General features: G+C 38.1%; 1 protein-coding gene and 1 long non-coding RNA gene across 3 annotated transcripts; one reads left to right on the forward strand and one right to left on the reverse strand.

Moving 5' to 3' along the window:
* Positions 1-8998: 8998 nt before the first annotated feature.
* Positions 8999-31328, reverse strand: PRP4K (pre-mRNA processing factor kinase PRP4K). Of its 2 annotated transcripts, XR_014591150.1 has the most exons (16): positions 31220-31303; positions 26286-27479; positions 23253-23426; positions 22822-22977; positions 22030-22111; positions 20305-20512; positions 17829-17902; positions 16347-16437; positions 15822-15969; positions 14454-14591; positions 13102-13255; positions 12185-12299; positions 11550-11701; positions 11009-11095; positions 9558-10336; positions 8999-9044 (listed from the first exon to the last, which is right to left on the reverse strand). XR_014591150.1 is itself a non-coding variant. In XM_083871798.1 (15 exons), the coding sequence occupies exons 1-15, from the start codon at positions 31255-31257 to the stop codon at positions 10133-10135; spliced, it is 3015 nt and encodes a 1004-aa protein (XP_083727924.1). In that variant the 5' UTR covers positions 31258-31328; the 3' UTR covers positions 8999-10132. The 2 variants fall into 2 exon arrangements, 1 of the variants encoding a protein (XP_083727924.1); XM_083871798.1 differs by having other exon boundaries at positions 8999-10336; positions 31220-31328.
* An 832-nt stretch (positions 31329-32160) lies between these two features.
* Positions 32161-38643, forward strand: LOC310915154. Its single transcript, XR_014591151.1, has 3 exons — positions 32161-33363; positions 36251-36324; positions 38551-38643. It is a non-coding gene; the product is annotated as an uncharacterized lncRNA (long non-coding RNA).
* The last annotated feature ends 33446 nt before the right edge of the window (positions 38644-72089 follow it).

Below are 72089 nucleotides of genomic sequence, written 5' to 3' on the forward strand. Positions count from 1 at the left end.
AATATCAATCGATATCAATATATTTTAGCCATAAGGAGTTGGAGTAGGTTTAGAATGCAATATGTAGAACCTGGGGAGGAAAAAGCAGGCCAAAACCTTTGTCCCCTCCTAAAATCCCCATCTTATTCATGCAGACCCAACACCTGACGCATGTTAAAAGCCATGAGTTTCAGCTCACTGAAACCAGGTTACACACTTGTAGCAGGTTACCATTTTCTAGTAAAAGATCAAAGGAAAAAGGCAAGTGCATAATTTCTGAGAAGTGTTTTCACATGCACTATATCTCAAATTGGTTTTCTTTTTTGCAGGGCTCTTGTGGACCTTTTGCTAAATTTGAGGTTATCTGAACATCAGTGTAGCATAGAAGAGGTGAACTTTGTTGGCCAAATAAATTAGGTACCCTGTTTTATTTCATATTCCTTGTGCTTTTTGTGAAACAAGTTTCTGGTATTTGAACAAACTTTTCCTTACTTTAGCTAACTTAAAATCAAAAAAGAATTAGTGTTTTAAGCCTGGAAGAAGACAAATGAAGATAAAATTGTTCTGAACAAGTAAAATAATGTTTTAACAATTATATCAAGTTAAATTGAATAATTCATGCCATAGGCTCCCTCCAGGCCAAAGAGGGTGGAGCAATACATGTAAAGACATGTTAGGACTCTGGAATTAAGTATCAACAGGTAATTATGCTTATGTTCTTTCTAATTGGAGCACTCAGCATGTTTTCATTAATTGAGGTCAAGTTTTTTGTCATTTAAGTTAAAGAAGGGCATTTCGGAGGTAAAAACCAGTATGTTCCATAATAGCCTTGAGTCTTCTTTTGAGCATGTCAGTCTGTTGCACCCTAAAAATGCTTGTAGACATCTCAATATACAATTCATTAACCCCATTATTAGTATAATTTCTTCAGTAGTTAATATTTATTCTCTATCTGATTGTTGGTTTTAGTTAGTGATGAAATAGGATACAATAGGAAGGGAGGTTTTGCTTGGCTGTTTATCTCTCATTGGTACTAGGCTTTCTCTTTCAATTTAGTTAACATCCTAGAACTGCAAGAACCACGTCAGTTCTTTCAATTTCAAACAATATTTCTTGTGCACCATGTATTCTAATTCACAGGAAATGTTTATGCAGATTGAGAACTCCAACCTGAACTTTGAATAATCACTTACCTTGTTTTCCCTGAATGTATACACAAATATCTCCAATTTGTATCCCTCATGATAATGAAGAATATGAAATGTGTTCACCTTAATTAACATTTAGTGATGTGTAGAGTTTCATGTTTTTCAGCCAGTAAAATATCCATTGCAAATGCATTTTTTACCTTGTCTTTTAGTTAAAAGTAGTGTCACTAATTTACAGATATGAATTAGGGAAATCTTTATGTATTGAAATGAATGTTAATTTTAAAATCTGAAAGATTTGCATAGCTTAAAAAAATGCATTAAAATACTGACAGAAATTCCATGGAGTTTGTAACTGTACACCTAAAAGAAGATAACAAAACAATATCTCAGTTGCTGCAATTTGCATTGAAGGAATATTTTTGCTGTCTTACAGCACTGCTGAATGTTGTTCTATTTCATTCTGACATTTAAAGTGATGACTGTGGAACATTTTAAAACCTTTTTTTTTAAAAAAGCATCTGAGCAACAAAAGCCAACTTCTGACCATATTGTTCCATTAGCCCTGATCTTTTGAAAATATGTGACTTTCCAGTTCTTTTGTGATACAAGTACAGAATGCCAGAGTTTTTTATCAAGGTCTGCCATTGTAAAAGAAGGTATAGTTAAGTACACAAAATGAGTGGAGAGAATTTCTTGGAAATCTCCAAGTAGTAATAGAATCCACAGTAATAGAACAAAACATTTTGTCAAGGACAAACAGTATCAAATTGGTCTCATTTCCTTCATTAGTGTGACCTGCTTGGTCTTTAAGTGAATGTCATTTAAGTTTAGCAAGGATTTTGTGCTGTTCTGCTGTGCAGCTGCAATAAACAATTCCAAGAAATGGGATCTAAATTAAATCACAGTTGTAGGGTTGTAGAATTGGCTGAAACACTCAATAAACAGCAGTCATCAGGTTATCAAAGTGAGAGGGCATAGACTGGAATCTGCAAGTATTACAGAACAGTTTGGGCTGGAAGGGACCTTTAAAGATCATCTAGTTCTAACCTCCCTGCAATGAGAGGGACACCTTTGACTAGATTAGGTTGCCCAGAGCCCCATGGAACATCCCCTTGAATTTTCCAGACACAGGGCATCCCCCACATCTCTGGGAAACCTGTTCCAATGTTTCACCACCCTGATTGTAAAAGACTTGGTTCTTAATATCCAATCTAAACCTGCTCTCCCCTTCAGTTTAAAACCATTAGCCCTGGCATATCACAACAGGTTCTGCTAAAAAATCCAACTGTGGTAATGGCTTGTATCTTCACATGTACTTTTTCCTGGAAAAGCACACAGAAAGAATTTGCTGCTGCTGCTTTTGCTGATTGTGTTTGTAAATGAGTTGGATCTCAGAAGAAAACATTATTTTATAAAATACATGGCTAACCCCAAGTTTTAACAATCATGAGATGAATTGTTCATAATCAAAAGGATGAATTTCAGTGAAGAGAAGCACCTTTCCACTCTTACTACTACTGTTGTATTTTCTTTTGATGATTCTACTAACAATTAAATTATTGTGTAGCAATGCTGCAATTAGATGGAAATAACTGCTCTAAATGGAAATAACTACTCTAAAATTGTTACTTCAGAACAATTTCAGTAATGATTAACCCTTAAACAAACCTTAAATAGGTTTGTTTCAAATTTAGTTCTTGCTAATCTACCCATTGAGGACAAACAAATTCTGCAATATGAAGTATTGCAAAAAACCAAAACCTCTTCTATTAAACATTTCTCTTTCCCAAACCCTGCCTTTACCTCATAGTTCTTCATCTCTGACAATGTGCTCTCCCTTTGCTCTTGCTGAAAAACATAGAGAAAGGTGATACTAATGGAGTGGGGAGGGGAATTGTCCCAAGGTTTGCTATGTGCTGTAGCTAGTAGAGCTAGCTACATGGTCATTGGAAGGCTTTTTCTTTTTAATATGCTTTTGCAAGGTTTTTTTGCAAATTCTGTATCTCAGAAGACTTAGGAAGAATGTCTGTGATACTAAATTTCCTTTACAGGATAATCTTATAGCAGGTGTGTCTTCTCCTACAGTAAATCAGGAAAGCAATGGATCTATGTGTGATTGTCTTTGCTCAGTCAACTAGAAACTGGGACAACCATGATGGGGGCTTCTTCCACTCCCTCCTTCATAAAGCCCTGTGGAAGTCCAGTGGCTTAAGGAGCGCTCAGCAAAGGCAGATGATATTTTACCTCTGTCGTACTGAACCAAGAAACCACTAAAAAATTTTAAACTCCTGTCCCTTGCATTCAAAATCAGCTTAAACCAAACCAGAGTTTCCCTTGTGCTTTCAAACTTCATTTCCTTTTATCATTCCTATTGCAGATAAAGACCCTGATAACACTTTGTTTTCTTCTGGAGAATGAATATCACAGGGTATTCATCACAGGGCACTGGACTGCTCATGGTTATGGGAAAAATGAGATTGGAGACAGAAGTTTTTAGACCAAAACCAAACCGTGGTTTGTGATTTTTGGTTTATTTATTTATTTTGCCTGGCATCTAGCTATGTTGTGGAAGTTTGGATAGCTTTTAATACCTGTCATTGCAGCACATACTCTGAAAAAGACTCTGCTTTGCCACAGTCAAATTTTTGTCACTGAGGGCCAGCTGGGAAACAGGAGGGAAGCCTAAATGTTACTTGTGTTTTGATGTCTTGGTTTATGCAATTGTTCTGATCTGTGATCAGTGTACTAGAAAAAAAACAACAACATGTTGTGAATCCAGTAGGAACAGTAAAGAAAAAGTCCTCAGCCTCCCCCTGGCCCTAGCAGTGTGAAAAGGTAAAGTGGGTATGCACTTTCATGTGGGAGTCTGGAACAAATCTGGAAGTCAGTTACACAGGATTAGTTGCAGTCTTTGGAGCAGATGTCTGTGAGATGTCCTAAATTGCTCTCAATTTCATGTATTCAACTACTCTGTAATTTACTAGAGGAAATGAGGATTTCTAGATTATTTTTAAAGAAAACTCCCAATAAAAAAAGGGGTTTGATCTAGGCATTATATGGGGTTTTCATTTAAGCACATCCCAGTTTTTTTATTAAGGCCTTATAAACATAAATAGATTGCAAATAAGAATGGACATGGTATATTAACTTTACTGAGCTACAGAGCAATTAGGGTCAACTTGTGAAACCACTCATTTCCACCCATTTCAGAGAGTGCTGGATGTTCTCTGTAAAAGAGGAAGGAACCTCTATGCCTAAATTTGCTCTACCAGATTTATTTAAGCCTCCTAGGGGGAGAAAAAGGATAGGCATTCTGTGCATTTGAGATTTAACTTATAAACTCACAGTGACCTAATTGTCATTATTCTGTGTGAAGGAGATCAACCAAAGGAACACTGGTGCAGGCAGTCCTCCTGTTCAGCCATGATGCTGCATCTTCCCTCAAGAGTCTGAAAGGAACACACCTTTACCTGCTTAACCCAGCTGGCCTGATTTGTCTGGATATTAAATCCAGACTAAATTTTATGAAATTATTTACAGAATTCTGTGTGTTGCCTTCCTAGTTGTCTAGTAGATACACAAGTAACCATGGTAGGGAGGTCAGCTTGGCTTTAGTTGAATAAAACTTTGTTCCTTCCCATGGAAAAGCTGCAGCCCAAATGTCAGATTGTTTTACATGGAGTATCTCATCTGGGTAACATTTTTAGGATGAGCTTTATTTTCACGTAGGAGAAAGATTTGTAGAATATCTGAGCTGTCCCCTTTAGAAAGGGGTTTTGCAATCAGAAGTTAAGAGCTGTTTGAAAAGTGAATATGCAGAATGTCAAACCCAGGCTATTAAATACCCTTTTCTTGCTAAGACAGATTACTTAAGGTGGTTACCTGTCATTTCACCAACGAATTCAACTGCATTCTCTAAAAAACTATGTGCCTGATCTTGTGTCAGATTCTGTGACAGATCTGCCTCTCCAGAGGGGAAAGTCCAGGGTAGCTGCAGGTTTAAATTGGCTCTCAAAGACTTGAACATGTCAGAATTTCACTAGGAGTCTCTGAAAAGGCCCATTTCCTCTAACAATACAGAATTAGGGTTTTAACACGTTACTGGCAATCAAGAGTGCTTTCTTCTGTGCCTGCTTGTCCCTAGTAACCTTTGTCATCAACTCCTTTCTTTTAAAAGGTGTACAGACTTTCTTTGCTTATTTGTCTTGGTAGCTACTATCAATCCCATTCTTCAGACTGGGTGTACTTGAGGTATCCTCAGGGACCCCCCTCCTAGTTTCTTTTGTTGCAGTCTCACTTAAAAAGTCACTTCTGAGACTGAACCATCAACAGCTACTCTATCAGATAAAGCCTATTTGTATATACCTGCCCATAAGAAGCTTTAATTTCTCAGTAACTTAAGCCAAATGCTGAATCTTTGTAAAAAATCATGTGTTTTCATTATTTTGTAAATAATTAGGTTGTACCTACTTTATAGAAATATCTGGGTCACAATCATCAAAATCAATGTTTATGATGAAATAATTAAGACAGTGAAGAATTCATTAGGTATACAATGGAAGGAAAGCCAAGGTTTTACTTTTAGAGTAAGTATTGTTGTAAGTTAAATTTTTTATTATCTACAGACTTAGTTTTGTTCATCTAAGACACAGAAGTGTAGAACACACATGGTAGTCTCACTTCTGTACCCATACACAAATATACTTTAATAATGTGATACATAATTTACAAGTTAATAAATGAAAACACACATTCCCTCCCACCATGCTGCAACTCCCCATCTTTTTTTTCCCTTAAAAGATTAATCTGTAAGTATATATGGCTTCCCTTCACTGCAATACAATGCAAGTCTTCTATCCCCTGACTCAATACAGGTTAATACCTTTCTATAAAAGACAAAAAAAAAAGGCACAGTGAATGTAAAAGTGAATTCACATTCAATCTTTGGTGCTGAGGGGGCTTCCAAAACAATGGGAGAGGCAACTTAACAAAAGCTCCATTTCACATGTTCAAGAAGACTTTTCCCAGAGATTTTCTAATGCCTCTGATATTTAAGGAGACAACCCCATTCCAAGAACTACATTTAATTTGTAGTGCATTTAAAAATTGTTCATACATTCACAGCTTTGCAGTAGGACATGTAAGCACAACAGAAGACAAGACGAAAGCAAGTTTTAAGCATAGTTTATTAATTTCAAGCAATTGCCACTTCTCAACATGCTCCACCCACATTACAATTTTACACATGCTGTAGAAGATCCCTCTAATCTCCAGCAGTATCACAGTCTGGTCTGCCTTCTGTATGGGGGTCATTATACACATAAAGGTTCTTCAGAGGTTTAATGCCACTTACCCTATGTATGGAGATAAAGTATTATTAAAAAAGTTTTAAAGGAATCATTACCTTCTATTAAAAACTGTTGAACAGTAAATAATTTTTAGACTAAGTAGTATACACCAAGGCAATAAAAACACATTCTAACTCCATAGGGCCAGAATCTTTTTTCTGAAGGCTTGGAAAATTGAGCATGTTAATCATGAAGCTCCTTGTCACCATGAGGGAGAAGGAAACAGAAATCAGCACAGTAGATTTAGCCAAACCTTCTGTATGTAGGACCTCTAGCAAAGACATAAATTAAAATTTTTTGCTCAGGAGGAAAAGATAACTTATCCTCCTTATTAGATATTAGAGCTGAGAAATTGTTGATTCTGTTGCACAGCTGTTCTGTTTGCACCCAGCCACAGCCATGAGCTGACTGTAGTGGCAGCCACAACTACTCTCCTCAGTGACCTCAGGCTACACAGGGAAGGCACTGCCCGAAACTGGAGAGGGGCCTTAACAGTGTCAAAAAATCCTCAAGTGCAGAGGTTTTTGAAGCCACAACTAAAGAGTTTTCTACTGTTGCCAACAAGAAGTATCAGCTGGATTGAGGACTGAAATCTACTTTCTTCAAATAACTCCTGCCAGCTATTCTCTGCATGGATAATTAAGTCTGACAGAATTGAAAGAAATAATGAACCTACTGAAGTTAAAGAAAAAAGTGCATCACCTGCTTAAATGTTTACTGGTTAACACGTTTATTTTAATGAAATATAATGCCCATTTTTTTTTCTAAATGTAATAGGTTCTGTACTGCTCATTCTATCATTTTAAGAAAACTACATTTAAAGAGTAATGCTAGTTTACCTACATTTAATTACAATTAAAAAATCCCTTCAGCCAGAAGCAGAACAATCTATGTAACAAATTTTAATACAGCAAGTACGTTTCAGGAATTATCAGTAATGCAGCAGTGTTAATCAATTCTAAATTGAAATGCTGGAAACTAAAAGATTAAGACAGAACTAGATGAAGAGGATTTTTCATATCTTTTATAGGACAGAAACCTTTGTTCATGTCTTCTGGTAGCCTTCATCTTCTTTTGAGCTGCACCTACAACACAAAGAACAAGTAAACGAGCAACTTTATGCTTCTCCAGAACAGGTTAAAACAATTCTGTAGGCATTAAGGGGCATCTTTTCTACCGCTTTGATTCTGTATCACCAACTCATTTCATTGTTTCATATTCCTATATTAATAAAGTATAAAGCAACAGAAAGAATAAGCTATTGCTACATCTGTGTAAAAGTGCCCTCAGAAGTGCTGCCTTCTTCTAAAAGTTCTAAAAGTGCAAGTTACACTTGCTGTATTTAACTAGCAAGCAACTAGTGTTTCACTAAACATGAAAGCTAACTTCTTTCATTTCCTGTATGAAAAAGGTACCTCAATATGTGAAAATAGGAAGAGATTGGTCTTTATTAGGAATTTTACAATATAAATTGAGAAGAGACAGGTTGAAGGTTCCAAATAGGTAAAGAAAACCACCCATCTCCTGCTTGCTTTCGTAGTTAGTTCATTACACCTCCTCGGTGGGGTATTCCCCACAAGCAGAATGACCTGCTTTGTGGCATTTTTCCTCATTCTTGAGTGCACTAAGAGTGCATGACTGTTGCCATTATGTACCTAGATGGACACAAAAATCCTTCTTAGTTCAAAGTATTATAAAGTACGTGAAACCAGTGGGGTTTTCACAGCCTGTCACAACTTATTAATAAAAAATGGAAAGATGAACTTCTTAACATCGTCAAAGAGAACATTAAAACAGCAGTATGGACCTGAAAAAATTGTTTCTGTTTTCCTCACCCTGTATAACCAGCTCAATTGTCTCAAGCTCTTTTAACTTGTTGCTAAATGTTTATCTACACATGCTGTCAGAAATAACCTTGTTAGGAAGGTGAAGTTGGTGTCTCAGCAAATCAGACCCATGGAGTAGGCGTTGAGTGGCCTGTGACTCGCTTTCCTTTTTTCTCTTTCAGCACCATCAAAAGGAAAAGTGAGAAAAACAGCACAAACATTAGTTAAAGCCTGAATTTAATCCCATGTCCTACAGGAATAATTTCATTACAATGAAAGCAGACAGACAGTATCTGTAGGGGGTTTTGCTTTGTTTTTAAGCAGGGATAATTATATATCCAATTAATATAGCCTATAGCTCTCCCAAAGATCATAACATTTAATAATCCCTTTAATTAAATGATTAATAGGAAATGCAGGGGCAGGTCTTACAAATTACCTGATTTACCATCACTGAAGACAGATTCTTTTAAAAATGGCTACAAATGCCTTGTTCACAAAAGACTTTATTATCTAATGATGCATACTGAAAACATACAGAAATCTGCATGGTCCACTTTACATGCAGCAGAACAATCTTCACTTTACAATAAGTAAGTGTCAACTGTTTTATGCAAGAGACAACACTTTAAAGTCACATTTCTTAAAGAAAAGCTTCATTTACAAAAGAAATAAAAGGTAAAGAAGCAATTACCGCTTTTAAAAAGCAGCTGCTTTGTTCAAGAGTGGAAGGTTTATGCCTGTATTGAAAGACAACATGATCACAAATAATGAAAACAATGAACAAATGAAACACTTTTAGCATAAAGCAGTACACTTTCAAAATGACATACAAATAGTTAAAAATTTCATTATGTTGTCTATCTATCCTTTAGATATAAGGTCTTTCAAATGAGATCCCAACATATGTAATTACTAAATGAAAACTCTTCTGTAAGTATTGGTTCTATGTCATAGTGAACTGTATTTAACAAAATGTATACAAAGTCTATAGCAAGTTGATTAAAAAAACTAAAGTAATAAGAAACAGTACACTGAAGGCGCTCTATCCATCAAGTGCGCTCTCTCCCAGTTTTAAATGTGATGAACAGAACAGAAGTTGTAACTATGCCACGGTTGCAATGCCAGAAAATAAAACAAGATCATTTCTCAAACATGCAGGGAATTCTGCCACAATGCTATTGTCTCTCATTTGTCAGTTGTTCCAGTAAAATAACAGCTTAAACACCAGTGATGTTGATGGGTTAGCTTACCTTCAGTGTACTGAAAGTTGTACACAACCTGCTTTAAAAGAGGAGACCATCCCTGCGGGCAGGCTCAAGAAGGAACAGACCCCCTTCGGCACTGACTACACCAAGGGCATGCTGCTGTGGCCTGCACACACACACCTAGGAAAATGTGAATATAAACAGCATTTATGCTGGCCATTTTGTAAAGACAAAAATGAAGCCAAGTCTGCTAAAAACAAATCAACCACCCAGTATTACTGCTCTCTTTTTTTTTTCTTTTTTTTTTTTTTTTTTTATAACAGATGCTTTTTTTCTTTTTATAATATATACGAACTGCAACCATATACATTAGCATTGTACTTTTGTGCAGTCTTGGCAATTAAAACAGTTCTACAGTGAAAATTTTCACATAAGACACAAAACAGAATTACTCTAACATTTCTAAAAGAAATATCAGCCTTGATGTTAATTCAAATGTATCATTTCTTCCTCAACTTTGCAGGGGAAATATTTATGTTTATATACATTAATAACTGTTGTGAAATTTCTTCAGTCTTTGTATCTTAATTAATCAAACCCTTTGAACTTCTTCATCTGGTTTAAATTTTCTCCTGGATGAAGGGGTGCTGCAGAGCCTGGTTGATGCTAATCCGTTTAGCTGGGTCTAGCATTAGGATCTGGTCCAACAAGTCCTTAAGCTGGTGCACTTTTTTACGCTGGTCTTCAGGGAGTCGTTGGCACCCAATCAAGTCTGCTAATAGGTCCTTGGTTGGATTAATGGTGCTCATAACAGTAACTTTCTCCTACAAACACAGAAATGGCAGCCTTGTAGAACAGAAGTAATGCACAAACCCCCTATCCACCCCCTTTTACAGAGCTTCAGCAGCAACTTTTCTGCAGGCTTGTCTCATACCTGAGCAGCAACACCCTAGCCCCATATGGCCTCATAAAATCGTCATGTGCAGAGAAAAGAGTGGAAAAAACACTTTGAGAGGGAGGCCACCAACAGGTTCACACACGAACCTAACATCCCAGTTAACACAGAACATGGAAGTTCACATGGGAAGTTCCCATATCTGACCACTAATTTGTGATTTTTCTTAAATGTGGTATGTCAAAATGATACCTAAATTAATAGTGACCTTGTACAATATAACTATATCATACTGAACATCCTTCTACAAAATGAAGGCAGAATTTCTTTTATTAGTAATTTAAGGATAGATTATATGGAGATACCCTGTGTATCTACCACAGTAAATTCAGATTGTTCTTAACCACGTTCCTACATCCTAGGGGAAAAAAGTCTTGTTTGCCATTTTATAACTATGTAATCTATCCATATTGCTGCAAAAGGACTTTCTAATAGCTTATAAAATCTTGGTTTTAATTAGGAAGCCAAGGTACATTTGAAAGACCATAGAGTAGGAAAGCTTGGAAAAAGTGATGGGTTAATCAACACATGGAGGACTTACCCTTTCTGTCACTTTATCTACTTCTATATACATAAAGTTGAGATTTTGATCAAAGTGCTGATCTTTGAACACACCTTTTCGAATCATCTGGAAAATGAGGAAGAGGCAAGAGTTTCAGGCAAGCTCTCTGTGTCTTACACATTTCACAATTAACATCAATGTTTATTAATTTACTGCAACATGAGTAATTTAATAGTAAAAAAATATCAAAACCACAGGAAAAGATGTGGAGACTGAATACAAAGATACAGTTCAAACCCTTTGAAAAAGGACACAGTATCTTTCATTGACTTACGCATTTTTTTTCAGGTCAGTGCTTAGGTGGTTTCTGCTTTCACTTTATACTTAGTCTATGAAAAAGAAGCTGTATACTTTCACTTCAAAAGATTTTAAATCAGTATAAATTATACAGTCAGAGCAAAGTCTAGTACTTACTGTTAAGAAAAGATGTATATCATAAGAAACAGAATTACAGGAGAACAAAGATTGTATGTACTACTGCTCATTAGAGTTTCATATATTAAGTACTTATGTTTCTTACCTTGTTTGGCATCTTTCCTTTGAGATCCATGGCAAGTTTCAACATATGATTATTGGTTTTGCCAGGAAACAGTATTTTTCCTGTATAAAGCTCATATAATGTGCAGCCTACAGACCACATATCTATACCATAGTCATAGATTTTTCCTATAACTGAAACAGAGCAATTCCAGTTAATTCCATAAAGGCAGACTGATATAACATCACAAAAGCAGACTGATGAAAAAATTCTGATTTGTAAACTATATTGGCGCTGCTCTTCTTAGGAATAAAAATATATCAGAAAAGAAGAATGTAAACCTTTTAGCTTTTAAAGTACCACTATTTCAGAAAAGGAGGCTTTTACCTAACACCTAAACTGATCAACTTTAAATTAGCAAAAACCAGGAAGTCAGAACAATACCTCTAAACTGAAACATAACTATAACCCATCAGAATGACTTCTCACTGAGCAGATCACCAACATACATGAGGAGTCACATAAACATGCCTTCAAAGTCTGAATTTTTGACAGCCAGCATATTTCCAGAGTCATTTTTTGCTAAGTCTAGAGAATAAACTCAAGTCAAACTTTCATCTGCTAATACTGGCACTTGCTGGTATGTGATAGATGTAGCTAATCCAAAATGTACTTACTGATTTCTGGAGCTCGATAAAATCTACTAACTAGATAGGGTGTGATGTCGTTATCTGCGACATGTGAAGCTGAGCCAAAATCACAAAGCTTCAGTATTGTTTTAGACTCATTCACCTGAAAGTTAAACATAAATATCCATTAGCACTATTTGTGTACAGAACTGATAACAGAACTGACAACACATTCAAGTCAGAGATGGGGAAAACATTCAGGTTTTAAACTAGAAGTTCCTTTCTCTCTGTATTCTAAGAAAATTATAAAACTTGCTCAAACTGAAAGTGAGAGTTAATGTTTTCAGATCCTACAAAACACAAAAAAAGGTCAGTTTCAAGTACCACTTATAACAGAGCATATTATTCACACCTCATGCTTACATAGTAGATTTTACTGCTGAGCTACTAATAGGAGAACATTTTAGATCAATTAAAAATCTGAGTTTGTCACAGGGATAATGTCCAAAAAAACCAAAGGAAACCACTGGATTCCTCTGATGCAACTCTCATGTTCTACTGGAAAAGAGGCATTAAGGACCTTTCCCCATCATCTCATTCACATAAAATCTCCATTCAGACTCAAACATCCTACTTCCATTTGGCAGAAAGCAAGAACACCTCTCAACTATTGCTGGGAAAATTTCAAATATTTCTCCTGTAAGACACTGTCTTACTTTGGAAAGTCTGCTTTTTATAAAGATAGAAGAGGATGCATATTTGAAAAAGATTTTATTTAGATGCTGTGTTGTATTTCTTTCTTACTATTTATACTACAAGACCATTTTATATCGAAGTATGAACCTGTAACATTTTCAGTAAACTTGACTTCACCTAAATTAACAGAATGATATTAATTTCAAATATTTTATTTTACACTACAGACCATGCAAAAAAAAAAAAAGTTTTAATTATTCATTACTTACCAAAATATTATCTGGTTTAATATCTGCATGTAGGATATTGCATCTTTTAAGAAGTTTTAAAGCCAGGAACAATTGCTGGCTGTAGGAACGCACAGCTTTAATGTGGAGCCCAACATCTTTCCCGTACTTCTTCAACACCTCTCGTAAATTCATACTGTTAAGGGAAAAGGAGGAATTGGAAAGAGCTTAACAGAAAAACCAATAGTGGCCTCCTAAATTCTAAGACTTGAACAAACCACTTAGCTTTAAATATTTTTTTAAGAAACGTAGCATTCAACATTCCACTCTGTGTGCTACAAAATTGAAATAAAAAGGTCAATCAGATCTGTCTTATGCTGTGCACTTACTTACTACACTGAACTTACTTAGTTCAGAGCGTATTTTTAATCAATATTGATATGAGAGGATTTATTTGCATGGGAATAGTGTTTTCTTAACAACTGTAAACCCTTTGTACTCATTTTCTTCAGAAATAAATGAAAAAGGAAGCACACAAAAGACAGAAGTTGAGGAGATTTTTTTTTTTTTTTTTGGTGATTTAAGCAGCAGATAAAAAGACCATCATTCCAGGACAAAAACAGAACTGGACATAAATAAGGTATGAGTGTGTTATCATGAGATAGTGCAGCACAAGACAATAATTTTTTCTACAGCTTATTAATGAAATATGATAGTAATCTCACAAAATTTGCATTGTTTCAGTATATAACTTATCTTCACTCCAAATATGGCAAAACTTAAAATATGACATACACAGAAAACTGATGTCTCTAAGTAGGAATGGGAACTAAGGCAATTAATCTATCTGATTTACCATAAAACAGTATCTATAATCAATCTGTCAGAAGAGTTTAATTACTTGAACAGAAAGTGAGCATGCAAAGAACCACTCTAACAATTTTCTCCCTAAGGCTGTTACTATATGTCTACTCTTTACAGAATGTACAGCATTTCCTGAATCTTTCTGGGAATGCATCTTAATTCAAACCCTTAAAATGAAGAATTATGAAAACTAATAAAAATACTGACATACGCAAAAAATTATTAAGAGCAGTACTAATGAGATGAACCTTTAATGAAGGTTCATTAATAGGATGAATCATTAATACATTATCTGCTTTCAAGTATTTTTTCCAGGCAGAAAACTCACAACAATGATAAAAATAAATCAGAAATAGTTCAGTAGTCTGTGAATTTGTGCCCGTAGACAATTTTTATTTTGTATCAAAATTCCTTGCATTCTTGAATCTTGGCACTAGAACAAGGTATCAAAACAGCCAAATCCAGAAAGGTAAAGAACACACAGTAGTACTTTACCTTTTACAGAGAGCCCCAAACATTTGTCATCTTACCTGAGCGGCTCAAATACCAGACAGAGATGTTGTTTGTGGTAGAAATGCCTGAACAACCGTAGACAATGAAACTTGTCATCAGGATCAGCATCATTGAGCTTCTTTAAAAACTCCAGTTCTTTTAGGCCAGTTTTTTGCCTGAAAACAGAAAAATGTGATTATGAAACAAAATTCTAATATTTTTAAAAATCTAAACATTCACTTGTGTGGCTATAATTATCCAGGAATGAGAAGCATCTTGTCATTACTTAATGTACCACAGCAAAAAAACCCAAAATCACGACAATGGCTTGCAGTCAGTGACTACACATGGGGTAAGTTTATTTAATTCCTGGCTATTCACTGTACCTTCGCAACCTACTTATCCTTTCTTCTTCACACTCAGTTGCATGTAAGGCTAAAACTGGATTTTGTCCTGTAATGTGACAAATTATAAACAGCACTCACTTGAGAAGTTTACTTGTTTAAAAAAGTGCTTCACCACACACAACAGTATTAAAAGGTTTAAACTGAACTGATTATAGATTCAATTACACATCCAAGTTTATTACCTATACAACACACCGAACTAAAATAGCTTATCATCCTCCCTTTTGCCTTTAAAACTTTTCTATATTTATTCACATAACTAAAACAAATCCAGTTATACACACAGTAGGAAAACTTTTAAAACTTCCAAGGTAAAACACATGGAAAGTATTTTCATTTAAGTTGCCATTAACAGAGGACACAAGAAATTACTTTATAAATACTGCAGCAGATGATGAAAACGAGTATTGTAGACAAGTCCTCAAATGACACAGTTTAAGAGATCTTACTTGTTAATGTTCACTCAATTCTGAAAGACCTCTTTTTTTTTTTTTGTATTTCAACAGTGAGAGTCCCATCTCTTTTTATATATCTTATATACATGTAAAAGCTTAGAAAATACACAAAAAAAATTATATGTACGGAGATATTTTTGTAATTTGCAGATGGCTGACTGGGATCCAACTCACAGCCTGCCAAATAGATTCAGTTCACTGAAACAAAATTTTTACAGTCCACAACTCCCATCTCAAGAAATGTAGGACTCATAATTAGCTGTAACCTTGTTTCTTGTCATCACTGTTCCCTACAGTTCTGCAAATGAGAAAGTGCCTGATGAAAATGCAAGTACCCTTCGTCCTGTGATAGCTGTAAAGAAGTGTGGATACATAGCCCTCAAGCGCTTCCCATTATCTGGCTCATATTAGCAGAAAAGGCAGGAATCACAGCTCTGATCTGTTACTTCACTTGAAACAAAGGGAGATTCAAATCACATCATGAAAAGCTTTCAACTGTTCCAATAATTTATTACCACTAAAAAACCCCATCCCCATTACTTACATAAGTTCATTGTTCCTGATGATTTTCACAGCTACCTCTTGGTTTGCTCTGGCCATGTCCCTGGCTCGCACCACGTTGCTGAAGACTCCCTGACCAGTGTAACCATAGACATTGTAACGTTTGTCTAGAACTTCACCGATATTAACACCTGAGGGATAAAACCAAGCAAGTTCAAGTTACGAGGGATAAACCTAACAGAGTTTTTCAAGAAAAATAAACCATTCTCTATCATTACAAAGTATGAGGGTAAATAGCAAGATCCTTTAATTTCATGGTGTAAAGCATTTTGTATCACCTAGCTTTATGGAAATTATGGGGAACAAAGGGTGATTCTTTAAGTTTGGAGTCCTTTCAAAACTGAGGTTAAAACCTGCATGCTTGTTTCATCCATTACATTACACACTCAGAGAGGATTCTGGGGTACATCTACATTAGAACAGCATTTTGATACTTTTATACACAAGGATCTTCTTCACTCAGCACCTTCACTCTACCTGTCCTTGCTGATACACAAACACAACTTACGGTAATAGCCTTCTGCATCTGTCCAGTTATCCCTGAGATTGGGGTTTTCTTTGAAGTCTTTTCCAAACCCAGCAGCCCTTAGACGAGCACTCTGAAATAAAAAGAAAAGTAACAGCTTGCTTTTGTGCTCTGTATTTTTCTTTGACCTTTACTTACCAAAGCCCTTTCTCCCTACTGAAAAACTGTTCTCTCCACAATACAAATGCACTTATCTTGCAGCAGAGAGAAACAACTTAATGTTTTTTACATACCAGTATCTAAAGACTGATGCAAGGAAAGAGGATGAGATCAACAAACAGCATTATCATTAAACATAAATCGGCAAAGTTTCAATTAACAGCCATAAAGAATTTATATGTCACATTAGAATGCATATTTTGGACCATCTAAGTAAGACTTCTTATTTAAAGTAAGTTTATAGTAAAAAAGTGCAGCAATTTGCAAGGAAAACACAACTGTTTAAGCCTTGAATTTCTGTTCATTAGATGCCACTTGTTTCATGCTGTTAATCACACTACCGTAACACTTTTACAACTACTGTTGACATTCTCTCAACAGACCAGGCAATATTTTAATCACAAATTCAAAACTATGAGTAGTAAAGTTTATCTTCAATTGAACAACAGTTTCTGGAAGGGGGAGATGCTCAATTACAAACCATATAAATCCCCACTTGTAACTTCTGAACTTTTAAAAATGTGCCCTCACACACACACTACATTTCAGGTATTCATCTTTTTCCAGGTCAGAGGGATACCAGTGTTACTAGAGTAAAACACAGCCTATGCTATATCTGCCATAAAAATTCTCCAGTTAATTCTGGTTTAAGTTAAGAAGAAAGTTCTTGTCTTATTTCTCAGTGTTGAGCATCAGCAACAATCCAGAGGATTTATAGAGAATGGCACATAAAGTCTCAAAAGTAGTCACTGGACTGCCAGCATCTGAGGGTCACTGCTGTATATTTAGAGAAAAGCCAGTGAAACAGTGTTAAAGCAAAACCAGGAAATTTATCTCTTCATCCCAAGAAATCTCCAGACAAACCACCAGATTGCTCCACCATAGCATCATTAGCCAACTACAGTATCTTACACATTTTTCAATTAACCAAACATGAATCTCTGGAAAAAGCTCATATTTAGAACATTGCAACATGGTTAACAATAACAAAAAGCTGAACTTATAGATTCATGGTTTTACCACATGCCATTGTATTCGAAGAGCAGGTGAATTCCCCAATTACTTACTCTAGTAAAATTGCCACTAATTTCAGCAGGTTTTATTTCACTGAAATACTAATTAAGAACCACTTTGCCTGCCTTGGCTGACCAAAAGATTAAGAACAATACAAGTCACTTAGCAGCACTTTGTGCTTTTACAAATCTGAGTTCTCACAACCCTCAAGTGACAGTGACTCCAACAAAAACTAAGAAAAAAAAAAAAAAAAAAAAAAAAAAATCCATTTCATCTCCAAGAATTACCTACATCAAAGTATGCAGCGAACATATCGTCTGATTCTGTGAACATATCAGGAGCTAGCAGCTTCTTCTGAGATGAACCTTAAAATGAAATTCAGATTACTCAACGTGAAAAAGATGTCAAATGATAACTCTATTGCCACTATAATTTGGCACTTGGTATCTTTACAACACAGTCTAGATCAGTATATTGGCAAACAGCTCTACTGTTTCTAGCAAATACCATTTCACATTCTAGAATATAAAACTCAGACTACTTAAGTTCTTCAAACAAGTCTAAAATTTATATCTCCTTGAAAAACTACGTGTAATAGCTTTCAAGTAAGCTTAGCAGAAAGAAAAAACTACATATTTACATGGTCCCTACAAATAATGACTATATATGTACATATATAAATGTATAAAAAGAAGTTTAAAATTACTATGTGTATATATAAAAAAATACAGTCATGTTTTCAATACACAAGTTCAGGCTTTTATGCTAATCACAAGATATTTTACTAAAACTCTAAGTTGTAAAGCCCAGAAATTCTTTCTTTGGAAAACTTTTTTTTTTCTACCCTGCAAAAAAGGACCCAGTGCACAGCTTCTTGTCAAACGATGTTTACTATTGTTAAAGAGAAACACTTTTGTTATGGGCAAGATTATCCCTTTCTCACCTTTTAATCATCTTTAAATCCCAAAGACATTTTACTTGGTTGATAAGATAAAAGCAAAGAAATATACATTAAGTACACATCAGTAGAAGTAAGCAAACTTCAAACTATTTCATTCATGCACACATTATGGCAGCCCTCCATGAACATGGCAAATTGGAGACCCTCCCTTCTCTAGGTAATAGAGAAAAGTAAACAGTTAGTTCAGCTCAGAGGCTTCAGGTCTTAGAATGCACAAAACCCTTCAATAACAAATAACCAGACTGAAATCTGACAGCATGAAAAATCATCCAGCATGCTGGTAACACCGTTTCAAGGTATGGACCTGTCACCTGACCCTTGTGAAGAGGCAGTTTACACCACTATTGAGCTACAGACCCTTATAGAAATTTTTTCAATTTTTCCTTGTAGTTCCAGGTACTTGTACTGGGCTACAATGAGTTACTGACTAGTTTCTTAGCAATTTACTACTCTGGCCCTATAAGAGGTCAGGATAGAAACAAAAATACTGCTCTTGCCGAGGAAGATAGCCCACTGGTTTCAGCTGTTGTTACAGCCACCTCCAACCCAGAATCCTACCACCCAGATGTGAATGTAACTTTTAAAATCTTCTTAACATGTCTACGTGGAAAATGCCTATGTAGTTAAGATTTAAATTTTCATATGCTTTAACAGACTAACTCAGAGAGCAGTACATGCTTTGACAAAATAGGAAAAACACTTCTGTTAGACATAATAAACCTAAACTTGTGGCATGCGAAGAAAGCGCCATAAGTTCTTTTCACTAATGTTGCAGGAGAACAATGTGAAAACACATGGCTCAAGGGAACACCAGGATAAACTACAGAGCAGTACAGCAGTCCCAAAGAGATGCAGCTTTATTACTTTGACGAGAAGCATCCACTAGAGACAGTGTATTTAGCCCCCAAAGGTACGTGTGGTGCAGGCCGTGAAATACAACTGACTGCAACTCTCCCTCAGAGGGGCTGGGCAGGCTCCACAGCCCTCGTTAAACGTTGCTATTGCAATTAAACTGTGGAGAGAAACCAAAGCAGCTTAAACTAGCTCAAGTACGAGCACACAGCAACTGCACACAACTCTCACTACTTGGAAGATGTACAGTAATCCATTTCCAAAAGACAAAAAAAGCAGCAGACTTTCAATACTACAAGGTGAGCTGGGAGATGTTCTGCATTTCTTTTGCTGCAGCTGGCACAAGGCAGGTTTTATCTCAAAATTTATTTAATTTCAACAACTGCTGTACAATAGAATACATGAAGGGGAGAAGAGAAAGAAAATACCCATTTCAGCAATTAGCTATGCTGCTAAAATAGACTTACAAAGCAGAAACCCTCAAAAGCTTTAATCATTCTAAATTACTACAGACTCACCTATATTTCCTGTCACCAGTGGCTTTGACCAACAAAATGTATAAAAGGAGCATAATTTCCAATTCTCACACAATAAAGTCTAGGACTATACTAAGCTTCTAAGAAAACAACTTGCCTAAATGAAAAGAAAAATTTGGAAGGATAATTCTTAACCATATAGACAGACATCATTATTTGCTCTTCCAAATGTAAAACACTAATTGTGTTAAGAGTTATTAGAAATACAGAGAACATATTCCACTCATATTATCCTTACTAACGAGGAAGGTCTATTTTAATGCTATGTTTAAAGTATCATAATATTTGCAAAAATGTTCGCAAATTCCATCCAAAAAGTCAACCTACCCCCTAGTCTGGAAGTATGTAAGTAAACTAAGCCAAGTGTCTGAGCTTTGATAACTTGCATAACATTCATAGAGAGATTTCAGAATCTTACCATTGTTCTGTTCTGTCATGAGGTTGTGCTTGGCTTTCACTGATGCCTCAAATGTGTCCACGTTTTCCCGTTCATACTCCTTAACATCAGCAGCGACTCTTTCTAGGATGTCATCAGGAGAATTTGAGCGACTCCGTGTACTACTTTGGGGGCTGCTTGGTTCAGATGGTACAGATATGTTACTGTCTTCTGTCTGGCCTTTGTATTTCTAAAAAGAAATTTAATTTTTAATCTCACTGTTACACCTTATCAGAGTTTCAACATTTTCATATCTACCCTTTCAATGTTTGGGCTTTCAGCTGAAACATTAATCTTTGCTTTCATAATCAGCTATGTCTGTAAAGACAACAGATTGTTTTCAGAATGGGATACAACTTCTGAAAACTGAATTTGTCATAAAGCACCAGCCCAGACCATAAGACTGAAACATTCATCTGTGTTCTTTAGGTCTTTACATGTCTATAAAAATAGATTATTACTGAATATTAAATATTCTGTTATGCACAACAGAATGTCAGCAGCAACAAATTTATTACTAAACTGTCCTGGCACACAAACACTGAAATGCAGTCTTTGGGGAAAATTAATTTTTTTATATCCTACATTCTAGAATTTTTCCCTGTTTTATTATTCTCATGGTACAGAAAAGTAGCTTTTAGATTCAGGTTTTTTATTTGAACTGGAAATCCTATTTATTCATTTGTTTTGAAAAAATTCAGAAGCATTAAAAAACTTTAAGTATCATCTTTACAATTTTTGTTCCCCTTAAGTACTATGAAATTACACAGATCTCACTTCCTACCTCAAAAAGTAAAAATCAAGATGAAGAAATGCTGATACCACTCAGTGGTCAAGGTTGAACTATTCAATAATTTAAGGAATTCAGCTCTGCAATTTGCTTCCAGCCTGCACCAACATCAGGTATAACCAGTCTTTAAAAAGAATTTATATGGTTTGGCTCAGTCATAGTTGTGAAGGCTTTTACAATGAGCTTTGCACAAAACTCAAACCATGAACAGTATTTTTAGTGCTATTTAAAATAAACAGTACATTAAAGCTAGTGATTTTGTACCTGATACTAAATAAATATGCTACAGCATTTTGCTTGCTATGTTCTAACTGTGAGCCAAATCCCATTTTTAAAAAGACACAGCTGACTCACACTGTCCAATGACAGCCCCTTTGGCCACAGCTTCTTTCAGAAGTGTGGATCACTTCACTGTAATGTGGATCACACATTACACCTGTGATTACTGTTACCTTGGCACCTGGAGTAAGAAGTTCATGCAACTCACATGTGCTTTTAGGAAGGAACCCATGGCTTTACAAAATTTCAGAAACTGACAACTTCTACTTGAAACAAACTGACCAGTTAGGTTAATGGATGTATAACTTACTGTTCCACTGAAGTTATTATATCATTGATACAGCTACAGAGAAAACCTACAGATGAAGATAACTGAAGAACATTTTTAACATGTCTTAAGACCATCAGAGAATGTTTAACTGTAGCAAAAAATGACTCACAGAAGAGTCACTTCAGTTTTAAAAGCAATGCTGTGACAATAGAAGTGCAGTATTTAAGAGAGACTAACATTTACAATGAACTAACTGGAAAAACATAGCCATAGGAATTACTGTTCTAATACAGCAATAGGGAAAGGGCCTTCCCTTCCCCTGACATTTTACACTAAAAACACAGAGTTAGTTCCTGTAACCATGTACCTGAACAATTGCTTGCCGCTGTAATCTCCTTTGTCTTATCTCTGCTTCTTCATCCTCTTCTTCCAAATCAAAGTCTTCAAGACTACAAAAATATGGTTTTTTTAATGTAACTTCATAAACATATAATTATCTACTGAATTTTACCAAGTGCAGTTGCTTGGCATATAAAGCACAGAATATTTTAAACAATAGCTGTTCAAGTGACTCAGAAAGCAATGGTGTATTAAATCCCACTGCATATATTTACATTTCCTTACAAAGAAAACTTATCTCTTGGTATCTCATTGGGACTTTCTGCATTCCATTTTTAATTGCAAACAATTAACAGCCCTCTTCTAAAAGGCAACAAAAAACCTTGTTCCTTTTCACTGCAGCATTGTTTTTCCTTAATAATTTGATTAAGAATGCATACTCTTGCACAACTGAATAGGCAGATGTTTAGGAAATAAAAACACAGTTTGCAGATAGCAGTTAATCCTTTTAGCTATTAAAGCTTTTCCTCAAGCTTTAGTAATCAGACCAAAAGTTTTCACAAGATACGGATCAGGCTGAATTTAAAAACTCAGTGATATATCCTCCTCTGAGGTCTGTCCACTAGCCAACAGGTCTTGGTATTTTTTGCATATTCCGAAGTTACAGATTCTCAGAACACTAATTTGACAAGACTGCAAGTACAAAGACATGATTATGGTTTTAGGTGACAACTCAAAACACCGTGAAGATAAATGTTAGTTCATTCTTGGTATCAGTGAACCGCAGGTTATAAATGATCAGTGTATGTTTCCAACTTACTTTTCATCTGATGAAGACTCCTGTTCAGCTTTCATGCCCTCGGAAAGACTACCTTTAAATTTGTCTTCCTTAACTTTGCTTCTGCTCCTACGTCTGTGGCCACCACGTGACCTGGACCTCCTTCGAAGGCGAGATCTACTTCTCCGGCCTCTATCCCTGTGTTTGATAAGAGCAAGAGACTGGGATTTTGGGGGAAGTATTTCATTTTTTTTAAGAAAAAAGGAAAATCTTTTCAGAAAACATAAAGGCAAGCAATGATTCCAAGTAATAAAACGATTTAATTCATGGAGGACAAAATTAATTTAACTGTGCTACCACATATTAACATGGACAAAAAAAAAATAGCCCGGTCTTTTCACACATCAGATAGCAATCCTTATTCTTCCTGTAATATCCCACAAAATACACTTAGGAGCACAGGGTGCCTTTACCTCCTCCGGGGAGATCTACTCCGCCTTCTGGGAGATCGGCTGCGTCGAAGGGGCGTCCGAGATCTCCTCCTAATGGGAGACCGAGACCTTCTCCTGGATGGAGACCATCTGCTGGGTGGGCTGACATCCTTGGATCGCTCACGCCTGGACAAAATGTCATCCCTGGTCCGTGTTCTTCAAATAGAGGAACAGAGTGGTAGTAAAAATCAGGAGCGAGCTGAGAACAAAAGAGTCTGTCCCCTCTAAAAACTCACTTGAAAAATCGTACTGCAGGTGAGGGAGCACCAGATGAGTTTCTGAGGGAAGGATGGATGAGGAGGCTGCAGAGCTGGCTGCCCTTCCTGTGTGTCCCTCCCCACCCTGGGAAGTGTGAGCCCATACAAAGATCTACTGCAGGACAGCTCAATAATTACTACCACGAAGCTAAGAGAGGTTTTAAAACAAAGCTTGTGTTTAGGTCTTACATAAATAGTGGCCTGTTTTCATGTTTACCAGAAAGAGTACTGAAACAATACATAAACCCCAAAATCTTATTCTTGAGAATTATTTCACCAACCTCCCACCATGCTATTGAAATTTAGGCTTAGGACCATGCTACTTCACAGCAGTGACAATAATGTCTGTTTCAACTTGGGCACTACAACTGCAAGGCTTCAACATTTCACACAGTCTACAACAGCAGATGAAGACTAGAATTCTTAACTAAAATCTAAACTATCCGTTCTCAAATTAAAAAAATAATTCAGGTCTGATACTACATGCACTACTCAAAATTTGTTAATTCTTTTCTATACAGATTCACAATTATTCAAGAAAAAATCCTTGATGGGATTACTACATTAAAAAGCTTAACTGCATGACAGCAATAGTTCAGTCAAAAACTGGAAATAATATAAATTAAAAAATTAACAACTACTCTAATGAGGCTGCATTAGAAATTGGAAAATAATTTCACACTATTCCAAAGGAAACGTTGCTACTCTATTTTTTCCTGTTCTTTATTTTTGATTTTTTTTTAAATCAAGCTGGAATGATTCTCTACAGGTGTTATATCTCATCAATGAACAAACTATCTTGGGTCTGAAAGACTAATTTCATCCATTCTGTCATTTTCTCATTTGTTTTGAGACTGCTACATTAGTTTCAGTTACCCTAACTACAAACAATGATCAGACATACAGAACTGATGCAAAATAGTAACAGTGACACAAAAGGAAAATTAATGCATGTGCAGAGTACTGGCAGCTTCTACAAGGAATTACTGTACTCAAATGCTGGAGTAGGCCAGTACCTTTAGCCCAATTAATTTATATTATGTTCTTGTGAACAATATTACATAAAAAGGCACAGCATGAAGAGTTCCAGGCTTCCTGACTAAGAGTGGTTGTACTGCCAAAACCCAATCAAAAGATCTGTTACAAAAAATAAATTAGTTCAGAGATCACAGGGATGAGATAAAAAGTGGAAGATGATTAAGAATTCATGGTAACATCACATAATGAGTAACTCCAAAGACCTGAGGAGTGTCTTACAAGATTAGAACACTAGAAACAAACTTAAAAAAATGAAATTACTGGGATTTTTGTTGTTAAAACTGTTCATTAAAGCTCCTGAAATTCTCTGGCTGAGTAATTACAAGCAGTTAAAACTTGAACACAGGTGGAATTAATTCCAATGTCTTACAAGGAAAGATTATTCCCGCTGATCTGCAAACACCTCCAGCAGAAAATATTTTAGAACTCCCCCACTCACATGCTGCTCACCACGCAGTTACAGAAGTATGAATTTGACAGCAAAATTCTAGACACATGCATCACTTGAAATAAGTGTCTAGACAACCAATTCAAACTGGCTGCACTGCAAGCTGTCAGGAAAATGAAAACTGAAAGATGCAAAATGTTGCAGAGGAAGAGTCAACTACTATGAGAAAAACTCAGTGGCTGGGCAGACACATTCCTGGTTCACCAGAAATCAGCCAGATAAACTGGCAGCACTGATCAGCTTAGCATCACCAGGGCCGTTCTCCAAAATACCTGGACACCTCATACCTGAAACCAGAGTAACTTTCAGTGATTCAGGCTGAAACTTTCACATTTTTAGGTGCCTATTCACTAAGCTTTGTGGTTCCAATTCATTTTAAATTCATACTTCTTTGTTCTTAGTTCTCAGACTGGTGAAGCTAAACCCCCTGATACAAAGTTTTAAATTATTTATTATCCAATGCTGAACTCCTCTGACTCTGAAACTTCTTAAAGCTAATGGATTAACTTCCAAAAATGTGTACACTTACACTGTTCTCTTCTTGGAAACTTACCACCCAGCCATTACTAGCTTTCAAATTTCAAGATAACCGCTTTCATAGGCCAAATTTGTCTTTTTTTAAAAAATGCCAAGACTACACCAATACACTAAATAGATTTCCATCCTTCTCCTTTAAGTGTATGCAAAAAACCACATACAGCAGTCCAGTAACAAACCAACCCCGCTAGCAAATGAATATCCACAATATTTTAAAGGAAAAAAAGAGGACTCTGAGAAGGACATCTTGATATAAAAATTTGCTTACATTCACTGATATACTGACTCTATCATTAGGGCCTTTCTTGAGGGGAAAGAGAGGATTATTACCCACTTTTAGCCAACACTAATATGTAACACTGGAGAGGATTCTCACTCCACACAAGTTTCAAAAGGCAACAGAACTAATGACAAAGAAACAAATAGAAGCCAAATTCTGAATCCAACCAGTAATAAAAAGAACACAGCTACAAAACTTGTTCCCAGTAAGGGTGTGAACAGCAAATAACTTAGCACTTTAATAACCACAAGATGAATTTGCATATCTGACAGCTGGGAGGAATAGTATTTTTAAAAAAACTGAATACATACAAAGTAAGCTCATAATATAATGTACAACCTGATAACCTTTTTTAATACCCATTTTCTGAATAAAACAAGGAGATAAACATCAAACTAGAAGACAGTTCATCCCATAACGCATTTATGTGATGGCTTATGACACCTTTAAGTTACCTGGGAGAAGACAGACGCCGCCTTTCCGATTCTCTTCTTTTCCTTTCTGCAGATCTGCTCCTCACTCTTCTAACTGGAGACCGGGTCCGAGAGGGGGATCGACTCTGCTTAGATCTACGATCGTTAAAGAGAGGGGATCTGCTTCTTCTGGACTTTTCCCGCTGTTTGGGAGACAAGCTTCTCCCTTTCGGGCTACGGCCAGGCCGCCTGGGGGACCTGTTTTCTTTCCCTGAAGAAGCATCTTTAGAAGGAGATTTAATTGGCTTTTTTTCTTTGTCAGTCTCTGATCTCCTAGGTTTTCTATCTTTGGACCGTGATCTTCTATCTTTGGATTTGCTTCTTAGTTCTGCTGGAGATTTAGATTTTCTACCACGATCTCTGCTTTTGCTTTCATTTACAACTGGAGACTTTCTGCGGTCTCTTGATTTACTTTTATCATCAGCCTTATTTCTGTCCTCTGGAGGAGACTTAGACTTTCTGTTTTTCTCCTGAGATCTCCTCTTAAGTATTGGAGACCTAGACTTCCTTGTCTGATCTTGAGACTTACTTCTCTTATACGGACTTTTGGATTTCCTCCTTTCTTTTGACTTGCTTCTAGTAGTCTTCTCTTTGACTCCATCAACTCCTGCCTTGGCTTTCTTTTTGTCAGATCTGTGCCTAGTCCTTTCTTTTGATTCACTCTTACTTGCTTTCTTGGAACTAGTTTTATTGTCCACAGGTTCTAATTTCCCCTTTGTATTTGACTTTGTTGTAGGTCTTGTTCCATTTCGTGCTTTTTCATTAATCTCCCCCTCTTCTTCAGATCCTGACTCATAACCTTGTAATATTAATCCCATCCCAGATTGGACTTTTCCTTCCATTAATTCGTTTTCAAGTTCTGCTTTCAGCAATGCTCTTTGTTTTTCTAAGTCTTCCAGAGGAGCCAAAAAATCAATTTTAGTTCTTTTAGCTGGTCCATCTTCTTTGTCAGAGGCATCAGCCACCTCTTTCCATTTATGTTTCTTATGTTTGTGTCTGTGTTTATGTTTTTTGTCCTTATCATCTTCTGAAGAATGTTTATGTTTCTTGTGTTTACTTCGGTGTTTGTGTTTCTTTTTTTTGTGTCGGCTGTGCTTGTTCTGAGGTTGGTCTGCCTCTGACACTTCCCCATTTTCTTCATTCACACTTTTCTCGGATGCCTCGGCATCCTCAACCCTGCAAAAAATAAAGAGATCAGTACTTTAAACTCACTGTAGGCCTTTATCCCATGCTAAGTAGACAGCCTTTTAGGACAGAAACTAACTGGCATTTGTTCACCTACCTACCTACCTTTGGGAGAATTAAAAATGTAATTTAAGTAAGTTATAACAGCAGATACAATGCCACAGGAACACACAGCTACAGCTGCAGAAAGAAATGAGGAACAGACAGCAAATGCAGTGACAAAACCAAACGTGTGGATGGAATCAATGCTTAGGCCTTTACATTCAATTCTGACCTGTCAATAGCATACAACAGCACTGAATATTTACTTCTCAGTCCATCATCATCAATGTCAGTTTCTGCCCCACTCCAATGCCTAAACCAAACTATGCCTTTTACAAGTATTTTCAAGTGGCAAAAAATAGTTGTGCTTTAAAGATCAAAATTTATTTCAAGGTATGAGGCTGACCACCTTATGAAACCTTGTTGCAAAATTTCATGCAAAGCTGACTAACTCTTAGCTGCAATTTTTTTCTCTAAGTCTACACACCTGTTAAAAAATCAAGAAATGTTCTTACACATTTATTTTATTTACGCAATACAGGGAACACTATTGAGGAATGAGATAAATTAAGAAGTCTAATTTCAGAGCAGCTTTCTGATAGTACTCAGCAGATTAGCAACTTAAAAAAAAAAAAAAAGTGGTAATATTGACACCTGTAAAATGCGATTGGCCAAAACAGCTGAAAGTAAGTCTGCAGCAGGTTATTAAAATAATAATATCGTGTTTCTTCTACAAAGAGTATTTTCAATTAACTATAATTTCTCCAAATAGTAACTTCAAAAAATATAAAATTCAGTCCTGATGTTACACATTCCCTGGTATTATCCTCCATAGCCACTGAATCTGGCATAGCAATAGGGGTTTATACAGTGTTTAGCAAATACCTCTCGATCTCCTTCAGAACATCAACTGAGTTTCTCTCTGTGTAATACAGACATTTGCCTTTTGAAATAATATCACAGGTGCCAGAGCTCACCTTTCTACAAACTCACCCCATCTAAACTGTTGTTTTGAAATTTTCTAGTTACCACTTTAATAACTTAAACACAGCTCTTCACTGTATACTAAGCTTCATTAAGTGAAAAGAAATCCCCCAAACATGACAGTCAGGAGCAGTGGGTGAATGTACGCAGAAATGTGGGAATTATCTTCTGAACTCTACTGGTTTCATACAACAGTTGTTTCTGAAGAGTATGATCGATAACCTGATCCAATCAATGTATCAGAGATATTCTAAGCCAGACCTAAAGGACAGCACCTCTCTACTGTCCTAATTAAGGACAGGATCTTCAAGCAGTGCACATTTACTCTCTCCTGCTCAAGCTAAGGCAAATTCTTGTACTAGTAAATAAAGCTGACTTTTCCGCAAAGTACACTTCAATTATTTGCTAAAATTGTTAAAATTTTAGTGCTATGAAATGATGAACTTCCAAAAGGAACAAACTGTTTGAGTTAAAAATATAAAACAGAGACTTAATTTAGAATGCTGCTTCTCTTTTATGTTTCTATTATACTTCAGCTTACTCCAGGCATACAGAAAGGTGCTTTTCTTAATTGCTGCCTCCTGACATTCCACTCCATTATGATAAGAGAATATCAGAACAAAACAGAAAAAAATGGCTTAAAAAGAACATATTTTACCTTGTGCTTGGCATAAAAAAATTAAAGAAAAAGTATTAATTGCAAAACTTTTTCAATTTGGATCTGCCATCCTGAGCAAGTCTATCTGAGACATAAGTGGGGAAATAAGACAAGGAGAATTTTAAGGGAGCTATGTGCCTTTCAAAATTGCTTTTAGTTGAATCCAGGATCCTGTGTAAATCTCCAGTAACACATTAAAAGTATTTCAATACACTATAAAAATATTAAAGATAATACAAATCACATCTGTTCAAGCTGTTCCAGGTAAGTCTTCCTTTTTTTAACAAGAGAAAGTGCCACCAAAATCCTTAAGGAAGTTATTTTGTGATTGTATGTATTGTGGAGTTATGTAATAACCACATCTTAAATTCTGGAAAAGGCAGCTGGTAGCCAAGGTGCCAGAAGAGACACCTCACCCCAGGACTATCTCAGGCCACTACAGGCTGCCAATACAGCTGCCAGCTGTCTCTGTAATGCAACAATAAAATTAGGCTCATTAATATGCAAAGATAGCACAAGTTTTCTTCATGTACAGGGATACATTTATTTCTAGTAATTTCATTAGACTGTGGATAAACTTTCACTTCAGTTAAATGCTTCAGAGGTATAATGACATGGATGAAAAGATCTTTCAAGAATGTTTTAGAAGGTGATGAGGCATGTCTACATGTTTAGGTGCTAATGGCTTTAAGCAGAGAGAAACTGTGACATGAACTTATGATAGGAGTCCTACTTTTTCCTATTTTTAAATTCAAGGAGAAGAATTACAGGAAGTTCATAAGGATGTGCAGTGATTTCACCCATCTTTTCCTTCCTACAGGGCTCCTACCATCAGCTTCTACCTTATTAACTTTCCCTTCACAATACCAAACGCTATCCTTCATGTGCATGGGTTTTACATAGCTCACATATACTCCCACTGCTTTTCCTCGCCTGTTTTCTCCTCCCAGGATAAACAATAAAATCAAGCCTCAAATCAGAACTCTTGAAGGAGAAAAAACCCACAGAAAGGAGTTTATATGGCTAAAATATTAACGCAGTGAAGAGGAGCGATAGAGCAAGCATTAGATCGTTAACTCCCGGCAGATTTTCCATCAGACTGTGTTGACGAGCTGCTGATGGCGGACAGACCCAAACCCGACCCCGCGCACTGACCGGGGATCGCCCGCCCGCCCGGGAGCCCCGCTCCGCCGGGGAGGAGGCAGCTCCATCTCCGCTTCCCAACGGGAGCCGGGACTTGCCAGTCATTTCGAGGGCTGGAAGGAGGGGCTGGCGGCAACAAATCACTTTCAGCTTCCACCAGCACGGGCACTTTCTCTACCGCGAGAGCGGCCGGGCTCGGGGGAAGGAGGGAGGCGGGTTGGCCGCAGGGCGGGCAGCGGCTCGGCGGCCCCGAGGCAGCCCCTGGCCCGGAGCCCCCGGCCCCGCTCGGACAGGGTGTGTGTGCGGGGCCGTGTGCGCGTTCGAGCGGCGGGGGGATCCCGGGGAGCGCCGGCCGGAGCGGCCTCAGAGATGCCGAGCCCTGGGCCCCGGGCGGGCAGCGGCCCCGCAGCCACGCGGGGGATGCGCATCTCTCCCCCGCCTCCCTCCGCCCCGCGTCCCCCGCGCGGCGCAATCCCGGCCCGCCGGCGGCGATCCCGGTGCCCGCGGCCGGAGCGCCCCGGGGCGGGAAGGCGCACGCGGGACTCCCGGGACACGCGCCCGCCGCCGCTTCCCTTCCCTTCCCCCCCCGCCCCGCGGCCTCCCGAATCCACGGGCGGATCCAGCGCCCCAGGCCCCGCCGGGCCGCCTCGCTGCGGGGCCAGGGCGCCTACAGCAGCCCCTCTCCCCCGGAGCGGCCGCCTTCCCCCATTCTCCTCTCCATACTCCCTTCTTCCTCCTCCTCTTCCCTCGCCACTTCCACCCGGGCCGCTTCTCGTCGTCCCCGTCCCGTGTGTGCGTGTCTCCCCCATCCCAATCCCTCGCCTGCGCTTCTCCCTCCACCTCCCTTCTCCTCCTGCCCAGAGCTCCAGGGCGAGGAGCCTCCCCCCCTCCAGCCGGTCCTTACTCGGGCGGTCGCTGTTCGGGCTCGGCCGCGGCGGCCATTTTGAACTTCCGAACTCCTTCGCTGCCGCCGCCGCCGCTGGGAGGGGCGGGGGAGGCGCGGGGCCGGAAGTGAACCCCGCGCGCGGGGCCGGGAGCGCGGCGGAGGCTCCGCCCCCTCCCTGCTCTGGGGGCGGCCCCGGGAGGCGGCGGCGGGAACGGGTCAGGATCCGGCGGGAATGGGGCCGGCCGGGAGTCTGCGTGGTTGGGTGAGGTATCGGGAGGGAGCTCTTCGCCGTGAGGGCCTTGAGACACCGGAACACGTTTCCCAGAGAAGCGGTGGATGCCCTATCCTTGGGAGCGCCCAGGTCTGGTTTGGCCGGAGCTCTGAGCAGCCCGGTCCAGTGGAAGGGAATCCCTGCGCGTGGCAAGGGTTCCAAACCCTTGATTTTTGAGGTCCCTTCCAACCCAAGCTGTTCTGTAATTCCATGATCCTGTTGGAAGGCGTTGCTCCGCCTAATTGGCCTTTCCAGGCTCGGTGGGTTGGGGGCGCGGGGCCGTGTCTGGGCCCGCTCTGGGGGCTCCTGCCCCGGAGAGCGCGGGTGTCTCACCACCGCCTTTTAGAGTGAGTGTTACATCTTCTAACACTAAATTATTAGTTCTCGCCTTTTCGAGTGTTAGATTTAAGGTGAATGCTGCCTGTCTCCTAACAGGAGCTGCTATAAACGCAGAAATGCCGTTACGTTACTAACCTCAGTTTCATTTTTAATTTCAGCTGGTGATTTGAGCAGTCATTTATGGATCATTTTTCTCATGCTCACTTCTTTCAGATAGTTGTAAAATCTGCAGACATCCCTAGGGCTGGAATCTGAATCTGGATGTCATTGTTCCCCAGACTTTGGGTAAGACAGTTGAAATCATGAAGTGGAATTTAACTTTTTTGTTTTTTGTCTTTTCACAGATTCACAGAGTGTTCTGAGTTGGATGGGATTCAGAAGGATCCTCGAGTCGAGTCTTAAGAAAATGTCCCCTGCAGGGATTGCACCCACCACCTTGATGTTGCCAGAATCTAGTTCTAACCAACTGCAACTACAGAAAATCAACAAATTTAACTACAAATACCAATGTGTTCTGTCAATGAACCTGCACATCACTGTGAGGACATCACAGCATCCCAGCTGTGTGCTGCTCTGCTTGAGGATTTTGAAGCCAAATTTGCCTGGTTAGGTGGAAATATTTCTGGTGGAGATACATAGGTGCAAGCTCTGCCATTTCACAAGCAGAATCAAAAGTAAGATCAGGATACACCTGGCTCAGATGTGTGAAACTGATGTGGCATGTTGAATTTCAGGCTGCCCTAAAATCAGCCAAGGTAAAAATGAGTTATACAGGATTGGAGATGAAAAGAATGGAAACAAAGAAAATCTTGCAAAAAATGATGTCGTTGCCTCTGTAATAGGTGCCTTAAAATAAGAGTCCTTGCTGTTGTGGCATGAGCCCAAGCATAATCCTCATGCGTCTCACTCCTGTGAAATGAACACCTTGTTTGGAGAAGTAGCAGCTTATTTTCAGCTTGAGGAACCCTACAGTGCTGACTTCTCTTCCACATTCCAAGAGAAAAGACAGATAAGCCCTGTCTGTGCCTGTTAGCATCTGTCATGTTTCCATAGTTAAAACTCATACATTTGCTGTGGAAATTAAAAGCCCTTAAGGTTCAATCAAGGTGTAAACGTCATAAGAAAATCAGTTGAAAGCTGGATCTAAAAGGCCCAACTCACTCTGTGAAAGATCCTTGTGCCTTCAAGCTGGATTCTGAGAGAAAGCAGCTTTTCTGAATGTGTGGAATGTAGCACTAGAGCCCAAAGATGCTGAGAAAATCCATTTAAAGGGTCATGATATGGATCATGGCTTTAAATGTGTTTATTGTCACATGACTGAGTAGATCTTGATGGAAAATCACACATGTGGATAAAAGAAACCTAGCAATGCTTCATCCGTGAAGTGTTTTTCTATCACTTCATAAAGTGCCTGGAAAGTGCACAGAAACAGCCATCAGAGGAAACCTCATCTCAGTGCACATCATCTGAAACTGAGCAGATAAAGCAATCTTCATGTGGCTTGCTTGGCATTATCATGATATGGTTACATGGCCACACAGTGGTTTTACCAGTAAGTCAGGTTTTATTTTTCACTTTCATCCAGTTGCCTGCCCGTCTTAAACTTATTGCTGCAAATAACTTTGTTTGGTCAATGCCAAATTTATTGGAGCCTTTCAGTATAAACTGTAAATGCTATGATCAGAAGGTACTGTAAAACATCCTCATGCTGCTTTGTGCAATGAAAATGTAAGAACTGTATTCTAAAAAATTCTAAAATTGTGTTGTAAATGTTCACATTTTGATGATGTTCATTGTGCAAAATCCTGTATCATTTCACATTTTGGGTTCTGAATATTTCTATGAGTAGTCGACCATCATATTCCAACAATTTCAATATTAGTAGCTTTTTAAGGGCTCTTAACATTACTGTGAAGATACTTGTATCAAGATGAATGCCTTTTATCTTTGCATTTTGTGACATTTCTAATAGCTAAATACTATCTCCATTAATAAATGAAAGACCTTGACCAGCATAATCTGTCTCCTAAATCACAAAAGGACATTGTTTCAGTATTCTAGTTCTGTTCCCCTTTGCATTAACTACAAATGTCACTTTTGTACCAACTATACTTTTTTCCTCATTGCTTAAATAATGCTTCTGTTAGTAATGTCAAGTGCTTTGCCCTCCATAAAACTCCATTTAGTGCTCACCTTCGTGTCTCTAGGTAAAAATCTTGAATGATTGTGTACAAAGCTAGTCTGGCCATTTTTCTGTTCAGCCATTCAGTATTTGCAGGTGGTGGCAGTGACTAATTGATTTTAGCAAGGTTTCCCTGGCTGCTGCTGGGATATAAACCAAATTCTTGCTTCCTGGGTTGAACTGCTGCTTTGGTTCTGCCTGCTCAGTTATGGCCAAGTGAGAGAACTGGTGATTGTGAAATAAAGTGGTGCCTCACGGGTTGCTCTGGAGTTTGTGGCAGCCGTCAGGTAAGGAAACAGACAAGGTTAGGAATGTGGAATGACAGGGCATCCTGTGGTTGTATCACAGGGCATCTGTGTCATGATGTGGGGTTTAGATTAGATTATTAAAGGTTTTGATTGAAAGGGTTAGATTGGATTACATATTACGCTGTCTAGTTTTGATGCCTTTGTTGGCTTTCGGATACATGGGCTTGTTCTGAGGATTTTAGTGCTTGACAGGGCAGGAGATAGAGCTTTTTAAAAGGTTATAGGCAGAATTTCTGGAGGAAAAGTAATTGAGAAAATGGTAATTTTTAGAACTAAAAGCAAAACAGGTTTTGCTTCACAATGACTTAGAGTGTCCCCTTAATTGTGTCTGTAAGTCAAGTACAAGGCTGCACTCCAATAAAACTTTCTCTAAGGGGGTAGGAAGGAAAGCACATGGAAAAACAATTGAAATTCATAGTATTTCAAAAGAGAGATGACTACAGCAGTGAAAAAATTTATGAGTGCTTATACAAACTATTGGGGTTTTAAGTGAAAGGAGATCTGCTTTTTCTTAACAAATTGTCTCTTGAATGCGTAATTTCATTCCTTTTGGGTGGGAGGCGTGGGGATCAAAAATCCATCTTCCTTACAACTGTAGTGAGAAAACCTGGGACTGGGTTTTCTGAGATGCTCTTTTGACAGTTTCCATTATGTCTGGGGGTAATGAATTTTGAAGATTATTACTTACTATTCATTGTTACGTTGACATGTAGAAAGTTTGCTTAATTTTAGCTTCCTAGTGAAAAATTTAATAGGTTAAATACTTAAAAAAAGCCTTAAGCTCTTGGTAGTATTGTGGAATTGTAAATATTTTAATTTTTTTCTGAATGTTGCTTACATTTTTGCGATAAATGTGAGCAAAGTAAACCTTTCTAAATATTTTTTAACACCATGGTAATTTCCATATATTTTTGAGGTGCAGAAGAAACAATAAACTAAGAAATCTTCAATTTGCTAATGTTTTTCAGGTATTTCATTCTATTAAAGGAAGCTTTACTGTAAAAGTATAAGGAACTGTTGTCTGCTGATTTATTGTGCTTGGGGAGCTGATAGAATGAGAGCATTCCTGCTGGCTGTGGGGATGGTTTTTGAAACAGTTTTAAACACAGCTTCTTAGCACTAAGCTCGTGTTTCACTTTGTGTCAAGTTCTCGCTGTAATTACTAACGTTATTTGGTACACTATGCTTGTTGTAGCTTTTAACGTACATGAAAGCCTAACTGGTTAGTGGAAAACAATGTGCAAATTGAATCTTCAATCTTAAAAAAAGAATTCAGAAGTTGCTATGAAGTTGAGTGATTTTATATTGCAACCTTTACAAGAAAAGGTTAGTGATCTCGATTGCATTTCTCTTTAAACAGAAATCCTCTGTGCAAAACCTTCAACCTCCCTGTTACTACTTTCTCCAGACCAAATTTAGACTGTCAGGAGATGTGCTTAGAAGAAAATGGACACGTAAAGTGTATTATGTCTGCCACTAAAAATAATCCTTTGAAGCTTGGGTATTCTAAAGTAACTGTTCTGTCAGTATTTTTCATATGCTCCATAATTCACAACAAAATAACTTCACTGCAAGTGCATATTTTGCTAACTCATTTTTAATTGTGGTTTGAAAGTGTTTGAAAGTTTGAATGCTCCTTGTTACCATGTTTTGGTTTGTTTTGGTTTTTGTTCTATTTTGGCATTGTGAGTGCACTAAGCATTCTTAGAGCTGAGCTAACCCTGGATTTGCTGCCAGAGTCCCCACGGTCAAATTATGCCTTCATAATCAATAATTGCTTTTTCTTCAATGCTGTGCATCTCAGCGAAATTTGGCCTCATATTGCTTAAATAACCACAAAATACTTTAAAACTACATAGGAGTTAAGTTTGAACATTTACGTTAATAACTTCAATGTGGATAAATGTCTTTCTTCTATTTTAAATTAATGTATTTGCTCTGGTTTTTAGCTATTGTAACAAACCGTGGTTATCAATGCAACTAAGGAATGGATCAAGGTCTGCAAGCATCTGTGCAAGCACAGGTACTGTTTCTAACTGTATGCAAGATGTGAGGTTTTTTGCAGGTTTTTTTTTTTTTCTCTTTCAGTGCTAAATATTTGCTTAATACAAGTGTATGTACAAGTAAATTTGTTTTAAATGATGGAAAAAGGTCTTAAAACTCATTAGGGTAGATTAAAATGGTGGTTTGAAGGGCAGGGAGAAAGGACTGGGGACTTCATAGAGTTTGCTTGAAGGCACTAAACCAGGATCCCTATCTTTCCAAGGCAGTAGGTGGGCTGGGACGTGGCAGCTGCATTGAGCTTCCAGCTGAGCAGCTCTTATGTAGGTAGAGGAGAAAAGAAGGGAACACTCAGTACAGGAAATCTGGATGGCAAGATATGAAGAGATGCTTGGGTTTTGAATACTTCTTAGGTTGTTTTGAGTTTCTGATGGGCTCATTTTGGCAATTGATAATTGTTTGGTTGGATAACTAGCTGTTAGTTTGAAAGGAAATTCTGCATTGTTAAGTTAGTAGCAGCAAGTCTGTCTTCATTTGTCAAGTGTTGCTTCATTTCAGTGAAGCTTTATTTCCATCTGCAAGAGATAGATATCCTTGCTTCATACAAGGAAGACTCTTATTACCTTATAATTTTGTTGTTTGTTGTGTTACTAAACTGGGGGTGGGGGTACTATACTGCTGAGAGTGTCAAAGCTGAAGGATACTTTTATGTCTGAAGCTTTTCTGGTTTTACCTTTATGTCAGTGTGACTAGAGTAACACCAGAATTGTAATACTCTTCATGATGACCATCCAGGTTCAATATTCAATTTAGATCTATTTTGACCCAAGGGTTTAGTTTCTTTCAGATTTCTTTTTGGGCATTTAATGATGTCAGACGTGCAAATCAACCAGACTGATTCAGCCAGTTTTCTGGAATGCATGTGGGGAAAACTTTCTGTTCATAATATCTTCAAGTGGAACCTGCAAGACTGTGGATACCTTTTATTTTAAAAGCCCTAATAGTCTCTGGTTTGAAGGAAATATATAAGCATTTGTCAGGTGATGTCTTCTGTTAGAACAGCTGAAAGGCCACACTCCTGATGGAAAAATCTGTTGAGATTTGGCCTTTTCAGTATCTCTGAAAAATGCAGTGAACAATGACAATACCTTCCTGCAGGAAGGTAATTGTACAGGCTGTTTTAGGGAGGCAGAGGCAGGAACTAGGAAAACCTGCCAGTTTCCTTTGGCACCTGGCTTGCAAAGGTTTTTAATTCTTTTGTAGACAGCATATAAAAGATGTTGGATACTGAACACCAGTGGAGCTGGAGAACCTGTGAGCTGTTGCCAGAGATAAAGATGAGATGAGGAGATGAACTTCAGCAGAACTTGGCATGTTAGGAAGAGTGACAATGGGTCACGGTTAAGGGGGGAAATAGTAAAATAATGGGGAGTCTCAGAAAATGAAAATAACTTGGGCCACAATTTGGTCTGAAGTAGATAGAAAGATTTAGTCTCAGACATGTGAACCAGCGTTAAAATGAAAGGGCACACAATCACTTCTATTTATTATTGCTGCCTTTACTCAGATGGCAATTAGTTCAAGCATCAGAGGGTTTTGGTGTGTGTATGTATATATATGTATATATAACCCCATTGTGAAACCTGGCATAATTGTTTTAACTTCTTAGGTATTTTGATTCCAAAAATGAAACCTAAAACTTGTTTAATGTTGAAAAGAAAACAAAACCACCAAAACAAAAAACCAACCAAAAAGAAGATTGAGGTTTTGACCTCAATACAGGTCAAAAAGCCAAACACTTGTCTGTCTGGGTGGGTACACTTGGAAAATCTTCAATTGCCTGATTTGCCTGTACACAAATTTCTGCTCCCAGTGATCCTTTTGAAATTCAGTGTGCAGAATGGGTAGTGCTTCATTAGCCTCACTTTATTCCTTAGAGAGCAGAGTAAATACACAAAAAGCAATGAGACCAAGTTACCAAGGCATCTTTGATTTTGGCAATACCTATTTTTTATTTCTTGTCTTAGCAACCTTAATAAGTTGAGGCTTTGTTTGAATTTTTTAATACAGCTTTTATTTTATGTTGTGGGAAACATGTTGGGAATTTACCTTAATTTACGAAAATAAATGACCAGAAATACTGTCTTCTTTAGCAATATGTTCTGAGTTACTAGGTTCTACATTGCTGTACACCATGTATGTACCTTACAGTACATGGCTATGTAAAAGTTCACATATTTTTTCATAGGTCTTGTGGCATACAGACCCCTTAGAGTTACTGGCTTCAGCTCCATCTCACAACATCCTTACATGTGTTGGTGGTGTCTTGACTGAACCACGCTGGTGTACACTGAATTGGAGAGTCAGGTATGTGTTTATTTATGCTTGAATACAGCAAATGAAAAAAGCGGTAAGATTCTTAAGTATTTTTAAATCTGTATGTGGTCACAAAACTGGCAATTTATCTTCCCTTTTTTCTTAGTCACTAAAGACTGCAGAATCCAGCGGTATTTGTAATCTGATGCTTGCTGTGTCATCACATTAAAAGAGTGGGCAATTTAATAAATAAGGCTTGGTAACACTGGGTGAGGAAAAAGTCTTTAATTTTTTTCTTTCTGTAAACAGCAGTCTGCTGAAATGTCTCACATTATCAAGTTCTACTTCTTACAAATTATCTGCAGAGTTGGTACAAATGTTTTGAAATTGAGTTATTTATATAACAATTAGCATCAGCTTTTGTATCTTGTTTGAAATCTTTTGGGAGGTTGGTGAAAGGACAAATTTTGGTATTTTGGTACTTTGTTGCTAGTACAAAAGCAGTAATATACAAACTATGTCAGGACCAAAAAAATTGAGTCAAATTAAGTTATTCTGGGCCAAATGATACTTGCATGGTTGAAAGTATTTTATTTACTCTGAAACAAACACCGGGTATCTTCTCAATCATGTAATGGGGGGAGTTTCCTAATTTTACAAAGTATGGTATATATTTAAAAGTGCATGCAGCACTGTATTTCTTAAGGTTATATCTTGGTTTGACATTTCACTGATCTTTGTATTAGTCTTAATATAATTAGCATTTTATGATATTCTAACAATTTTGAGATATTCATAACAATGAAAGTAAGTCAATTCCTTGCAGTATAGTAGGTGTATTGTGTAAAAAGGTTGGTTGTTCTTTATCTACATGTATTATGATCACTGGAAGTTTATGTGAAGAAACTTAGACAGGAATGTTAGTAATGTGTGTTGCAGGATAAAGCTTTTATATGACAAATACATTGTAATCTGGTAAAACAAGGGGATTCAGGTCAAATGAGAAACCTGAAAATCATGTTTCTCCTGCCTGCATTGTCACTTTTAAAAAGAAAGGGATATTTATTGCCACAGCAAGTGTGTCAAAGGCAGTAGTAACTTTTCAAATGCTGTCATTTTTATGATTATAATTTGTGCTTATGTATATTTGGTTTTATCTTTCATTGTACTGAACAGCGCTTTAGCAATTTTATAATGCAAGAGTTCATCCAATAATAATAATCTGTACTTCCAAGATGTGTGTGAATGGCAGTTAAACATTTCTGTAAATCACTTCCCTATTCATTGTATTGGCAGTATACTCCAAAATAAAACAGAGCAGTTCTTTCCTCAAAATTGCTTATCTTTAACTTGCATCTAATTTTGCCCTACAGGTTAAAAAACCCCAAACTACACAACAAACGAACAAACAAAAACCAACTCAAACAAATGACTTCTTGAGAAGCTCTGTTGTATGTGTGTTTCACAAACATAGCACAGAATGAGGAGCAAGGTTTATTTTCTCAACAACTTTGTCTTTCATCACCTGAACGTTTTATATGTCAGATTTTTAAGTCTTTACATCACTGATGGTACTATAAAATATTTGTATAGTGTATCTTGGGTTTCCTTTTGAATTAGTTTACTTACCTTATTTCTTAAATGGCAATCCAGAGAAGAGTTGAAGGAGCATATGGAAAGTTACAGAACTGTTGCTGCCCTTTTGTCTTCATTTTGGGATCAAGTATTCAAAACCAGACATCAATTGAGAGGACATCACAAACAAATCCATCATGAAGAAACAGCAAACACACAAATGAAAAAGACAAAGAGAAGAAAGAAGACTGAAGATAATCCTGTGTGTTTCAACACAAAAACAACTTGAAAGAAGGATTCAAGCTAGTTTAAATGCAGTATGTGCAGTAGGTATGATCTGTATTATAGCAAAATGTGCTATTTTGATTCTTAATTGCAGAATATTTGGTAATCTGGCACATTTATTTATTTGCTGATTTACTTAAATATTTTTGTAAGAAAGTTGCTCTTAGATAGCCTGAACAAAAATAAAAATAGCTGCCTCCTACTTGGTTTGTGATAGTACCAGTCTTTGAAATAAATTAAGCATGTGCTGATCAAAAGGTTCAGCTAAAGCTTTCTGCTGTAGTTTATTACAGGTGATTACAAAGTATAGCCACTGAAATAGGCTCTTTCAGGAGCCAAGAGAAATTCTGTGAGACTTATTGGAATTCTGCAAGTTAACTAGGTGAAAAAAACAGCTTCCTTTGAGCCATGGCTGCATTTTTAAGAGGAATATTAACTGAAGCACCAATTTTATCAGTTAGTGTAAAATTCTACTTATCTGCACTTCTGAGAGTTAGCACCAAGACTTTGCCTGGCCTCAAGTGCATCCTTTCTTCCAAAGAGATTTTGAGAAGGCATTTGATGCTTTCCTGGTATTCAGAAAAGATCTTTTTTTGTTTGATAAAGAAGATAATCTCTTGCAGCCACCTGTCTGTGAGTCGACATTACAAAATATTCTGATAGCTTTTCTAATATTTAGGTAGAGAAGCTCGAGTACATCTCTTTCTTTAGGTTTCTTCTAAGTATGTGCATTTGGCTTGAGGTGTTTTCTCATTTTGTTGTTGTTTATGGCCATATATGTCTGTTGCATTGTCAGAAAAGATTTTTACAATAGTTTAACTAGAGAAATAACTTTGTTACTTTCACAGTTGTTGATCATAAATCAAATCATCCAAGTTTTTTTTTTCCCCAAAGGCTTCTTCATCCCACTGTTTTCTAGGACTTAAATAATTGTCTATACTGAATCTGGCTTTCCTCATTTGAAGTTGTTATTGCTCACATGGAAAGAGATAAATACATGTTTTAGTAGCTCTCTGAAATTGGTATAATAAAAAGAAAACAAAAATTGGGTTCAGTTAGTCAAAGGCCTAATTGCTTGAAGTGAGCTAGAGCATTTTTGTTAGTAAGTAGGGAGCAGACCAGAGTGCTGATGATGTGCCTTGCACATAGGCATCTGTCTTCTGGGCTTTTCTAAAATCAATTCAACAAAACTCATTTCTGTTTTAAGTGGCAGAAGTATAATGCCAAGCACTTTACATTATTACAGTATTACCACAATTACCTGTGAAACAGGTATGACAATATTTGGAGTATGACAATCCAAATTTTATCTGAGATTACATTTGAAATGTGGTGTCTGATGTATGCCCTGCAGCCCTGTTTTGAAAGAAAAGGGAGCTTTTATGGACTGGGTCTCTAGAGCTCTCCCTGGAACCGTGAAGATTAAAAACTTACTTGAATTTTTCATACCTACTTCTGACTTGAGCTTTGCTTGACTTTTGTACAGCAAAACAAACTTCATGTCAACACTGTTCTTTTCCTCCAGCCCCCCTGAGGTGCAAACTCATAAAACTGGCATTAGCCATAGTCCCAGCTTGCAGCTGTCTCGTAATTCTTTCCACTAAAGGCCCTGTCCCTACAGCAGAACAGGATCTGTTGGGAGTCACAGCCAGCTCAGTGGTGTGTCCTGCCGCATAGATGGAATAGCTGATGGCAGAAGGGCGTAAGGATAACCCTGTTGTGCTGACTGTGGCTCTGAGAGCATGGGCTGTGCCCTGCATAGAGCACCAGAGTACCAGAGCAAGTTGCCTCATTTTCTCTTCATCCCACAGTTGTCTCTCGTTATGCCCAGATTAACAGATGCACATGGGAAGTATATTTTAGAGTCTATGGATACGGTAAAATTTAAAGGAATTCTTTTATACTGGGAAAGGTGGTTACCAGCAAAGCGTTGGAAGTGGGACTTGGAAATCCAGCTGTTTTCCTGGCCGTCCTGTGGCGCTTTGTTTATTTTCCTCCAGGAGGGGGCAGCAGATGAACAACATCAGGGGCTGTTTTTTACTTTTCAAACGCTTTTCCAGTGTCCCTCTGTGCCTGTGAATCCCAGCAGGGGCTCCATACCGATGGGAGAGTTTAAAATTATGATTCCTATCTGTTTGCTACAAGGTTAGCTGGGATGTAGGAATCGAAAGTCTTCATTCTGTTCAGTATTAAGCAGTAGAATTTATTTAGTAAAATCTATCTCAAGTTTGTAAAAAGGGCAGTTTTATATTGCAATTTAAGATTTTTGTGACTATGGCATTAGGTGTTTATATATTTTAAAGGATAAAATAACCAAACAACCCAATCCCATGAGCTTATTAGTTAATGTCATCTAAATCTTGCTGAACATCTTTCAAATACTTATTTTCCATGTTTCAAGTTGCATGTTACAATTCAAAATAGTGTTCTCACAGCCATTTTTCTCTCATCAGAAGATAAAACTGAGAATACAATAAATCTAGTGATGCTTTTCATTCATGTGTGTGTAATTAATGTGTTCATGTACAAGGATGGCTTGTGCATTCTGCTGACAGAGCATGGGAGTTAAAGGCCTCAATTCACAGGCAGTGCTAGTGGTGCTAAACAATATAACCAAATTTTATTGCCTTATTTCAGCCACAAAATGCAGTTTTATTATCTAAAACTTTATGGAGGTGTGCCATATTATTGATTGGGAATACAGTGGGGTCTTTTTTAAAACTGTAGGGAAAATAGTGACTATTACCTACCATTGTGAATTTCTTGGAAGTGTGTGGCTATAATTCTGTTTAAGTTACAGGTCAAGTAGTTAACGAAAAAGCCACAGAGAGAGGGCAGTCCAGCCCTTTTAGCTGCTGAGTTTTATCCAGTACTTTAAATAAAGAAAGGAAAACCATGGTGGCTTCTGTGAGTATCAGCTGCCATAATCAATGTTCAGAAGCTAACTGGGAAGAATGAAACTAATTCCTACCAGAACTGATTCACTGATAGACTTGCCTTGATGATTCTCATTAAAATTGTGTTGTAATGTATGTAGGACCTTTATGGAGCCTAAAACTTTATCAAGTGATGTGACTTTTTTTTTCTCTTGTGGTGATTTTCCTCTTTAAAGATTACAAATGTGTAAGAGAAGGGGAGAAGATAATGTCAAAGATTTATTCAGAATGGTACAACTTGTCTTTCAGAGTTGGCTTTCATCTTAAATTCCACTGTTTAAATCACAGATTTTTCTGTATAGGCCTCATGGTTCTACTGAGGTCACTGATTTAGCACCTTCTATGCCTTAAACCCTTCAACAACTCCCCTGAGTATTTAAGTTCCCTCATGCAATTTCAGAGCTTCTACTCTTTGAGCAGTGTGAGCTTTATTTTTCTGGTGCAGGAAAGATCCACCCAATTAACTGAGAGTTAAATTTCCTTTTGCCTTTTTCTTGTTTCGAATACTGTTGCATAAAATAACTACTGTATGATTCACTCTTGCTTTGTGCAGTAATTAGCAGGAATACATTTACCAGTAGAAGTCTTGAGTATAGTGTAAACTAATTCCATAGTATTCTAAAATGCTTTGTTTTCAAAATAGCTGGACTTGAATTGCCTTCACAAATATGTCATGAAAATACCCCTGTTTTCCTTATAGAGTGTTCAAAGAATGACTAATCCTGTTTATTACATATTAAATATGGGCGTACTACCTTTATTTGGGAATAGTATTTACTCAGTTATTAATTATTTACAGTGTGTTTTGAAAGGACATTGTTTCCTTTTGCTGAGTGATGGTCAATAATCTGGATAGATATGTAAAGACTTTTTAAACCTGTTATAGATGGTTTTCACATGGCAAGGATTTTAAACTTCTATGCTTGTATTTCTCTCTTCAAAGTTATTGTATGCTAAAGATATGACTGCACAGCATTAAAGACTTGTGTTTGAATTTGTGAACAGCCAGTGCTTCCTCTGTTGTTCTTGAGGTATACTGAGGATGGTGAGTGGGATAATCCAGAAAATCAAGGAATTTGGGATAACAGTAATCTGCACTGACCTTTTCAAATGTTTTACAGTTCCTCTTCCTAGGAATCTTCTCTTAGTATATTAGCACGTATGTAATTTTCACATGAGTTTTTTCCCCTTTTTAAATAAATTCCACTTGTAGGCCTGAAAGAGTAACAGGTCATACAGCAGAGAAAAAACTGCAAGAAAGCTTTGGTGGACCATTGAAATATCAAAATAGAACAGTCCAATATGGTCATGTTGCATTATGCAGTATTGGCTGCTAGGAAATTAATTCAACACAGCAAATAATGTCATTTTGGGAAAATAAATAAATAATTGAAAGATAATAAACTAGTAACTGAAGTATTTCATTGTCAACAGGTCTGATAGAAATCGTTGTGCTCTTATCTTTCCCACAGTGGTATCACTCTTTCCTAACTAATAGCCTGAAATACTCATGATAAAAGGCATTAAAAACCTAAATTAACACTGTAACTGAGAAACGTAATCCCTTCAGACCACTTACACAGGAAGAATAGATGATGATTTTCCAGCTGTGACAAGGTTCATTTCCTTTCTGACAGGAAGCATTCTTATAGTGAGCTCTGCAGAAACACACAGGAATGCATGCTGGCATCGAAGACCTTCACTGGGAGTAGGGAGCAAGATCTCTCTGGGCCAGCAGGTGCAAACACATACAGGTGGATTGCATGGATGTCCTCTTCATGTTACCACTTATGTAAATTACTCAGGGAGGGAAAAAAAAAAGTAGTCTACAGTTGAGTATTAAGTGCTGTGTAGGAGTGATTATTTTGTGGCATGAAAAGGATTTCTAGAGAAAAGGGGTATTTTTTCCCTACAGGTAGTTTTCTCTCTTAAGTTGAATATGTGAAAACCAAACACTGTGATCCTGATTTAAAAAAACAGGTGAATTTTTAACTGATGGGTTTTTTATAGCAATTAGGGATATGTTTGGTCCTGGTTTAGAATTTGTGTTCAGAAGACACCTATGTAAAGATAAAAACACTGCAAAGACAAGGACTGCTTGTATTCCTGGCTTGTTAACTGAAAAGGTTGTTTGCTAGTTCAGGGGGATGTGGGCTTTAACCACACCTTTTTTTTCCTCTTCTGGTACTCCATGGCCAGATTAAAAACAGGAATGTCTTCTCAAAACTTTTAAAATCAACTTGTACATATAAGCATATTTCACGATTTTCAATATCATAAAGTTGGGTTTCCACCTTGACTACATTCCCTTTAATTTTCTGGAAAGCTCTCTACTTCAGCTTATTGTTTTGAATTTCATTGAACCTCTGTCAAAGGCCCAGTGTCTGTGACTGGTGCTCTGGTGTACTTTCTGACCCAACCAAGTGATTTGTTTAAATAGACTATGCATTGCCATGGTTATAGTAAACCTGTCATTCTGGGGGGGAAAAAAGGCAGTTACATTAGAAATTCTGAATTAAACAGAAGGAAGTACCTTGTAGCACTCTCTGCTTGGAACTGTTGGATCCACTCCATGTTGTTGGTATTTACAAAGTGAAGCCTTCCTTCTTTCTTCTGAATTGAGCATTTTAGAGGATTAGAAAATAAGGTTATAGGATGGAAACAGGCTATATTGTGTTAAAGTTAAAGCCTTCCTGAAACCTCCTGCTTGGTGTGTGCAATGAGTGGGTGGACAGGACAGTGGGAGCCAATTCGATTCTTAAATAAAACAGATTGTGGAGATCTTGTCCTAATAGGACCTGGCAGCATAGTGGATAGGGAATATCCACCTTTGTCCACAGTAGCAAAATTACCTTTCCACTGAGTTGAAGAAACTAAATATTCTTGCAGTCACTTGGCAGAAGTGCGGTGCTCCGACACTTGAGTGCTGTGGGTGGTGCTGCATCCCACAGCATTGGAGCTGTGGCATCACACACGGCAGCACAGGAGAGTAGGCAGATGTCTGGCAGGAAACATGGGTGTGAAGGAGGCTGATAGACATCTCTTGCTAGTGGGACAGATGGCTCTCAATCTCTGTGGTAGCAAGTGTGCCATGTCTTCAGAGACAGACATTAAATATTCTATTAAATATTCTTAGCTTGTGTAGAAGCCAACTGACAGGGCTTCAAAAGTTACAGGAGAAGGAGAGTGATGGGCAAAACAACTTCTGCTGGGAGGCTGACTGGGCAGTGTGGCCAGGCACTGTTAATGGTGTTAAGGTGCATAAGTAAACAAGTGTCCAAACCCCTGCAAAATAAATTAAACTCTTGGAAAAAAATGAAGACAGTCACTGTCTAGAAGAACGATTGCAAATCTAGAATTGTCTCCTATTCCTTGTTGAGCTGCTATGTGACCCACTGCAAACACATGTAACTAGTTTTAGGAAGCAACTTATTACCTTTGAAAATACAAATTACTACCTTTGACAGCTGCTCGTGGACATGATGTCAGCCTCTTCCTGTTCATTTCCACATCGACAGTTGGAGGTGAACCTAAGGAATGCTGGCTATGCAGTGGTCATGCAATGCATTCATTCTTGAAAGATAGCAGTAGAGAACTGGTACAGGAGAGATACTTGTAATAGTGCTGGAGTGAAATGCTGTCTGTGAGGAGAATTGCTACTATACCAGGGTTGGTGTTAGGCTTAGATTCTTAAAATATGTTCCCTTTTCACTATTTTTTTTAAACTCAAATGTTTTCATTGGTATGTTTTATTTTTGGATGTAAAAATGAAAGTGTCCTCTATTGTCCTCTATTCAGCCCTGACCATTCTGTGATTCTGTTTCATTTTTTCAAGTCTATGCCTTCTTCCTGATTAGGTTCATTTCAGGTTCTCCACTGTAAGACTAATATTTCAGAATTTTCATACAAATATGAAATTAAACATTGTAAATTAGATTTTGTCAGTGGAAATGTAAATGAAAGGGGGGGCCTGTCCTTTAAGAACATACCTCTCGATCTTTTGGTTTTTGAAAGTCATTCTTTTCCTTTGTATTTGTGACCTAAATGTTCTCCTTGATGTCTTCACAGAAAATTCTTTAGGTGTTTTCTTCATTAAGTTAAAATGGTTTTACCTTAATGTGATTTCCTATTGCTTTTTGAAAATTTCCTGTTCTGCTACATTTCTGCTTTCAGGAATTTGTTTGGTTTAAATTGATGACATAGAATTGGTTTTAATTGGTGACACTTAAAGTTATCCCTCTGAACTTTGATTCAGAAAAAAGTATCAAAATTAAATTTGGAAATGGTTCTGACCAGTCTATCTTGGTTAGACTTATGGTTGAAGCCAAATTAGATGCAGTAGATCTGCTACTGGTAAAACAGACTGCAACCTTTAATTGCCCAGAGTAGTGTCTAAGATTGTGTTTCATTAGCAACAGGATCATGTGAAAGATGAGCTGTGGCTTGGAGGATGTGCTGAAAATGCTAATCCCCTGATACTTGTCTGAATTTTCCACATACACTTGGTGTTTGCCTGGAAGATACAACATCTTTCCTATTTGCTTTTCATTTCTTGATAGGCAAGAAGCTTTTCAAATGTGAGCTTCTGCTCTTGTGCCACCATGGTGGCACTTGCAAACACATGCAAATGAGAGGCTCTACAAATGTTGGCTCTGCTCATAGAGTTGGTAAGTGTAAATAATTCCTCTGTCAGACAAATTCTGTAAATCTGGTGGCTTTTTAAAAACCAGCAGAATCTCACGCTTTAAGGTATGCACTCCTAGCCAAGTCAAGCATTTACATATATTCCTGTTGGGACCTTGGCTCTGTGAAGGCTTTTTTTGCTTATGGGAATTGCTTTCTGGCTCTTCTTTACAGGTCTCTCTATATTTAACTACCACATATACCCTGCTGGAACATATATGGAACACTAATGGCATAAATACAAAAATATCCTGTAGGTGACAGTATCAGAGCATGTGTGTATGAAGGGGTACTGGGACAAGCGGTACTAACTTATGTAAAAAAAACCAAAAACATGTTCATTCACTAATTGTATGTCTTGATTTGGTGGTTAAGGTTCACAATGCAGCTTTTTCACTAATCTGTCTGCAGCTTTCCTTGTTGTGTTTTGGTTCCACTGCCCCACCCCACCCTCACGTATTGAGGAAATGATCACATTCTTGATAGTGCTAAACACATCTCGTTTTGCAGTGTTGGCAGGGCGTGTCATGTGATGAGTGGGAGCATTAGTTGGTCTTAGTAAAGCCGAAATACATGTTCCAAGTATGTACTTAGCAGCCTTAGCAGATGTTTAAATGTTAAATTCATGTGTGTTTAAACTCTTTACACTATATAAAGTACTTTTTGTTTTGTTTTGGTTTTTTTTCCCCCTAAAGCTGAAAGATTTAAACTAAGATAAGTGAATGTCCAAGAGTTCACTTCTTCAGGTATGCAGTGGTTGGTGGAGAGAAGGTTTGATTAGCTTGGGTTTGTTACTTACGTAACAAAAAAATAAAAAGCCTAATCTATTCTGTTTCTTTAGCTGTCATAATAATGGTAGTTCTCATTACAAAACTAGTACTCTGTTTGGAAAGTCTTTTGATGCCTGAACTAAAATCTGGAAATGTATTTATCAAAAGTGATAAAATACCTTGAGCTTAAAGTAAGTTCCTTCTTCACCGAGAGCTTTTCAATATCTGGCAATGGAATGACAGGCTAAAGCACCTTTTCCTGGCTTTTGTGGCAAGTACGCAAAAATGCAGAATTGTAAACATTATCCAAATTTGGTAACAAAAAATGAAGGAAATTCATATAATGGAATGATGACTTACTTGAATGATGACTGACCTTGTTGCAACAATTTCCTTAATAATTGGATACAACTTAATGACAGGGAGCCTTATTCTTTAAGTCCTGTGCTACTAAAAATCCTTTTTAAATAAATCATTCTGTAATATCTGTAATGATATTTTTTGCAGTATTACTTTAGAAGCAGTATTTTTTTATTTTACTTGTAATGAATCACTCCTTCTTTCAGGGACCAACTATTTTGTTGCTTGCAAATTATCAATGTGCCTCCTTCCACCAGCCTGCTTTGCCCTGTTAGATGCATGTTAGATCATGGTACTATAAAAACTTGCATGCTCCACTTTTGCTGTAAAACTAATTCCATTAGAAATTAATGGATTTTTCTTTAATAAGTCAAAAACTTATAATGACAGTCTATGAGACCAGGAAGTGAATAATTTAACTAGTGTTCATTAGAGTAAACAATAACACGCTCTGAAAGTACTCTTTAGTTGTACGTGAAATCTGTACTTAGAAAATATTTGGTTCCTATCTGCATAATGTTCCTGACCTAAATAGTTAGGGTGTTTGAAATTGCCAGTTGTGAAAGAGTTTGCCTGAATTGGGTAAATACAGTTAAGAGTGGAATTTTGTTGTGTTGTTTTGTTTGTTTTTTTTTTTTTTCCTCAAGTAGATTATTTCAGACCTGTGTTGGTTTTAAGATTTTTAAGCATAATAGAATGTAAAACCCTCTACTTCTGAAATTGTATCAAAAATACAATGAAATTTAAGAATACTAGAGGGGAAAAAAAAGAAAGAAAAAAAAAAAAAGAAAAAAAGAGAGAAAAATCTAGACAAACCCAACCCAGTCCCCAAACATACACTTTGCACCCACACAGAGCCCATTAACTTGTTCAGTGGACTGTGTTCAAAAGTGAGGTGTAAAGAGCAGGAATAACATGCAGATGTCAGTGTAAGCAAGACTAAGGATGGCATAACTTCACTGATGAAATATGCTGAAAAGTATAATCTCTAAACCTAAACAGTATTCTCATATAGTTAATGAATAAACATAAATTGCTTATTGATACTCAGTTAGAAAAGAGTGCATTTCTGTGTGTGTTGATACTTGGGTATATGTGTGTGAGTATGTACCTGGGCTTTTTATAATAGTCTTTTATTTTAAGGCTTTTGTTTTATCAAGAGCTTGGAGCTGTGCAGAAGATGGGACGTAAATTTGCTTGAGATACTTGCTATACTTAGTGACTTAGAAGAGGCAGATGACAGCTTCTGATGGCACAGAATCCGACAGGTTCACATTTTTTGTAGCTTTGCTGTCAAAGACTGCAAGAGGAATTCCTGAAAGTTGTGTGTTCCTGATGATAGTAGAGGTGGCAAGGGTTCTGTGCTGCTTTAATAATAATGTATGGGAAAATGTTTCATGTTTTGTATAAATCTTAGCTTGAAAATGGATTTTTTTCTTTCCTAGATCAACCAATTAAATTTTTTGTTAGGTGTGAGGGGAAAAGAAGGGCAAGAAATGCTTTCCTATTAAGCATACATGTAAGGAAGTCTAGGGTTGGTTTTTTTTGCTATTTGTATTCATGTAATAACACCACCACTCAAGTACCAATACCCCAAATAGAGAAAACCCATAAATATTGGCATCACCAGCCTTGAGGTTTTTAAACTGTTATGGTGTATACATCAGTGTAAAAAATTAGGTTTAACCAACTTAATTGTTTAATCTGACCTCCCCCTCTATGCTCTTGGAGAATGATGGGCATTCCTACAAGACACCACTTAAATGTCTGGGCTAATTCACCTTTTCAATCTGAAAAGGCAGACTTCTTGCTGCCTGCCTACAGTTAACTTTACAGGGGAAATTTAGAAGATAATACACCTGTTTGCTAAAAGTATGTGGGATGAATCCTCCTGTAGGTGATTTTTTTCAGTATCTTACCTTGTAGGTTTGCAGAGTGCTGCCAGAATAAATGGATCCTCAATGTTTGAATGGAGATGTTAAGTCACAAATGCTGAGACTAACCCACAAGTCACAGACTGGACTCTCTTGTAGCCTGTGTACAGCTGGTCTTGCATGAGGAAGGTGTCAGAACCCAAAGGTTTAAGTTCTAGATTTGGTATTTCCTGAATCTGAAAGAATTGAGGTTTTGATTAGTATCAGATGATAATTACACTGTCTCAGGGCAGGAACTTGACCCATAGTAAATGTGTGGCAAATCTCATGTTTTAACACGGAATGAATCCTTGATAGTATTTGTGTTGTGGTGAAGTTCTTTATTCTGAGGTATGTCCTTCTGTTGTAGTGCAAGATAGGTAGAATAAATGACAAATGCAAGTTCAGAGCAGTTCGTAGCTTTCACTAAACTGAGCTGGAATTATCTACACACACAAATGTGTGCAGCTCTGGTGTAGGTGGTTGCATGCTGGAGCAATTGTATCCAAAGAATCTAAGTGCATATAGATTCTATTAAGACAGAAAAGTAAACTGAGACACTTCTGCTTGTAGGAGTTTAGATTTTTTTCCTCTGTGGAGGTTTTATTTTAAAAGAATAGATACATCCACAGTCACACAACTGAAATAGAAATACTGCTGAAAACATGGTGCAAACTCCACTAACTTACTCCAGTAGCAGGGAAAAATGCTGAAAGGATCATCTTGCTTGTGTAAAAGGAGAGGCACTTTAGGCCTAGAATCCCTCACTTGGGAATGCAACTAAGCTGTCAGTGAAATTGCTCAGGAGAACTGCTCTGGGCTAGCTCTGCAGCTGGGCAGAGCCGGGAGATCTTGCTAGGGATTCCTGACCCACTGTTTGGCTGTTTTGGATTTGTGTGCATTACAGCTTGAGACTGACAGCCTGCATTTGTGCAGTGCTCAATCACTGCTGCTGATGGTAGTCATCACTGAGACATTTCTGTTTTATCACAGCATTCAGAAGAGCTTGGACCTTCACATAGGCTGATATCACACTGGTGATGAGGTGTTTGGTTGTAGTTTTTGCTGCTCTTCTTCCCATGGCAAACAACTTCTCTGAAAATACATTAAGAAGTATCACCTGAGTTCAGGAATCTCATTAACCAGTTCCCAGGCCATCTTTACCCTCAAACCACTCCCTGTGGAACATTAGGTTCTTAAACTTCCACCTAAGCATTCCAGCAAGAAAGAAGTTGTTGGCATTGTCAGGCTCTCACGCTGAAAGTCAGGGATTATATGTAAGAGAAGCAATGGTTCTTATGTGGCAAGTAAAACACTTAAGAGTGGTCTTTCCAAAGTGCTTTGCATGGGGTGTGGTACAGGTGGTAACTCCAATGTGCTGAGAGGATTCTGGGGATTTGTCCTGTCCAAAGGGTGAATGTGTTGATTTCTGTTCTGGTTACCTCTTGCTGATACGTTTTGCTTATTTAAAAATGAAGAGTTTGACATTTCAAGGCAGGATGAGTTGAAATGTGTCAAAGCTGACAGTGAACCTTACAAGTGGTTTCTTCTTTTCATCTTTAATTTTTAATACAGCCTCTATATAGAACAATAAATGATTCAAGAAAATATACTGATGCTGTATCATTCAGTGGAGTAAACAAAATTCACTAAATTTCTTCATGGTTACTTTTTATAACAAAATGAGTATATTATCATAAGCCTATCCAATGTTGAAATAAAAATATAAACAAATAAAATATGATATCAAATAAACTCGACATAAAAGTTCATTGGCTAAGTATACCTGAATTTTATTTAGCTGAATAGAAATTGCCATTTAAAATGGTTTTACGCTAGGACTCCACGTTGATTATTTGACCATGGTTTAAAAACCATGGGGATAAAAAAGCTAGTAGCACAACTTTCTACTAGAGAGAAGCATTGAAACACAATTGTGAAGAATGTACTACTACAACAGGATTAAAGTTTCCCTTCAGGTAAATTGTAGATTTCTTGATTTGCAAGAAAATATTCATTAGAGAGTTGTGTGGGGAGTAGTTACTGGCAATTTGTAAGTAGAATCTCTATGAAAGAATTAAAGAAAAAAAAAATAAGAGAAGAAAATTCTCATAGGGTAAGAAACCAATAAGCACCCCCAGTCTCATCTTCATGTTGTACATTTGGCACAGAAAAGATTGGAGATGCATACCAAGCATAAAACTTGGTCCCTCTTCATTTGGAAGAATAATAGTTGGATATTTGCGACTAAGTACATACAGAATTACTAATGGGAAATGTTTTCTTTCCTTAAAATGCTGCCATATGAATTGTATTAACTTGTTTGCACAACAGTCTGATGGTTCTTTAACTTGAAATTGCTTGAGTGGCGAGTACTCATTTATGAAAACAGCAGTACTTTATTCTGAAGGATTCCAGAGGCTTTTCACTGACTACTTAGGGGAAATGTTTTGATCCTTGTTGATGTTGGGCCCAGAGGACACTGATGTAACATGTTGGTTGTTTAATAGCAATTGTTTTAGCAGTAGCAAAGGGATGCAAGGGAGATGTAGGTATGTGGAATCTAATTAAACAAATTGGAATTCAGCCAAAACTCAGATCAACAGTCCCAATCTTGCAAAAAGCACAAGGAGACTTGTAATAGTTGGTAAGTGAACTGAGCTTTCATTTTGGTGTCACCTTGACAATTGTGTTGTAAGCAATCAGCTTTTCTAGGGAATTTATTGAGTAATGTTGTGAAGGATGGTCTGTACCACTTACTAAATTACTTCTAATTACTGGAGGCAGCATTCTGCCCTGTTTTTACATCTTTCACATAAGCACCACGCTCAGTTTTAGCATTTGAGAACAGGCAAGAGTAGCTTGGAGTAGCAGAGCCTCAGGTGTAACGTGCTGCAGTTGCATGCCCACTAGAATTTTTAATATGATGGGGGTTTTTTCCCATTTTTTTTCCCCACTGTTGTTCAAGCAGGCTGTATAGTAATCTTGATAAGTTAATTAGAAAGGGGACCTTGAATACAAAATAAGTGCTCTATTTCTTTTGTGTGTGTGTGTTTATTACCCTATTGTAAGTAGGCAGAAATATTCAGCATTAATTAGTTTACTGAAAAGAGTGACTGCTGATAACAGTTTTTGTATGTACAAGGTATAATTTATAGAACCAAATTCTAATCTGTTCTTTATTCCAGCCCCAGGCAGCATAGTTATTCTGAAGTGAAGGATTTTGTCATGTCCTTGTAACCCATCTTTCAATATGAATATGACAGGTTCTAACAGAATTATTTCTTTGCTCTCTAGAAAAGCAAGAAAATTTAGGTGCAGAAATTAATAATCTTGACATATTTCTGGTTTGCTTTGTAAGACCTTTTGGAACAGCAGCCTTTTCTCAGAAGTTCACACATTTTGGTATTTCAGGACCAGCAAGTAGTGGAAGTCTAATGTGGCTTTCATGTGTAACTATTATTGAATAATATCAAATGTTTTAAATGTACTTAGACCAGTAAGCAACTTCTAGTCCAACTGCCAAGTATAGTAGAAATCTTTCAAGTCTGCTTCTGACTCCAAGCCAACTTTTTCAAGGAATCTCTGAATTAGTAGGCTTTATTTTTTCTCTGTGTAATCCAGGAAACAGAGATGTGTGTGGTTTTTTGGATGTCAATTTCTGTGAGTCTGAGGGAAATCTGAGCTAGGTCTTAAGGTGTTAACTGTGCTTACTCTTGAACAAACCAATCCTTGCATTGCCTGTCCTTCCCACTTTGCTGTCAAGGAAGACCTTGCATAGAGCAGTCGCTCCATGAAGTGCAGGCTCAGCATAGGTTAAGGGCTGCAACAGAGTTGACAAAAGACTCTTGTGTTATATTCAGGCAAAGGTTCTACTGCTATAAATAATGCATGTTTTAATTGGAAACTTCAAATGGAAATATCCGTCTCTAAAGGCTCATTGATTTCAGTATAATCTCTAGGGGCAGCGTCTGCTTACGTGCTGAACGTGCAACACATTCCCCAAATTTGTGGGTGGTTTTCCTCATCAGCACTACCTGCACAACTGAGCTCCTTCCTATAAATTAAGACAAATGTCAAATCTGGGAATCATCTGGGAATTTCTATCGCTGTATATTATAAAAGTTGCAGGAAACACTATTACAAGATGGGGTATCCCCTGATGTTGAGAATTTTAATTTCCTTTTCCCTTGGTCAGTATTAATTGGAGGGTGCACCGTACCTATTAAATTTGATTATTAATAGGGAATGACTTTAAAAGAAGGTAACAAGCATTCATTTCTTGCCAGATTTTCCTGGGTTTAATCACACCATGCCTGATGTTAACCACAGGCTTAGGCCTCCATGTACAGTCACAGTGGCTAGGCTAATAGATGGGTAATTCATGAATCTGGAACTCTAATGCCATCCAACAAGGTGGGCACAACTTTTGAGACTATTTTAATTAAATTGATTTAAAACCACACCTTAAGGTCTCTTCTAAACATAATATCTTGCTGACTTTACTAAGGCTGTCTGAGAGTTACCAAAGTGGTGTCTAGGTGTGTGAATAAAAATCTGTGTGAAGGCTATTGTTTGCTCTGGGCTAGGTTGATTTTTGCATTAATTTTGATCCTTTCTGTTTGCATGCATTCATCAGTCTTGTTTTAAACTCATTTAACAGTGTCAAGATGAATTTTGAAAATTGTATTAGTAATTTATAGATATTAAAATAGTAAATGAGCCCTTGCCATGAAGCTTGCAGAATTGTAGAAAAAAAGAGAAACAGATTGAGGTGGCCAATGTAATTTTATTGCTGTCCCCTTTGCCCCCTAATCTCCTGTTGTTTGTGGGCAAGCCTGAGCAACTTACACCTAGAATGCATCTAAAATGTAGAATTTAGGAATACAATAGGATTTGGGTGTAGAAGTCCTGAGTGATGTGGAATCCTTCCAGAAGTGCTCAAAGGCTAATTTCAGTAAAGGCTGTAGGAACACCCAACCTCAACCTCTGAGTGCTTATGTGAACCCAGTGTTTCAGCATGGATGTGTACAGAGTTACGGGTGAGCCAGGTGCCTGAGTGCCCTCCAGAAGATACTGACATTGAGTAGGGAGCCTTCAAGTTAAGAGGCAAGGTTGAACATAGGATTGGCTTTTTACCCCCAATCTTCAGACTTAAGTACCTCAAGCAGGTAATGATTAACTCATGAACTCTTACCTCTTGTTTGATGGCTGGAGTTTCCTTTGACAAGACACAACCTGGGAAAGTCCTGGTGCCCTTACTTTAATTCATTGGTCTCTGTGAAAATACTGTGTCATGGTTCAGAAGATTTCTTTGCACAGTATAACAGTGTTTTGTATTCTGGGTTTCCCTAGAGAGTGCAAAGGATTAAAACCTTTTGGAAATGGGGTTTATCAAGTGCTCCTATGAAGGTATTATTTATGCATGAGGAGACCAATTTCTATTTCAGAGAATATTCAATTATTCTGTATAAAATGGAAAAGGATTGAGGTCACATCATTCTGTGTAACACATCTCAAATGTTGTGTTGTATAGACTTTCTCTTATATTTCTAACAGCTAATAGTGACTTAATTAGTCTGCTAGCAGTAGTTTCAGACATTCTTCTAGCTTCATGGTCAGAGCCCTTTCTTTAGGGGTGGTGGCGGTAACATAAGGCAAAAGAGGGTTTTAAAACTTTTACACTGAGGCTTCAAAGTAAGTCTAGGGCACAAGTCAAGCAAGGAAAAACAGTTGTGTCTCATGCATTAGTCTTTTCAAATATGCCTGTCCTCTTTAGGACAGTACTAGAAATAGAGAAGAAAGATAACTTCCTACCCTTCTTTCCTTAGACGATTCTTCTTGAAAACAAATTTAGGATAGCTAAAATAACTTAAAAGGTAGGAAGGAGAACCAGATAGAACTGCTCAAATCTGGTTTTTGTTGAAGAACCAATAGTTAATGCTATTATATGTAGTTAACTGAATTCTGCAAGGCAGTGCATTGTATAAGTATATTATTCTTTTCTGGGTCTTATATAAACAGCACTTAGTGGTATACATGGTATATACTCTTGGATTGCATTGCACCTAAATCAGTGCTTTTAACTTCACATTCCTGTTCCAAGGTAATTCTACATATAATGGGAAACCTAAAAGGCCAACAGGAATAAATCGCCTACAAACAGAGCAGCAGTGCGGGCAGAAAATATCTTGAAAACATTTATGAATTATGTTTCCTCATTTACACTGTTTTCTCAAAATAAGCAGCTCCCTGTGGACTCTTAGACACAGAAAACATGTGCTAAGAGATGGCATGTGAAGATGAACCAACAGAGGTAGGGTAGGAGAAAGTCCAAGGCTGTAAATGTATATTCAGCATTCTTTTGGGTCATTGCCCTGGTAACTCCACACCCTCTGAGTAATATGGTCATACAGCAGTGACAAGCCACCACAGCCCTGGAAGAAGAAAGCTGTTTTTGTGTTCCCAGCCAGGCATATGCAGAGGTATGGCCATAAGCTGTTGCTGAAAGTGCTGATTGCATTTAATTGGTGTTAATTTATTCTGGTCTGAATTGCACTGAGTAATAGCTGTAAGCAGGAGCAGAAGAATTTTCTTCTTTATAGGGGTCGATTCAAGTCTTACTGAAGAACAGAGTGTGCTGCTGTGCTTATTAGTAATTTTGTGTCATGAAGAACACTTTGGCCACAATTTTAGTATTCTTGCCAGTATGGAGGGCAAGAAAGCGTGGCTCCCTGTCCTCTCTATCTCTCCAGTGGCCCTGCCCCTGAGGTTACACATGCTAGCAGCCCTTGTCCAGAAGGAGATTGCTTAGGGAGTTGTTCCCAGATTTTTGCTCCTGACGCACTTGCTGTGAAACAATGTCTCTGGCTCCTACTTTATAGGAGTGGGTGTGTCCAGTGTCAGAAAAGGCCATGCACTGGTAAATAGCTGCATTACTGTTTCATTGTGGTTGTTCTTTCTTGGTGTGCAAATACAAGGAAGCAACAACCTAATATAGTGTTATAACTAATACTAAGAAAGTTTTACTTCCTCCGCGGTAGTTGGTGCAACTGGCTCAAAGCGTTTGATTGTTGTCTGAATTTCGGAAATGATGTCTTGGTGATTGGAATGCCCTTTCTTCCCTTGCCAGCTGCTGCATGGAGGTGCCTCGGTTCCATTTTCACGTGGCAGCTCTGATTTCTATTTCCTTAACAGAATGTGAGCAGTGCAGCACACCTTTCCTAGCGAGCAATTAAACCTGCCTTAGTCACTGCTGGTGGAACAGCCAGAAACAGATCATTTGATAGAAACTCTCTCTAATTAAACTGAGGTAAACATGTCCTGTTAAAGGTTTGAGGAAATCTCTTCAGGCAAAAAAACATGCTTCCTAAGGATGGACTTAGCATGGCCTTCCTTGCATTGTACTTTCCTTCCTGTAGATGACAGATACGGTTAAATGCTGGTACTGTTTCTGCAAGCATTGGCTTTACGCTGCTACAAGGGGTCACACTGGCTATGGCTGATTCCTCCCAACCTGATTTACTAATTTTGAACTTTCCTGGAGCCAGATGTGTAATTGAGCTTTACAAACTTTGATGGCCTAAGAAGTAATGCATCCACTCTAAAATTAGGTACTTGGATACTTTCTAGAGGGAGCGGAGACAGTATTTGTTTCCTGGAAGTAATCATTCCCATTCTCACTGGGGTGGTGGGGTAGCAAGTTGTTTGCTTCCTAGGTGTAGCCACAGCAGGAAGTGTTCTAACAAATGATCTAACATCTCTGCTCTCTGCAAACCCAGCCTTTCAAGAGGATTTGCCATGGGATCCTTTTCAGTTCTATTTTCAGAAAAATTAAGTGCTGTCAAATTGGTTCTTAAAATTCATTTTTACAGTCATCTGAAAATTGTAATGTTACTTTAAAAAGACCAGTCCATGCAGTCTCATGCTCAATGTGCAATTTGGGTAAGTAAAAACAGTATTGCCCATCATGTTTTTCTCTGCTATGTTTTAGAGAGCTACTCAGACTAAGATTAGTGAAGGAATCCTACTAATGGCAGATTTGAAGAAAAAGTAACACAATGGTATAGGCTGAAAAAGATCATAACAGCAACAAGTCCCAGATAACTTATCTTCTGAGATAAACATGGCCTGAATGCTGTCTGTGGCCACAGCACAAAATTATTTTTGTAATAGTCTCGTTTAAGCAATTTCATGAACAGCAAAGCTACTGAAGCCTGGTTCCCAAAGTGTGTATATGCATATTTCATGTCCTCTCATATGAATTCTCTGATGTCTAAATTTGTGGTCGATTCCTCTGTGGGGAATAAGAGATCCATGGGTTAAGAGGACATCTTCTGTGTTAAGGACTGACTGGGATGTTTAATATCTTTATTGATGATCTGGATGAGAGAACTGAGTCTACCTGTAATAAATTGGCAGACACAAGTTGGGTGGGAGTGTTGATCCACTGGATGGCAGGAAGGCCCTGCAGAGGGACCTGGACAGGCAGGTTCAATGGGCTAAGACCAACAGTATAAGGTTCAACAAGGGCAAGTCCCAGGTCCTACACTCTGGCCACAAACAATCCCATGTGGAGCTACATCTGGCGCTGGTGAGGCCACACTTTGAGTACTCTCTCCAGTTTAGAAATCCTCACAACAAAAAAGGCATTGAGGTACTGGAGCAAGTCCAGAGGACAACAAAGCTGGTGAAGGGGTAGAATCACATGTCTGATGAGGAGTGGCTGAGAGAGCTGGGAGTGTTTAGCCTGGAGAAAAGGAGACTCAGAGGTGACCTTGTCATAGACTTAAGCCATGCCAGAGGAGATTTAGGTTGGACATTAGGAAGAATTTCTTCACAGAAAGGATGGCTAGACATTGGAATGGACTGCCATTCCCATGCACAGGAAGGTGGTGGAGTCACCATGCCTGGAGGTATTTAAGGAAAGACTGGATGTGGGACTTTGTGCCATGGTCTATTTGACACGGTGGTGTTCACTCACAGGTTGGACTCAATGATCTCAAAGGCCTTTTCCAACCTGATTGATTTTCTGTGTGATTCCGTGATCCTCTCTCTTTTGTCTCTTTTCAAAAATTATTTAAGCATTTCATATTTAGCAATCCCCTACCTTTTTGTTGAATTTCATTAAACTTTGCCACTGGCTTCCAGAATTACTAAGAGGCACTGGACAGACCCATGTCTATGTAGAGCACAAAGCAAAGTTTTATTTTCACAGGAAACTTGGCAATAAATTTAGAGTAATGGGTGTGGTGATGTGGTAAGAGTATTGAGCAATGACTGATTTCAGAGTGTGGTTGGCCCCCAAAAGCACAGAAAGGGGCCTGTGTCTGATCTCCCACCTGGCCAGTTCTCTGCAATCCATTCCACAGAATTCCTGCTAGACAAGAGGTGCCTTGTTTTTTATGAAAATACTCTATCATTTAAACTTAAAAAAAGGAAGTTTACTACTTCAGTCCATAATCAGTCTTAGAAAGTGGTCGCAGTTAAAATGTTACTTATTTTATTTCTCAATTGGTGTTATTTTTTGCTTTAAATTTTTGTTATTGATTCTTACAATGCATTTCTCTGCTAAGTTAGACAACCCTCTGAGACTAGCTATTTTTTACAAATAGGGGTATGTGTGCTGTAATTGGATCATTCATGATTTGGTTTTTTGATAAATGAAGAACATTGAATTCTTTGGGCTCCTATGATAGCACATTTTCTCTAACCATCATATTCTGTCTCCTCACTCTGTAATTGCAATCAGTGTGGTCAAAAACAATTTCTAAATTAATTGTCGGATTCTGGCTATAGTATGCTTTCTAGCTGGCACAGATCCTGCAGAAAGAGCAATATCCAGTTTCCTATCAGCTTTGCATGATAAAGTAAGGATGGCAGCATCAACTAATTTGTTGGGTTTTCTTCTCTTTTTTTTTTTCCCAGTGTGGCTGGGATGATGCTACTTCAGTACAAGCTGTAGAACCAGCTAATTTGAAGTTGCATTTTTATATTTATATTTAGTTTTCCTTTTACAACTTTTGCATTCATTAGCAAGCATTTGTCGAACCATGCTGTTCCTTTGAGATCCTCAAATGTGCTGCTCAAAGCCAAGCACTGTGTGCATTCAGGAAGATATTGGTCTATCACTACATCTCTCCATTTTTCTCTCTATGAAGAACAATTTAAATTTATTATTGCCAGCTGTTTCTTTTTACGGTGTTGCGCTGTGTTTTTTTTCTCATGTGATTAGTGATCCTGATTGATTCATCTTCTTGCCCATCACAGGGATAGCATCAAGGCTGCTCTGTTATGTTAAATTGCCTGGCAAGCTAGTGTCACAAAAGATTTAAAATCATAAGCAGAAAGAGCATTTCTTTGGCCAGATTTTGCTCTTTTAAAAATCCTCTATGAAGGAGTAATTTATTTATTTATTAGTTACAATAATAAACAAGTGTGTTTATTACTGTCTCAGTTTTATCTTCTTGTGATTTTCTTGGGTAAACACTTGCACCAGTTTTGTTTGCTTGCCCCTATCTGACACATAAGAGCATCATCTCGCTGATTGCTGGAAACCTCTTGCTCACAGCCAGTTTCATGCAGACACTGCAAGATGCTTAATCCTCACTCTCTGAGGGTGATCAGAAGAGTCAAGTTAACCATTTCACCTTATGGTTAAACATTATTTATGCAGGATGTACTAATATCCCTTTTTGGGAAACATTTTAACCTAAAGCATTCAATGATTAGTGCTGGTAGGTAATTTTTTCCTGTGCTGCTGCAGAGCAAAGTTAAACTTGGCTGGCTGCAGCTGTGCCTCTAGCTGGGTGATGAGTTGTATAGGTTTAGGACAACACTACTGACAAAATGGATTGAAAATCAGATTCTTCTGTTGTTACAGAACAGCCAGGCTAGAATGAAGTGGCAGTGGTTCAAGCTCATGCTAGACAGACCATATGGTCCTTGCAGTGAAATGGTGTTGCATATGTGTATTGCTAGGCATAAGGACAACAGCTCCAGCTTTCAGAACTGCTGGCAGGAGTCCTACATAGAAGAAATGTTCCCTTCCTCTATCCCTTAAAAGTAATTTAGGAGTGAAGCCAGTGTCCTTGCCTGTCTCATGCTGGAGCAAGATGTACTAACATGCCTCTTATAAGGAAGTGGATATCATTAATGTATTTCAACTATATATGCAACTAAGTCCTGAAATAATCAGCTAAAATCGCCACAAAACTATCAATTCTGAAACACAGGTCTGCAAAGGATCTCTTGGGTGATTTTTCTTACCCCTCTTCTCCCAATAATTAAATGAATTCTGAATAATTTGTCAAATTCAATTTTGAGAGTTTGTCATTTTCCTGTTGTTCCAGAGCTCTCAGTTTCTCCTACCTTTATTTTTAAAATGTCACCACAAATTCTAGACTTGGTGATGTCATTAACAGCATTTGAAATTTTTGAGAGAAATACCCAATTGTTTTGTGTCTGGGAGAAGTGTTTGAGATGACAAGTGTGTTTTGAGTAAAATGTGCAGGTTGAAGGCCTAGATGTTGGTGACTTAGACCTGCATAATAGAAATAATAGTTTTTCCAGCGTGCAAGTGGTGAGTGAGCCAAGTCATGCTCAGGTAGAGGAAGTAAACACCCAGCCTTCCAGGAAATCTACTTCTAAAGGCTTTTTCCCAGCTTTGCAATTTGCATGGCCTTAATGAGTGACTGTACATATCTGAATTGGTAGATCTCCATCGGAGATTTTCACAAATCCCATTGTCTTTTATGTGGTACTCTAACTAAATCAGACCAGGGGCAGGGGTAAGTCAATGGCATATGCTAAAGCAAATTGCTCAGGCTGTGGGAAGTGTATCTCTGCACCTTCTACACCCACTCAGCCCCCTATCCTTACACCCTCTCTTTCAACCTCTGGAACTTTCTCTTCTCTTTTCAAGCCGTGGTGCTACTAGGTCTGGTGATGTGCTCTGCATACTGCATAGTGGAATGAAGTGTGTGTGCCTATCAGAGGGCAAATCTCACAGATTTGCCTTGGCTTTGCTTTCTGACTTCTAACTCCTGGATTTAGCTATTGATGTCATTTGTTAAAAAGCAGAAGGGATTGAGCCATCAGCAATAAGGAATTTCCTTCAATTTTTTGTTTTCCTTTCATGAAATGCTTTCATGCTCTTAAGCAGAGCTTTGTTTCTGCATTGAGCCTGCCTGAAATGGTATATTATGCTGGCTGCTATCCAGGAAAGGAGAGAACAATTTAAACACCTCTCCATGCAGTGACAACTAAAAAAATTAGGAACTACAATGCAAGTCTGGAAAGTGTGAGGGTCGTGTGGCTGAGTGGTTTCATCAGTGCTGCCAATGAATATAAGGGCCCAGTTTTCCTGCTAGCACTGTGTGTATGAGGCAGAGGTAGTAGGAAGCCCACAGAACCAGAAGAAACTAATATCTGCCCCAAACTTTGTCACTGATGAATTTCCCAAGACAGTAAGGGAAATACAGCGCTGCTAAGAGGAGGTTTAGGACTGTGAGAAATGGCATTGTGTTGTTGCAGTTTGACTTGCACAGTGTCAGTTTTTGAGGTCAGGTCTGCAGCTGGTATAAATCACGACAGTGAAAACAAATGTTGATGCAAATTTCCCTTGTAATCTTTGATTTTTTGTAAATAATATGGCAACTGCAAAACAATTTGTCTTCATTAGCATGAAGCAAAAATCCTAAACACTGTGATAAATTAAGCAAAAAAGCCCACCACATCTTCAGATGAAGATGTAACTTAGATCCAGCTGGAAACCACTCAGCCTTAATGGAAAGCAGTTCAGAATTCTTTATCACAGGTACCAAACACTGCAGCAGCATAGGATTTAGAGCTAAATGCCTTCTACTTCTGCACAGGTGTAAATTTGGATCATATCCAAAGACATTAGTGGGCTTGCACTGTTTCTGCACTGGTGTAAGGGAGGAGAATGGTCTGCACTGGGGTGTTTGGGCCTCTCCTAGAGAATCACTATTCCCTCTCTAGGAATGGATCTGTGTTACAGGCTTCTGTTGACACTGCAGTATGAGCCAGGAATATGAAAAGGTGTCATCTCTGACTAGTGGAGCCAGGCCAGGAAAAATCTCCTAATATAAATGCAATTATCTCAATGTAACTATTATACAGTTACAGGGTGACTTTCAGAAGGGTTGCCTGATGCAGTGGTTCTGCTGCTCCTGAATTACATCCACATAAGGGATACTCTGCTTGATGCTTTGCCTGGAATGGTTGCTCCAGCAAAATGTCCTATAGACAGTATAGATTAGTATAGATCAGATACATGTCTTTTAAAACCTGCCTTCTTTAGCAGTTAATAATTAGTAAGCTTTAAGCAAATGTGGGATCTGGGTTTTTCAAACAGTGGAAGACAGGTTAAAGCTGCCCAAACCAGCCTGTATTACAAGACACCTGTGAAGCAGTAATTACAGTCCCCCCTTGCATGCACAACACTTAGGAAAAAAATGTGGTTTGTTCATAAGCTATTTGATTTGTTGGTTTGGGTTTTGTTGTTGTTATTTTATTTGGGTTTGTTTTGTTGTTGTTGTTTGTGTTTGTGGTGATTTTTGTGAAGAGATATCAGAAGACATTATATTCCTTTGGTATAATACCAAGGGAAGTAAAAATGTTTTGCAGGGACTTTAAATCATAACATAATGTTTGGGTTTGAGTGATGAGGGACAAGCAAGAGTGCATCTGATTTGGATATATATGTTTATCCTGCAACCTAACTCCCAGGGCTTTTGGAGCCCATCCATGAACCCGATCCCAAACCCACATACCTCCCTGGGAACAGCAGATGCTTCACATCTAAAAGGGCTCTTTTCTCTCCCATTCTTCTTGTTTATGGAGCCTGTCTCCTGATCTGGTGATCTTTTGCCTAGTTAAAAATAAATAGGGTTTGAGAAATGAATAATAAACAGGGTTAATAATAATATTAAATAGGCAAGCTGCTCTGTTAAAGAAAAAAAAATAGAGAAAGAAAATCTAACTTTTCCTAGCTATTTTTTTTTTTTTTTAGCAACATGACTTGCAGTAATGCTTCCAGCACAGAGGTTCTTAGAGAGTCATAATTCTTCTGCTTTGTAATTTGTTGTGGGTTTGGCTAATGTAGGCACTGTTGCCAATGACAGAATGGGGAAAGTGGGACAAATTTGTTCGTATGTGTACACTAGCACTTGCATTCATCTCTGGCTTATACACTCCTGGAAGGATTCCCATCCCTCCCCTCCAAGTATATGGCCTCCATGTGTTTGGGATTTGTTACATTCCAGTCAGTGCAGCATAAATCCTTATTAGGTAGGTCATAATGATTCTTACTACTCAGCTGGGCATGTATTGATAACTCTAGCCTTTTGCTAGTAGAATTTGGAACTAAATTCTACTGAAACAAGTAATAAAGCAGCCTTTGAATTTTTAATACCTCTTATTGCATAAGTTAGTTTAATTAGTTCTGCCCCTTCACACTGACTTGTTAAGACATGTTCCTTAATATGTTGCCAAATAAATTGCAGAGAAAAATATTGGAAGAGAAGGAAGAAATCTCTACAGCCAAAGAGGAAGAGAAAGAAGTTTCTGTGTGTGTGATCTGAAATGAGGCTGAGAACAAGTGAGGTACCACCAGGAAAACTGCTGCCGTCAACACTGCTGGGAAGAGCTGTGGTGGAACATCTGGTCCTTGAAGCTCTGTTGCTCTGCAACACATCTGGAACACTTAAACACATTTTTAATTACATGAATGCAAAATGATGGAAAATAAGACTCAGCAGTTTGTTTTAGTGTAACTCATTAAATTATCCAAGGGTCCAAACCAGCGTTGTGATGAGCCTTCTCCAAAATCATCCAGTAAAAGCAGACGAGAAAAGTGACTTTTTCTGGATGGACTCCCACAGATCATCCACTGTATGTCCAAATATTTCATAAGCAAGTACACCACCTATATATAATGATATATAGGGTAAACAGTAGCAACATGATAAGCTCCTCTCACTGATTCAAAACTATAATCTCTGCTATGTTTTAAAAAAAGTCTTCTCTAGAATTTCTGCCATCTCTAAGGGAAGTAGTCTTTTGTGGGGATGGATTCTGATTTTAGCCTTCAAGTTTTCTTTTTGTTGTTACAGTGTTTCTTGTGAGAGCCAACTGAAAGTGATTTTGAAATTATTTAGTTTGGACCATATACTGTGGTTTGGCATCTCTTGTGTTTCTAATCAGATTAGCACTGCTGAAGGGTTTTTCATGCCTATCACAGGAGACAAATAAGCAGCCAAAGTGCAAGAGGGATCTTAAAACTTGAAAAAGACAAGCTCTCATTATGTCAGAATGGGCTTTGTATAAAAAGTTATAACTCCACACAATTATTAAACAAAGGACTTTTTTATTTGAAAACTTGAGACTTTCACCTGAATCTTACCCATTGGTCAATGTGGTTGTCGTGCTACATTAAGAAAGCCCTGCAGAAAATAATTTTGTTTTCACAGCTATCATGTGATTCTGCCTGCATCACAAATATGGCTTTAATTCAGAGCTTACTCATAAAATGAAAATGCCTAAATGTACATTGTTGAATTTGCTTCTTTCCTGGCATGAAAAAACCAACCAGCCAGCCCCTTGCTCCCAGATACCACTGATTAGGAAGATGCTCTTTACTCAGAGTGTGCTGAGGCACTGGAACAGGTTGCCTACAGAAGTTGTGGGTGCCCCATTGCTGGAAGTGTTCCAGGCCAGGTTGAAGGAATCCTAAGCAACCTGTTCTAGTGAGTGGCATCCCTGCCTGTGACAGGAGAGATGGAACTAGATAAAGTCCCTTCCAACCCAAATAATTCTGCTTTGTAGCAGTGATCTTGGGAATTTAAGCCTCCAACAGAGAGGGGCATTTTGATATCTGAGTTTTATGAAATTAAATAACTGTACAAGTTTGAGATCTCTTTGTTTGTTGTTGAAATCTCTAAAGTCTGATTTACTGTCAGTGTAGAAAGTCCTCTTATTACCAGACTTACTCCCTGGCTTGTTATTGATGGAGAGACTTGAAAACAGGTTCACTCTGAAAATGTACAGAGCATAGCTTAGTAACCAGCTACCTGTCACGGTACCAGATCTCCGAAAACCAGAGTAAGATCTCCTTATGCCAATTTTTCTGTATTAAAGAGGGCATCATTTATTTAGGTGCTTGGAAGGCATGGGGGATCACTCCTCCTAACATGCCACCTGATTTCTATAAGTGTGTTGCTAATGTACAGTCACTGCATGCATATTGTACTTTGTCCATTACCATAAAAACCCTCCCCATGTTCCTCAAGTTCATAAACTTGGTCTTTGGCTGTAACTGCATTCCTTAGCCAGATGTCTCCTCTTTTTCTTCTAACATCCTTACTTGGAGAACAATTTCTGCATGCCTTGCTTCTCTGCTAAAGGTCTGCAGGCACAGTGTCTTCTCTGCTAAGAGTTCACAGTTACAATGTCTTTCTACTAAAAGCTCACAATTACAGTAGAAATTGAATTAACCCTTTTGGTATCAGGGGAGTTTTATGTGAGGATGAGAAGATGAGACATTTTACTGCACCAAGCAAAAGAAAATACAGGATTTAAAACTAGTAGGAGGAAAAGCTTTTTAAAAAGAACTGCCAAAGCTTTTGCTGATGTAATATGATGAAAAAACCTGACCAGCTCACCTGGTGGAAAGCATCCTTAAATAAAGTTCAGGAGGCCACTCCAGTTTACTGACTTTGAAAGTACAAGATCTATCCTGATGTTTGAGCTATTTTTGCAGCATTTGGGAATGTGTATTTTCTTAAGAGGTGTAAATGTTGTCCTGAATTACTTTGCCTGGAGGAACTCAGTTGTTCTCATTAGTTTGAAAAATAGATAATGCAGTCCAGAGGCAGACATGATACATCCACCTCTCTGAAAGACTCTGATGGTTCCTTCACAATGTTCAGTAACCCTGTTAAAAATGCTCTTCTGAGTTTCTCCTTTGGGGGCTTTTCCTGGTGCATCCTAACTTGCCTAACCAGCTGTGTAGTTTGTAGAGTTTGTGGCTCTACAGGCTGAATGGAAGACCTGTCTTGGGGATTCTTGTTAGCTTTTTAAAGTTTGCACTAGCAAACCATCCAGTTGTTCACAGCCACTTTAGCAGCCCTACTTCCAAATCTTGCCCTCGAAGCCAGTGAGATGGGATAACAAGCTTCAACTCCACCAGGTCATGGCAGCAGGATAAGCTGCATTAGAGTAGACCAATTTTCACACTACATGTTTGTGAGGCATCTGCTTTGGTGCTGCTGCACTGGGTGAGAATGGGGATGGACAAAAAGCCAGGGCGGAAATATTGCTGGCCTGCATCTGTCCTTGTTGTAAGCAGGTAATGTTCTACCAAGGTAAAATAGGGCAGGAAAAGATTCTTCAGCATAAGGCAACACCAACCTGGTCTTAACTGGCCTTGGTTTTCCCTCACATTTGTTGAAGTAGAATAGACAGATGTATGAATAGCTCTTCGCTGCATCTTCTTCTGATCTTAAAATTTCTTTTTAAGTACTATGCAGCAACCAACTTACTTCCTGACATGAAACGCGTTACAAATTATCACCCTGGAATAGTGGGATTTAGAGTAATTGCATTTCAAGCTCAGGCTTTCTGATCCAAAGCTCTTGGAGCGATACGCATCTGCTTTTACAGACAGCAAAACCCAAAGAGATTAGAAGCTGATGCAGCTCTACTCCTGCTCTCTCTCAAATTGGTTTCCTGTCCATGTTGACTTGAGAGTACAGTTACGAGGAGGTGCAACGTAAGTTGGTGGTTTTGAGAGTTTTGGGCTCCATCTCCAGTCAATCCCCTTTTTTTTTTTTTTTTTTGTTTGTGCTGAACTTGTTACAACTTGTCTGGATAAGAAACACCTCCAGAGTAAAAGGCAAGCAGCTTTCAAGTGAGCTACATGTGTAAATACACTATCAGTGGCAGCAGAATGGCAATGGTGCCTCCACTGTGAGACTGTTTGCCACTTCGAAGGGGCCTGTTGCCCTTTGGGGCTAAACATAACACATTTTGGGAGCCTCATTGCAAGTAAAGCATTTTCTATAAAGAAAGTTGGTTTCCAAATTGCAGTGGTCAGAACTGAGGCTCATAGTATTAAATCCCAAGCCCTGAAGCAATTAGGGTGTCCTCAAAATACATCAGTCCTCTCCAGAGCTTTTTCTGTCTTGCAGACATGTGGCCAATGTTAATTGCTGCTGAGCAGAATGGTAGAACTATGCTAAAAGATAAAATAATTCAAGATCCTCAGTGTTATGCTGTGTATTAATTATATTTTTTCTTGGTTTAAAGCAATATTTTGTAATATTTTTGCTCTTAGCTGTTACTTCTTTTCTAAAAAAACTTGCAGTGGAAGGGAATGTAGAGTTTGAAAGTCAAGAATCATGAAAGTGTTATTTGCTGAAATGTGGGAAATGAATTTTCTGTTCTGGGCCAGTTTGTTTTGACATCTGGCCGGATGCCAGTTCTCAGCTGCTTGCTAAGCATTATTTCATGGTCTTCAGATACTCTAATCCAGCATTTCCTTCTTTGAATCATACTTCTAACACTTGTTCTTAGTTCATCAGCATCTTTTCTCTTTCTCTCTGGAAGTTCAGCAATTTTTCAAGAATAAAAGTATTTGATTTTCTTTGCTAGGGAAAAAAACCCCGACAAAACAAACCCCAGCAGTCTTTTGTAGCATTTTTAGAGGTTTTGGGACTCAGCAAGAGACAATGGAAACATACTTTACAGAAACAAAGATCCTCATTAAGAAAAACTTCAAGTATCATCTGAAAATTTGGTTCTGGTTGTAACTGGACTGGCAGCACATTAGCATAAGCACAAAATAAAGCATAAGCTTGAGTTTTTTCTGAATGGATATTTTTTGGTGCCAGGAAGGAACATGTCCTCAGAGGACAGAATTAACAGTCTCTTAAGAATCTGTTTCTTTTGCATATACTGTTACTGGTCATGCAATAAGCCAAGTTCCCTCTGCATTTCATTAGCTTTGCCCATGCATGCGTATATAAAGAGTATGGCAATGCCCATTGAGCAGACAGTCTCTCAGTGCTCCATTGTGTTTGCACATGCATGCATAAGAATGTTGCTTTTTAATATAGAAATGCTGCTGTTATGTGGTCTGTGATGATGTTTGTGTAAGCAAGCAAGGCTTCCTGGCTTGTCCCATCTCTGCTGCCAACAGCTCTGTCTCGCTGTTTGTCTGCATTGGGCAAAGAGTTTGGTTTCCCAAATCCAAAACTCATGTTTTTCATCATGGGATTTTTATCCTAAAAATTATCTGCTGAGATTGTTCAAAAATAACAAATTTTTCTACCCTCATGATGTGTGTTATGGTTCAATCTTTTTCACTTAGACCCATCATTTTAATTCTATAGAGAAAAGTGCTGAGGTGGGACAAAATGACACAGATCTATGCAGCAAATGGGGTTTGCAAATAGGTACCGGTGCGACACCCAAAGAAAGAAATTAAATTCTTTTAAAATATTACTGCACTTGCAGACATCTTTTTCTGCAGAGGCAACAAGGTCAGGTCCTTGTATATTAAACAGCACATGATCAAATCATTAGGAAGTCTGTTGGAGTGTACAGTGTGGAGGAAACCTGATTTAAAACCCTGTTGGGACTGCTAATGCGGATTTTTGTGTAGGAAAAGACACAGGTGGTATTTAGGAGTGTGGACCAGTAATTAAAAGCTACACAACATATACATGCTTGCACATATATTAAAAACTTGTGTGGTGGAGAACATAAGTGATGGGGATAACCAGCAGGGTAGGATAATGCCAAATAAAAAATTGCACAACTTTCCATGGATGTGCTTTGGCTGTGAGCTAAATGATACATCCCTCCTGTTCTAGTTTAGAGAGAGCTGTGGGGCAATGGTGACCTTCCTTGTTTGTGTGATAGAGTCAGATGTTATCAGTGGAAAATTGGATCAGTACTGCCTTCTTCAAGTCATACTGTTTTTTAATTCCAGTTTAAATGCCTGTAAGAAGAATGAAAAACATTTTATTGAACTGTTCAATCTGAAGTCTCTCCTAGGCATCCTTGCAGACCAGCAATGCCACTCTCCCCCAGCTTTCCTCAGTTTCTCACTTCATTGTGGGTTATTTCTGTTTCTCCCCTGGGGAAGCTGGTCATGCTGACTCCTCTGCAGGAGTGTGTGTTGATACCTTCTGAAGTCAGTAGGCATCTGCTTATTTAATCAAATGGTTATCAAAGCAAACCCCCATCTCAGGCAATTATAGTGCTTCCTATAGCCAGTGGGGAAACATTAACTTCTGATCTGGCAGGTTTTGGGTACCATCTGCCCTGCCAGGCTGTCAAAAAGTACAGCTCAGTAACCCAGCTGGAATTGTTTGGGAATATGTCATGGATAAATACGAGCAGAATGTGATGGTTACTTCTCCATCCTCAGTTATTGCTCTAAACAGGCTTTCAGGAGGTTTCCAGCTGACATGGAAAAATCTTAGAGCCCTAAGTAAATACAGCAGGAAGTGGTGACTCTCCACATTTCCTCTCAGGGGCTCCATTGTTATGAAGACACTGGTCTTGGAAGGAAATGAACAGGTAAATCCTGGCCTCTGCCAAACAGAGTCCCAGGCAGTGGCACGGACAGATTAATGAGCTGACAGATAGTGCTTGGCTGACTGGACCGGAACTGATCCTCTGAAAGTCAAAGTTGCCATGACCATACAGCAGTTTCCTCTATCTGAAATGGAATTCTTGAAACCATTTGGGTTTGAAGTGCTCAGAAAATAAGGTTTTGTCTGCCTCTAGAGAGCTGGGAGCGGGTGGGGGGAGATCAACGGGTCTGATTATTTCTCTGCTTTTAGCTCAACTATTCTGTGCTATGAATTATTCATGGCATCAGTGTATGCTACTGCTGACATTTGTCGTTGCAGGTTT

The sequence above is a fragment of the Zosterops lateralis genome (assembly GCF_965231275.1).
Source record: "Zosterops lateralis genome assembly, chromosome: 1".
Classification (NCBI taxonomy): Eukaryota; Metazoa; Chordata; class Aves; order Passeriformes; family Zosteropidae; genus Zosterops; species Zosterops lateralis.

Excerpts from the sequence above, each read along its gene's own strand:
- PRP4K (XM_083871798.1), bottom strand. The coding sequence starts at position 31,257 with ATGGCCGCCGCGGCCGAGCCCGAACAGCGACCGCCCGA. Across the intron at positions 15,970-16,346 it reads AGATGCAGAAGGCTATTACC|GTGTTAATATCGGTGAAGTT; the intron begins GTAAGTTGTGTT and ends TTTATCCCTCAG. Across the intron at positions 11,702-12,184 it reads TTATCGAGCTCCAGAAATCA|TTATAGGAAAAATCTATGAC; the intron begins GTAAGTACATTT and ends GCTCTGTTTCAG.